Genomic DNA, 72,089 nt, shown 5'->3' with positions numbered 1-72,089 from the left:
CAATTTATACTCTTCAAACAAGTCAAGGTATTCCTATTTTTTTTTACATTTTGTATTGTGTTTTACTTAAAAGACGTAAGAAGTTTTGCATGCCAACTACTTGATAAAATGTCTAAAATAAGTTTTCCTCCTAAAGTTGATAATTAAAAAAAAAAAAAAACTTTTCTTTGTAATACTTGATTTGTATATGCCTAAGGAACTCATAATACTGTAAAGATATTATTTGAACCTTGGAAGAACCCTTGTTGCAATGGTCATTATTTTGAATAAAATAGAATTAATTTTAATCCAATTTGACTTTTTCATGTTGGCACCAAGTTGCCATTTGCCTTTGAGATAGCCCCAAGCATGTCCAGAAAACCTTACGATTGTAAATTCTTAACTCTATAACCTATTCAAAAGTAAAAAAAAAAAAAAAAAAAAAACGAAAAAATCAATCTCAAATTAAAAGTCCAAATCCTATTGGAAGGGCAATATGCAGTTCCAATCATAAAATAGAGTTTTATTAGATATGTGATCATTAAAATGAAACCATATAAAGGAGTCGATAATGTGAATTTAGAAAAAATATCGATTCATGCATACACGCGAATTCTAACTTATAGATTGTTTTTCGAAATGTGAATAACTAAAGACAGTATGATATGTCATGTTTTCCCATTAAATCAGTGTAGGTTTCTAGTGGAGTTAAACAAATGTTATCAATTCTTGGAAAAAAAATATCTAAGAAAGCAAAAAGTTTTATTTTAATTCAACTTACTATCCAGAAACTATACATATGCATCGATCATAAAGATTATGACAACTATTAGAAATTCATCTGGCTTCACCATCCCATACCATTAGCTAAAGTTGCAGCACATTTGAGAATGTCCTTGGGATTGCTAAACAACTTTTACACTACATTGTCAACGCCAACTTTAGATAAAAGACAAGGGTTGTGTTAGGTTGACAGTTGAATTATAATCAGATATTTCATTTCGTGACAACTTAGAATAGAGGAACACAATCATTTAGTTGATCCCAAATCTCTATTTTTATCGAGTGTGAAATTTTTGAGTTTCAATGGAAAATGAATTTAGGGTATGTTTGATTGCATGGAAAGTGACTTTCCATAGAATTTGAAATCCATGAAAAAAATAGTGGTGAAAAATAGGTAGGGTTGGGAAATCAAACTTCATTGTTTGATTTTACTTGGATAAGAAGAAGGAGAGGAGGAGGAGAGAAAGAAGATAAGAGGAGAGGGAGAGGCTTGGGGCAGAGAAGAAGAGGCTTGGGGCGGAGGGAGGATGAAGAGGAGGAAGAAGAAGATGAGAGAAGAGGGATAGGTTTGGGACGGAAGGAGGATAGGAGGAAGAAAAAGAGGGGGGGGAAGAGTGAGAGAGAGGGGTGATCGATGACGGAGATGGCGATGGTACGACGACAACGACGATGAACAGAGTGAATGTGATGGTAGTTATAGAGGTGGTAGTGATGAAGAAGAAGAAGATATGGAGTTACGGCTTTAATTTGGGATGAAAAATATGTGTAAATTTGTGGGACTTTTAGAGGAGGGTGAAAAATCATTTTCCATGTAAAACTGAAATCAAACACATGAAAAATGTCATTTTCCAAGGAAAACGGTTTTCCTCCTTATTTTCCTTGTGCAATCAAACATACCCTTATTGAAAACATATTGACATCAACTCCTAATACTATAAATGCTTATTGAATGAGCCATGCATCTCCCACCAAGTGAGTAATTTATTATTTCAATCAGGTCAAAGAACTCCATACATTTTTCTTTAGAATTTTTTTTGATAAGCTTTGAATTTTTATTGAAGCAATTTTAATTTGTGATTTTATCATATTTATATGAACCTTGTAAGTATGTTGATGCATGTAAATGTGGATAAATAAGAGCAACAAAGAAAACAAACTTGAATTTTTGGGTTATGTACATAAATTTCATGGTGTTTGACATTCAATAAGTATGTCAATATGTGGCATGTATAGTCAAATTGTATTTGATTATATTTACGACTCTAAATAATTGTAAGGATTCTTTAGAGTATTGGGCATTGACATCAAAGATTTTATATATTAATTTTATGATAAAGGAAGTCGAGCTAGAGGTGTTCAACTTAAAGAGAAGATTTTGGAAAATGATGGGTTCATTATTGCTTTGTTTTAAATATTTTGTGTTACTAACTCTTAAAATTATCGTAGATGTGTTTGGTGTAAACAAATTCATATTACGTTTTATTAGTAATTTTGTACCAATACGATGTATTTTAGACAAAAAAATGACATAATTATGCGATCATTATGTATTATAGGTAACTAATTTTAACATTTATCAGATATGAATGATTTTGTCCCGCAACATTATAGGTGATTTTGGATCATAGTAGGTCTATGGGGGAAATCCAAAAAAATATCATATCCTTATAAATCTTAAATTTTGATCAAGACTAGGAAATGAGTTAGGGCACAAATAATTTTTTTATGGTTCTCACATGCACGATGACATTTTTTATGGATTCAAAATTTTTCATTGGGCTTAACAGTCTTATTGGCATATGAATGTGTTGACACATATTAGAGAATCGTGCAGAAGACCATCTCAATTTTCTCCCATTATATATGTGATTGATCACATAACTTTGACCTTATTAAATGAATTTTTTAATGTTTTTTCTGTGTATTCACATTGATCCTTTGACTTGAGAATTATATAAAATTCAATGAGCTTTAAGTATTATCTTTTGATTCATAAAAAAATTGAGATTTTTATTGACCAATATACTAGACGTTTTCGGGATCTAGTTGATCTAGTAAGAATATCATGATGATGTCAATATAGGATTTACAGGATGACCATCTCCATGACTTCTTACATTTTGAATTATTTTAATATTTGAACGAACAAATAAAGATGTTGATCGACGAGATTTTGATCAAATGAATTTTTTGAATATTGTATATATATATATATATATATATATATATATTATATTTTAAAAATAATTTTATAATATTTTTTTGTCGTCTATTATATATATTAAATGATTAAGACGATGAGAAAACTTTTAATGATCTAGATGATCTAATAAGATATTTGAGTGAGGTGAAATAATCACAATGTGATTACATGTATGGGTTGATTTATTTTTTCAATACATTGTTTATTGATTATAAGATAGAGTACAATGACGTGATGATGTTTATGTGATAGGACTGGATATAAGTATATACCCCCAACTCATGGAGATTACATCCCAGAATTTATATTTATTAATGCATGTATGAGTTTTTTCATAAAGAAAAATGAGATATGAAATTATTTAAAATAGCATTGATAGTTAATTAAGATTTAAAACTATGAAAAAAAAATCCAATGTATTAATTTGTACGAGACAAATTTCTAAAAGTAAATGTAAAATTCCATTGTTATTGCATAAAAATTTATAAGAAAGTTATACATTAAATAAAATAAATTATTAAATTAACTTGTGCATTTATTTACATATAAAGTTTCTTATTAAATATAATTAGTTATAATTTTTATTATAAATACAAAATCTCATTCATGCATCCATGTAAATTTTTTATTAAACAAATAACATTCGAATTATATCATGCAAGCATGAAGCTGACTCTCTATTTAATAAAATCATATTTTTCACGTGCAAGTATGTAATGAATTTTATTTATTAAATAATATTAACTTCTAAAGTATTTATATAAAACAAAATTTAATTCTTAATCTCGAACTAATATAATTAAGGGATTTACCTATTCGAAAAACATGACTCAAGTAATAATATCTCATTCTTTATAATCCCTTAATTTTTTTTTTAAATATTTTAATTGTTGAGTACATCTATAAGTACTTGATGTATTAAAATTTGAAATATCTGGGGTGAAAATCCAAGAATTCGAAATTATAAAAATGATTGTGGTTTTATACTACTCTTCATCAAATTTGATTATTGACAGAAATAATCACAAGGTATAATTTAGTTATTTTTAATATCTTATATTATATATATTAAGAATTTTTGACTTAATGTGCAATACATATAGAATCACCTACAAAAGTAGTATCAAAGCTGTACATTCTCTTACGTAAAATCATCAAATTCTCTCCTTTTATTTTTTAATATTCTTAAATATCTCATACATTTCTCTCATATCTTTTTTATTTCTATTTCTCTCTCACTTTCGTCCACGTGTTAAATTCTCTCTCCTCACATATCCGTTATCTTCTATTTTAATTTGTTTCTTTTTTTTTTATTCTCCTACTATTATTTATTTCTCTAGACTTCTCATTATTATTATTTTTGCTTCCTTAATCTTCATCTATAATTTTTGTCCATTTTTAATTTTTTTACTTTATTTTTTTAAAATTTTTTATTCAATAATTTTGATGGATTTGTCTATTGAGATTGTTTGCTAAAATCATACTTAAGACTATGTGTGAAACTCAAAGATTGTAATTTTATTTCGATCAACAATAGTAGATTAATGTTTATATATTTTTTTCAATTGATCTGAGGTGAATAAATTATTTTTGTTTAATTCTATATATAAAAAAATTGAATTTTTATTTACGGTCATCACATTAAATGCACGAAAATTTTTCTCGATTTATCGTTGATGATTATTCAAACAATGCATGTGGTATGTAAATGATACAAATGACAACTTAATATTTTTCTAAAATATTTTAGAAAATAAAATTTTGATTTAATTATTATATTATCTACTTAGGAAGAATATTTATTCAAAACTAATCCAGAAAAAAAATTAAATGAATAAAATTATGAATCTTGAGTGGATCCTTGATGCCTTAATGCTTTTTAATTTTTTATTTTAAATCATTTAATTTTTGTTCTATACGAAAGTGTGAAAAATTATATTTTTCATAATTTATGTCATATCTTCATTCATCCACGCGTGTTTTATTTCAATTTTTACATAATTCTTAGGAATCGACATCGAACTCCCAAAATTTTATTACTCCACTAAAACTTTACACTTGTGATATTTGATATACACTATTTCAATCATATCATTTATTTCATCAATTGATGTTTTATAAAAAAAAAAATTAGATAGGATATTAAAAATTATCGAAAGAAACTTAGATAATTATCTTAAAAATTAGAAATTATAAATCAATTTATTTTAATTTAGATATTTATTGCATACATTCTCATTGATTTTGTAATTTACATTGATTAAACTTAGAAAGTAAACATAATCAAAAGATATTCCTAATTAATCTTTATTTTTAGATTTGTTATTTGCACAAATAATCTTTATCTTATGTCTACCAAAATCAAGTTGAATTAATACAATAATTAACATATTTATATTTATTTTTTCTATTTACAAAAAAAATAAACGAATTATTTCCTCTAACTAGTTATTTTAATATGGTTAATCAAATTTTAAGTTTATTTTAATTATCACAAACTCAATCTATAATAAATGGATTATAGTATCTTTGTCATTTATTAAATGATTTTTTAAATATATGAGTATTTCTTATTTATTAAATGATAACTGACTTATAAATATCACTACAATATTAAGGTATTTATTTGATAACAGTACCATGGTTGGTTAGCTAAAGAGAAATCAAACTTTCACCATTTTCATTGTTTGAGTTATTTTTTATGTCGAGAAGGTTCATACCTACCTCATATAGAAAGAAATCAAAATAAAAAATAATATTAATAATGGGTATTAAAATTAATAATAAATTTTAAATTTTACTTATGATAACGTTTAGACATATGATTAGCAAGTAAGGTGATTGTCTCAAAGGCGTTATAACACTTCTTATCTTTGTATTCATAAATATATTATTTATGAACATTTTGATTGTAACATAGAAAATTATTAAATTCATACAATTTCTTGTCATCATGTATAGATATTAGGTAAGGTATTTTTTATTTTTACATTTATAAATATCATCTATATTTATCTTAGTTGTTACTTAAAAAACTATTAAATTCATATTATTTCTTCTTACAATGTAAATATACGAATTTTTTTCGTGCTAATATCTTCCATGATATTTATAAAAAAAAATTATAAATAAACAAGATGGAAAGAAGTAAATGAAAACATGACAATTTAATTGTAAATTATTTAAATTTACAAGTAATACCTAAAATGAGATTTTAGTTCTCAGCAAATTTTTATATTATGTAAGACTTATATATAACTTATTATATTTTCTTATACTTCTTTTCATCTTGTTTATTTACAAAAAAAAAAAATTATAGATATCATGGAAGATATTAGCACAAAAAAATTCGTTTATTTATATTGTGACAAGAAATAATATGAATTTAATAATTTTTAAAGAAACAACTAAAATAAACATAAATAATATTTATGATTGTAAATATAAGAAGCACCTTACTTGATATTCATACATGATGATAGAGAATTATATGAACTTAATAGTTTTCGTTCTCACAATCTAAATTTTCATAAAAAAATAAATTTATGAATACAAAGATAAAAAATGTCACAACGTCTTTGAGACAACCACCTTCCTTGCTATTCATATATATGAATGTCATCATAAGTAAATTTTAAATTTTACAATTAATTTTAATACTCATTATTACTAGTATTTCTTATTTTAATTTTTTTTTATATGAAGTAGGTCTGATCATCTTTGGCATAAAAAGCAAGCTTACCAATGAGAAGGATGAAAGTTTGGTTTCTATCTAATAGTCAATTATGATAAATGTTATTAAATAAATACCTTATTTATGTAGTAACATTTTTAATTCAGTTATTATTTAGATTTTTTATTTGATAAATAAGAAAGACTTATCTATTTAAAAAATAATGCAATAAATGACAAAAATATTATAATTCATTTACTATAAATTGAATTTATGATAATTAAAATAAACTTAAAATTGGATTAACCATCTTTAAAATAACTAATTAGAGGAAATATTCTTCTTTTTTTGTTGCTATGATGCGTGAGAGATATAATAAGTAAAAAAAACCTTCAAATCTCAACATTTTAACCGATCTGAAGTCCAACCTATTAGGTGTAAAAGAAGGTATACATTACATTCTAAAGGTTATCTAGAATATAAAATAAAAAGATATGTGAAAGTAGAAGATGCACATACTTTTAAAAATAAACGATATGCACACCCATGTTATTCATTAATGTTCTTGAATGAATTTGAGTCTTGAATGAAATAACTTGAAAATTGAAGATTTTAGAATTGGAGGTTAGAAAGATAATGATTCTTTTGTAAAAAGTTAAAAGATGGTTAAGATTTCTTGAATTGAGGGTTGAGTTGAGAGAAGGTTAGATGTGTTGAGTAGAGATTTTGATATAGTTTTATATTAAAAGAGGGGGGCTTGAAAACATGAATTTCTTATTAAAGATGATGTTATTTATAGAATTTTTAAGAGATATTTGAGGATAAAGTGGTCCAACCCTAAAAACAAAGGGAAATAACATGAAATTTAAGTTATTTCTTTTTGAATTTTTTATTTTTATGAGGGTAAAGATGAAAATTATGAAATTAAATCTTAAAAGTACATTTAATCATTGATTTTTTAATGAATATTTTAAAAAGTAAGGGTAAAGAGAAGAAAGATAAGATATTTTTTGAAGGATAAATAAGAAAGTGGCATGTGTAAAAATAATGTGGTAGGTTAAAAGTAGATTTTAACTCTTTTGTAAATAACACATAAAGCAAGAGTAAATGAAAATAGGTGAAAAATACTTTTGATAAGATGAATAAAAGGGTGACATGTGTAAAGTTAACCTTAGTCATCGTATACATAACTCCAAAAGTAAGGTAAAAAGATAAGTTTGAAATTAAGTTTTTTAGAGTATGATATGTGTAATTTTTTGAAAAAAAGTGTAAGACCATGAACTTTTAGGATTTGGATATTGGTAATGGGCTAAGTATTGGACTTAGACAATGGGTTTAGACTGAAAATGAGATTGGACTTAGGTTATGTATTTAACATAGGTTATGGGTTTGAATTAGGTTATGGGTTAGATTTGAGTTTAATATGTTTAATTTAAAGTAGTACATTAGGGACAATGTTTAATATTAAAACAAAAATGAAATGATGGATGTATGTGTGAGAAAATTGCCAAGTGGCACTTATTATGAACTGTGAATTCATTAAAGACCTTCAGGTTTTTATTTGGAACTAAAATTAAATTTTTTGAAAGTTTGAAAATTTTCTAGTGAACTCATGCAAATTGGGATGTCTACAATATTCATATTCAATTTTTTAAGGAATTTGAAGAGTCTACCATCATTCCAAGATCATACAATTGTAATCAATAAAGATTGTAGATTAGATTAAGGTGTGTACAATGTTCATTCTATTTCACAAGTAGCTGTTGTATGAGTTAAAAGAAATAATTTAGAAGGAAGATGTGTAAAAGATATTATGGTGCATGGTAAAAGATGAAGTTATTGTAAAATACAATCATATTCTGATTTTTATGATCCATTGTAATACCCTCTATTATTTTCTCATGGGAAAATTGGATGGCATAAAAAAAAATTTACAATTTTAGGAGAAAAAAATGAATGATACTGTTTGAATCATTATTGTCTCTTAGTGCTCAAGCCAAAGTTAAAGATTTTGAAGATGTCTTACTTAAATAACAAACTACGTTGCTTGTATCTTTCATTGATATAATCATATAAATATAATTTCTAAAATTATATATATATAGGCCGATTCATGGGACATATGTAAAAACAATGGTTTTTCAAAATATGGGTTAGAGGTTTTTGATTGAGCTGATTTTTTGCGATGATGGTTACTATGATTAGAAGATTATCCTCACAAAAAATCAGCTCAATCTGAAACTTCTAAATCCATTAAAAGTGATTTACAAATTATTTACAAAAATTAGCAAAAAATCGATGCTCCACATTATAAATCACTTTTAATGGGGTTAAAAGTTTCAGATTGGACTGATTTTTTTTTTTCGAATGATCTTCCCATCATAGATATCATCCTCACAAAAATCAGCTCAATCTAAAACTTTTAACCCATATTTTAAAATTTTATTAATGTTACATTGTTTTTACATATGTCCCTTGATCCGTTCATATATATATATATATATATATATATATATATATATATATATATATATATATAAACTAATTAATCTTTTTTATCGATACTGTAAAAGAAAATGTCAAATGCATTTCTTATAGAGATTATTATCACTATTTATTTTAAATAAGAAAAAATCTTAGAACGACATTATTATACAATAATTAATTATTTTAAGAATTTGTGGTTTATATGTATATAAAGATTGAGAGTACAAAATTAGACTACAATTACAAATATCTATAAAAAATTCGATCTAAGTTATCTCAAGGTATAATTGATAGTGGGATAATTCATGAAATTAGGGGTGATAAGGTTGGAAAAAGGATTGCACTTCCAGCTTTTTTCGTTGGTGGCCCTCGCGATATGTGTCAACGTTACTTAAATGCGATGACTTTAATACATTATTTTGGCAAACCTAACATATTCCTTACAATTATATGCAATCTTTAATGGGATGAAATGACTTCAAGATCAAAGTCATTCAAAAATCTTTCAATAGAATGAATTTAACGACTCAAATGTTTTGATCAAAGATAGAGATTTGAATAAAATATTATTCAAATCTCAAATATTTGGAAGAGTTGTTGCTCATATTCATAGAATTTCATAAAAGGGGTCGACCGCATGCTCATTTCTTGATTATTCTAGAAATACCAGACCCAATTGTTAATCCTATACTATATACTATGGTTGTTAAACATATGATGTATGGTCCTTGTGAAAACTTAAGAAAAAATTCTTCATATATGATTGAGGGAAATAAACGTAAGTTTCATTATCCAAGATCTTTCTCTGAGACAACTTAATTGAAAGATTCTTACCTTATTTATTGAAGAAGAAATAATAGTCGTCAGATTCATATTTGAAAAACATACCTCGATAATAGATGGGTTATTCCTTATAATTATTTCCTTCTTAAAAGGTACAATCCACATAAATGTGGAAGTTTGTTTTTGCATAACTTTTGTTAAGTACATCAAAAGAGAAGTTTTTATATCCAAAATTTCATTATATCTCGTAGGAAATGATAACTATCATTTTACTTTCAAGCGGAAGCAATTTTTCACCCGATTAGTATTTTTAATGACTATAAACAAATCGCAAAGACAAACTATTCCATATATTGGTATACTAGCGGATGTCCGTGCATACGTCACAGGTCATTTCGTGCATTTGTTCCTTACACATTGAATACTTTGTACTCGTTGAAAACCAAATGAAATATATGTTTAACTTAGAGAGCTACTATTGACACCCCAAATTTTACTTATTACACTCCAATTTCTGAAATTAATTATTACACCACAATTAAAGATTAAAACGTCCTATGAAATGCAACCCTAGATTTCATGGAAAAAAAATCAGATTTTGAAAAATAAAACACTTTCTTTACTAACTTAGTAAGATTTTAAATTTTACTAAGGATTGTTTTGCTCAAATGATTACCACATTGGCTATCCAACACCATAGTTTTAGGGGTGTCAATGGATACCCATTTAACCGAAATCGAATAGGAACCAGAATTGAAAACCTCGGTTCCAGATCCCTTTTTATTGGAACCAATTAAAGTTGATTCTAAAATGAAATCGAACCGATAGGAACTAGAACCGTTAGGTTCTATCCAATAGGTACCTAAAACCGATTTATTTTGTCATTTTTTTCCATACTATAGATGATTTAAGGTATTTTTTATTTCAAAATAAATGCATGTTATATATAGTTCTTCAATTTTTCATATAAATTATCGATTGAAGCTTAAAATGAGTTATTCTCTATAAAAAATTTACTTTTGAAAAAAATCATTAATTTGTATATCTAGTATAACAAATTGTAACTAAGTTAATAATTTTGTTGATAATATGTTAATTTTTTTAAGGAAATTTTTTGTTATAATGATTTGAAATATTTTTTTTCTCATTTGATTCTTGATAACTAGAACCGATGGGTACCCGTGATTTTTGGCGGTTCTAATTTCATTTATTTTGTAACTCGAAACTGACAAGAACCGGAACCAAACTAATATAATGGTTATGGTTCTAAGTTCTTTAGGAACTGACCTATTGACACCCCTACATAACCCTTTATTTTTCATTTAAAACTAATATCCAAAAATAATAATAATAAAAAGTTCAAAAAAAAAAAAATACAATTGTGCTTGATCCAAGGTTTTAATATGAACGGTTTCCATACATGAAGATGAAGAATAAGAATCAAAACATAAATTCTCTCAAATCGGTTCAAATCGAAAGTTAAAAAAATGAATGAAGAAAAATGTAAAAGATTTAGGAAGTGTTGAATAATTATAACAAATAAATCCTTACTTTATTGGGTTTCAAAGCCTCTAAATATTTGGAAAACCATCTATGTCTAACACAAACCTTTAACAATCTTCAAATTTCTCTAGAGAGAATGAGATTTATAGGATTTGAAAGATGAAAAAGTTGGTGGTTGATCGTTATATAAACTTGATGTAGATTGCAGATGAACAAATATTTAAAATAAAACTTTGGGAAGTCGAATTCGTTCCACAGGGACAATTGGGATTCACTTAAAATTCGAATTAAAAACCGAAATAAAGTTGTAAAACAAATTGGTTAAAAACAAAATAGATTTGTAGCAACATAGAAAATGGAAATTAACAATAAAAAAGAGAGATTGAACTAGTAAAAAAAAGCTTAGAGAGTTCAAGTTTACCATTACAAGTCATTCATAATGCTGAATTGTTCTAATTATGACTCAATCCACGTAGCAAGTCATTGCTCGTGAATCGGAAGATGATTCGAAGTAACCATTGATTGTAACCCAAGAGTATCCATGAAGATCTCTGACTTGGACAAGATTATCCGACTTATACTTCCATTCATCATAGAGCATGAGTGTTCTTGAACTTATCTAAGTAACACTCATCAAAGCTTAAATTAAAAGTATGAGTTAGATGATCTTATCATAAAGAGATTCACAAAATTAACATGTAAAACAGAAATAAAGAATTAAAATAGCATTGGTAGGATAAACTTGCTCCGACATCCTTGATCTCTCTAAGGAGAGTCTAGCCACTCATATCAAGGGTCATGGTTGGAGCAATAAGAAAATAAAAAAGACAATAGATGGAAATGAGACTGTAAAACAGAGTTGTAACTTAATTCCTTCTTTGATAGTCTCTTAAAAGGATTACAATAAGAACTAAAGGAAGGAAAAATCAACAAAATCACTCTTGATGTTCTCATTACAATCAAGAGCTCTCTCAAAAGAAAATTATAGAGAATTATAGAGAGAAAAAGAGAAAATTAAAGATCAAGAAAGGACCCCTTCTTTGAAATCAACCCTCTAATTTATAACATTCGTAATCGTGTTATTAGATCGACTTTTCGGATGATTTGATTCAAAAGAATTATTCAGTTACAATGACCGAAGTAGCTAGAACATCCCGTACGAATCTCGAGGCAAGATGACTCTAGATGACCGAGGAGCACTAGGGAGACACCGCGGCGCGGTGACGTTGCAAGTTTTGTTGCTCATCTTCGGTCAGATTTCTCATTTTTGCTCGCACATTGTAATCGACTTTGTTACGTTGTTTGATAACTTCTACGTGCGCTTTATTTATCTGCAATTAACAATAATATCTCATTAGCTTCATTAATTTGGATAAATAATTTAATTTTTCAATTATTTATGGGAACTAACATTTAAAATGTGATAGAATTAGGAAAATTACGATTCCAAAGTCAAATTATTGGGACCTTATCAGTGGTTTCTAGATAGTTGTGGTGGTTATTAGTAGGGATTGTTCCCAACCCTTGGATCTTCTCAAATAGATCTTAGATCGTTAAATAAATATTTTTTCTAGAGAGATAGAGGTTTCTAGGATTTGAAAAATGGAAAAAATTGGTGATTTTTAAGTAGTTGAGGTGGTTATTATTAGGGATTGCTCCCAACCCTTGGATTTTTCCAAATAGATCTTATAACAATAAATAAAATATTTCTCTAGAAAAAGAGATTTCTAGGATTTAAAAGATGGAAAAAAGTGAGTGGTTTCTAGGTAGTTGATGAGGTGGTTATTAATAGGGATTTATCCCAACCTTTAGATCTCCCCAAATAGATCTTACACCGATAAATATGTTTATGAGGGGGAGGGAAAGATAAAGATGTGTTTTATATATATACTAGAGGATGCCTGTGCCTACGCCACATATCATTTCGTGTATTTGTTCTTACGCATTGAAAATTAATTTAAAAGATCGAAATCTAATTGAATCATCTGATTTGGTTGAGTGAATAATTAGAGAATATTTCTAATGCAAATTTGAATTTAATTTATTTTTTAATTTGGTCCAAATCCCTGGTAAGAAGATGGAGATATATAATTGTTTTATTATTATTATTATTAATTATGTAGATATAATAACTTTATAAAAATGAACTTTTAATTAATTAAAATTAAAGAATATTCTCAAACCTAGAAAAATAAAAAGAGCTTCTATTAACCCCAACTTCTATTTATTTTCAACAGTTCATTTGTTTTATTTATTTCTAATTGGGGTGTAATAAGTAAAAGTTAAGGCACTAATAACAACTCTCTTTTTAAAATACAATCAAATTACACTCCCATGCCCTTATAATCACTAAGACTGGCAATGGGTCGGATAACATCGCTATCCTGACTCATTCTACTCGAGTTATTCGGGTATGAGTACAAATTTTTTATCCGATTAAGAATTCAGGTAAATTTATCTGCAATTATTTTTATCCGATATTTTTTAAGATTGGATATGGATATGCATCATATCCCCTCCGAATATCCGTTTACCCGAGTTTAATACAGTAAATCCACAATAAAATATATGTATAACCCAAAATTGAGATTTTTTCTATCATCTTCACAATAAGTTATATATATCCAACTTGGATATCCGCTTAAAATTTGGGTACAAGTCGGATATGGATATCCTTTAAAAAAGTGGATAAATAGTCAAATATGGATATCCTTAGCATAAGTGGGTAAAAAAAGGATATGGATAATCGGATATAATGTTGGATAAAAATATGGAAATAGCTTCATCCTACCCACACCTGACTTATTGTCAGCCCTAATAATCACGTTGGATAGGTAGAACAAATACAATCAAATTGCAATCAATGCCCATATATCCATGGTGGTTAGTTTTTAAGTAATCATGTTGGGTAATTTTCATAACTGAATCAATTGCAATCCACATCCCTATCCTCAAGTTAATTAGTTTTTTAAAATAACCAAAATTTTCCTTGTTAAATTCATTTTTTTTTTTTTAAATATTACTTTATTATATTATTATAATTGTATTCATACTATTTTAATATTTTATTATCTTTACTGTTACTCTAAAATTTATAATGATTAATGAGAGAAGCCGAGTAGAAGTAGTTCAACACTAAAATTTGAAAATCTGAAAATACCCCCATATAATCTTATCTTTAAAAATACCTTGTTTAAATTACAAAAGAACACGTACAAAAATGCCATAAATCATAATTTTTGTAATAATGTAATATAAAATATTATATTATTATCCTAATATAGTATTACATTATACTATGAAAATTCACTTAATAATATTTAGATTAAATAGTAAAGATATTATTATTGTAATATTATAATATTTTATTAATTTATACTATTTCATAATATATTATTTTATAATGATATTTATATAAAATTGACAACCTTTAAAACTAAGAAAATTAGATAAAAAATAATTATTAACAAATACCATCAAACTAACAATATAAGATAAATAATATATTTTTTTTTAAATATAAATAAAAAATGCCTATCAAAAAGGCCGTTAATCAGAAAAGTCTAGTTGAAATGTCATTTTGACAATTTTGAATTTTTTTATATTTTATTAGAAATATTACTTATTATAGATTTTTATTTAAAAATTTCTCTAATTTTTAAAATACACTCAAATTACAATCCCATGCCCCTAGAATCACATTGAGTAGGTTTCAAAACACAATCAAATTGTGGTGTGTTTCACATCTTTTTATTCATGGTGATAGTTTTTCAAGTAATCATGTTGGGTAGTTTTCAAAACATAATCAAATAGCAATCCACACCTCTATATTCATATTGGTTAGTTTTTCAAAATTAAATTAAAAAAAATCTTTTAATATGTAATCTTCAAAATTACAGATAGGTCTTTCTAATTTTACTGGTAGAAGACTGAGTAAATGTGTTTCAAGTGTTCGATAGTAAATTTTGGAAACTCCAAAATATCTTTATATTTTTATTTCATCTTAATATTATTAAGGTAATTTTGGTGAAAGACATATAAATAGATAAGATTATGATCTCATGACCCTTAGATTCTCGAGCAAAAGAAGTAATTCTTTGAGAGATTCAAATAAAATCAAAATCAGAACACACAAGTGATGAACTCCGTAAATTGTTAAGTGATTCTTTCCCACACCAACATGCAATCTTGAGAAGTGTAGCCATTTGCATATGAAATTCTTTTTAAAAATCTGGTGATGTTTTCAAATTTGATAAGTTAAATTAAAGAATAATGGAATTGACAAACATAAAATTCTAATGTTTTCTCTTATTTGATGATACAATTGAGTGAGAGACATGATTCTTTATTGCCTATCATGACACATTTTATGAAAGAAAGAAGGGGTGATGTGGGGTGATGTCATAGCGTATGCAATGACAGGGTTGTTGCTCACTAATGGTGAAAAACCAAGCACATCTAAATCATTTGAAGCCATATAAAAACCTTAGAAACACGAATTTCTCTATCCCTGTAACTACAATATCAAACTAAATCCAACATAAATAATCCTAGATAATAATTGATAATAAAAAAATGACATTTAAAATATGGTATCATCAAACTATTAGAATTTTATTCATATCATAGTCAAAATAACACCAGATATTATATCTACAATTGAAAATTGAGATGGAGCATAGAGAAGACATTTGTATTTACCCAAATTAGAGAAACAATATGGGGGAGAGAGAGAGAGAGAGAGAGAGAGAGAGAGAGAGAGAGAGAGAGAGAGAAAGACTTTAAAATGGATAATGAGGTGGTTTTAAGAGGTTTGAGTGATTTATAGGTAGTTGAGGTGGTTTTAAGAGGTTTGAGTGATGCTACCGACCCTTGAATCCTTCCTAACTTGATCTTAGACCAATAAATATGTTTTGGGGGGGGGGGGTATAAAGATGTGTTTTATATAATAGATATTTACCATAATCAATGTTCACACATTGATAACTCTATGTAACAATGTAGATATGTGCTTCTAGATCAACAACAAAATTTATAATTAAACTGTTGTATGGTGTTAATGATGAAGTGGGGTATACAAGAAACATTGTATATACTAAGATATATAAGTAAGTTCAATTTTTGTAATTCATTGTTATCACAATAATATTTTCTATTGCTTTAGTATATTTTATCTTTATTACTTATGAAATTTTTTTAATCTTTATTAGAAATGAACACACAACATTATTACTAACAAAATTACACATTATTCATATACATATTCCTCAATGTATTATGAAAATAAAGAATAAATTTTATTTTTAAAAATTTAATATTTATATTTTCTTCTAATTTATAAATTAAGATAGTTGGTCAATCCATTTTTACCATTAAAAAGGTACTTAGCACCCAAATATAAGAATCATGGATTTTCTTTTCCTTTGAAAATCTCCATATCAACTTCATTAGAAGGGTTGACTGGGTTGACGTACACATTTTTCATTAAAGTGATGAAAAAGTTTAGATCATAAAAAAAAAAAAAGTCTTTGTATGAGATGTTAATAAGGATGAACATGACGAGTCTTATTGTAAGACTGATTTATTAATATTATCTTAATTATCCGATTATGATTACTTATTTAATTAATTATATTCATTGCTTGTAGGTCATAATTTGTGGGGCCCCGCCAAACGCTAACACAAATCCCAAGGCCAAATCCCAAGGTACTAGGTGGCACCTCGAAATTTCGGCATGGTCTCCTCTATTTATGTTAGCGTTTCACGGAACTCAAACCTGATAAACCAATTTATAACAAAACCTGTATATAAAAATGTAGATACAGGAAAATAACAGCGGAAGACTAATTACATCTAACATGTAAGTAGATCAGAGTGCGGAAGATTTATCAATATACAGGCTTACCAAAACACTCTCACTCTAACAGAGGCCTAAACTCTCAAATCCAAAAACTACATACATCCTGGATGAAACTGACAACACTAAGGGATGTGGCCCTAGTGCTCACCAGGCAATAAAATCTGATCGACCAGATACTCCTCAATTACTGCCTCTACACCTGCCTCGACAGCTGCAAGTGCTGAAACTAAAAAAAATGGAAGGAAAGGGTGAGTAACAATGGTTACCCAGTAAGTCCACAGCCAATTCCTACTAATAACCCTTCCTAAGTATGATCGAATAAAGCATACTGAACATTTTAATACATGCAAGGTTTTACAAGATAAAATACGATCAACTGGTACATATAACCAGGGATGAGCAACTAAACAGTTTTAAAAATTACACATAGCATCAATCATCCATACTCATCATACATTTTTCATTTTATGCAAATAAGATTGCCAACATTGAAATAATAGACATGCTTCTCATTTATAATTCGAAATATAACAACAGATACATAATACAAATGGTGGAGTATTGGAATTAAAGAGTTGGGATTCACGACTGGATCGCTCCCAGTCAGGACATGATATTACAACATAAATCTGGCTTTTAGTTCCTGATTTTGTGGCCGGTCGCTGCACTTACCACATTGGTGACCATTTATCCGGCTCAGGCTGGCCGTTTGACGTGACTGTAAGCAATGGGTCTCTTTTCGATGTGTTAGAACGTTCGACTACTACTAGATTGTTAGTGATCACTGACTAATCATCTTCGTCTATGCCTATCAGGCGTGCATGTGATTCCCAAATGACACTCCACTTGTATACGACCACCTTTACAATACACGTTCACTGGTAAAGATAAGAAAGGAATGGATCCGGATTCCAGTTGTGACTCCACTTTCATACGCGTCCCATACCACGTATGAGTTTGGTGGTCCCTACCGTACATCCCAGGATAGTGTACCCCTCCGGATGATGTGACACATTATCCCTTCAGGCATTCACAAACCCTTTAACAACTCACAAAATAGCTACGTACATATATGATTTTTCATTTAAAACAAAAGAGAAATTAATAGAACAGGGTTGAGAACGGATATCCAGTTCCTACCATGCAACTGTGGCCAATCGGCCTAAAATAAATAACAGTACTCAGCGCAAGCGCTAACATAATCAGAAATAAACATGCAACCCTTTCATTAATAACCTGGATATCCTTTCACCAACCTACACACAACATACAATGTAAAATGCAGACATCACCCCTCGGGTGTGATTCTGACATTTTACCGTTCATTCCCTTTTCCCATTCTCTCAACATTCTCATTTTTCGTCCTTTCAAATCAACCATTCATTTTCAATCTTTCAAAGTCATTCTTTTGGTCTTTCCATTGAAAACCACCGAAGTTTATAAAAAAACAAGGTCCCAGCGATGCTCGGGACCAAAGCTGTTAAAATAGAGAAAGCTGGTGAAAATTTGGCTAAGTGTCAGAAACTCAATTTTTCAAAGTTCTCGAAATTAAAAACGGGTTTTCGAAATGAAAGTCTTGATCATGAGATTCGACACCATATAATTTTTGTAATCTAATTCAAAGGAACGCGAAAGTTATTTCATTTTGAAAACTTGCCGAAAACGTCAAAAATTACGTTTTGTTCTTGAAACAAAAATTCGGATTTTGATCCTTTGAGATTTGGATCTTAAAACCATTCCCATTGTTCCGAAATGGGGGGTAAAATCTTAATTTCATTAAAGAAAATGTTTTTAATGAAATAAAGAGTGACACATAGTGTACAAGGTGTGAGGAGGTCAAGCCAAGAGTCAGAGTCTGTTTTTGACTCAGAACAGTGCTGTCGGCAGCAGAACCTTGTTCTGTCGGTGGAACCGATGGTTCCTGCCGACGGAAGAAAATTTTCAGTGGCAGAAGCTTCATTCTGTCGGTGGAACCGACAGAATGCCTTCGGCAGGTGCCGGTGGCACCGACCCTTCCCGCCGACAGCCTGAACCTCACTCGCGATTTTTGGGTTTTTCGATCCCCTCTTTGGATCTTTGTTCCATTCTTCAAATCCCTCAATCCACCCACGAATTCAACATTTAAAATATAGATTAAACACATCAAATCCTTATTTCTAGCATGAATTTCAATTCAAATAAAGATTTCTATGATTTAAAACAAGCAACATATTTTTTACAAAATCCCTAAATGCAAATTTCAGAAATCTAAAGCTACCAATAAGAATTGGAAGTCCCTTACTTGGTTGTGGACGCCAAGGATACAAGCTAGCACTACAACTCAAGGTTGGATGGCTCAAGAGTCGAGGTTGGGCTGACTTGGATGCGAAATTTGCAAGGTATCCGACAATGACGTTTTCCTTCTCCTCTAAAATGAAGTATAGACCTAGCTCCTAACTCGATGAAGCCCTCGGACGGAAGATGTGGAGGTTTACTCGAGCTACCCGGCTGGTTTTGATGGAAGATGGAGAAAACGAACAAGAATGAACAACCAAAGGTTGTGAAGTTGTAGCCCTCGTCGTGGCCGACAACTTTGCCTTCTTCGTCGAGGTTCAACTCGGCTTCGTTCGCGCACAAACTTGACGGAAATGGGTCGAAACTCTAGGGTGGAGAAGTGGCTGTCATTTGGGGTTTTCTTAGAGAAGAAGAGGAAAGAATGAAATAAAAGAAATCAGATTCCTTTTTATAATAAAGCTGAGGGGCATACTTGTAATTTTCCCCTTATTTCTAGTTTCGATCGTAACTTAACTATTCGGACTCGGAAAATGACAAACGAATATACCATTTCGAATAATTTTTCGATTCGGATCTAATGGTGTCATCAAATCTTTTCGATTCTTGCTCTAACGAAATTCCACTGTTTTGGGTCCCACTTAACACGAAATTTGAGGATTCTATAACTTCTCTATCCGAATTCGAATTCGGATTTGCTTACAGGTTAATGTATATATTTCAATCCTTTTGAATCTAATGGCGAAGTTGATTTTCCTTGAAATTAATCATAACAAGATCCGAGTATTTTACTCTAAGTCTCTCCTTCGATATTTTCTTCCAAATCTCACCATTTAATTTCCTCGAGATATGAGTTGAAAATCCGGGGTGTTACATAATTTATCACATAAATATAAAGGAATAGAGTGACAATATTAAGTAATTTCTTTTTTGAGCCAAACTGCAACAAACTGGAGTCTAAAAGGTCGTCTTGCACAAATAGGAGACCCATGTTATTATAATAACAAAAATGAATATAATTCATAAATGACACTTATTTTTATTAATCAAGAGGTTAATATTAAATATTTTTAAAAATTTAAATAAAAAATATAAAAATATATATTCTAATGCAATAATAATATTTAACTTTTTTAATTAATAGAATAATCAGATCCAAACGACAATGTTCAATGAAACAATATAATATTTTATATCAAATTTAAAATGTGGCATCATCTATTACATTTCATGGGGAACCATAAAAAAAAACATAAAAAAAAAAAACTAACACAATAAAATGTTGGAAATATGAAAAGGAACTCATTCTAGATAAAAATAAATAAATTAGAAGAAATCGATTAACTGACAACTGATATTTATATTTTCAAGTGCAACTTCATTGCCTTGTTCTCATTGAAAAATTATGAACCATTTGATCAATTGATAGTTACTAATTTCATTTCTTGAATTATATATAATCCTTATCTATCTATCTCGATTGATTTAAATCTTATTTGATTTTGATATTAACTTATATAAATATAATACCTCAATATATATTTTTATAGGGTCGCGATCCGCAGCCAAAATCTGAAACCAATATATATACAAATAATTTCAGCCATTGGATATAACAAATTTTAATGAGATCCAACGATAGAAATTGATTCAAAAGCACGTGCTCTTTAATTTACTAATGACTTTCTAACAATTACAACTACCTCCTCGATGTCCACGAGTGTAAAAAGAACCCCAAAAACCAGATTTTAGACCTTTGTATCTCTTTTAACCCTAACCTTCAACATCTCCATCTTTTTCTCCTCTCCAATCACTGCTAATTTCAGCTCTTGCAACGTGGGTTAAGACGGCAAGGCTCAGGCGACCTTTACCCCTCCATCTTTGTGGTAATTTAACCTTAACCGACAAACAAAAACCCTCATCTCACTTCGGAAACCAAATATATTGGTTCAATCCACCATTAATGGTGGACTTCGTCAAACCTCTAAACTAGAAGATTTGAAGCACTAGTTGAATCTAAAGAAGAGAAAGAATCGAAAGAGGGAGTGGGATCTTTAGTCCACCATTAATGGCGGACATATATATCCAAGTTAAACGATTCAATTAAAATCAATAGTTGTAATTTTAACAAATTACCAGTGTTCTTCATGATCTTTTAGAATGATTGGATTTTGACATAATCAATTCTGTAGGCTCAGATTTGTTTGGGTGCTTGAATTTTTTATGTTTTAGCTTCATATGAGGAGGTTTCTGTTGGAGGAAGAATACGAATGTGATTTGGGTGTTTGAAGATGCGGGGAGGTAGATATAATTTTTAGAAAAGATTAAGTGAATCAATTGGTTTTGAAGATACAGGGAGGAGGTTGCAATTTTATAAAATTTTAAGTGAATCAATTTTATAAAATACGTGGATTTATAACTTATCTGCGTCGTTAGATCTCAAATCATCTGACGGTTGGGAAGATTTGTTTGGATCTTTGTCCCAAAATTTGTCTGCTGATCCCTTCCCATTTTTATATTATAGATATAGTAGCAGTTGTAACTAGAATTTGTGCCTCAATTAGGATTAGAAGAAAACATGATGGATCATAAATTTTTTGATGTGAAATCACTTTATTGGATTCATAGTAAGTTATTGACTACCATAAAAATTATATGTTTTTTTTAATATTAAATTTTCTTCCAGTATTGGAACTAATAATAATCTTATGCTTATTTCTTTTAAGTTCATCATCTCTTTAACTTTAACATTATGAGGCACTTTGGTAAAAATATATGGTGAAAAATTAAGTCTAATGATCATTGAAAATCTACTAATTGTTATAAAATCGTTGAAAATTCTGAATTTTCAAGGTGGTTTGCTCGTACAATTATATATTTCACAAAAATTTTAAGTATGTCGGGATAGAATTTTTTAAGTATTATTACTTATCATACTTAATTAATATCGATATATTTTTTTGATGTATAAGAATTACTCTTTCGCCTACAAAAAGTTCAATTGTGGAGATTAATTCTTCTAGAATAGAAATTGTTGGAATTGGTATATAATTTTTTAAAAGTAAATATTAATTTTTATGTTATATACTAATAACTAAATAAAAAGATTTATAATAGATTTAAATCATCAATCATTATAAAGGAAAAATGTCTTATTGATTTATCTGTTGCTCATGTACATAAAATCAAGCTTAAGCAAGTAACTCTAAAAGATCTCCTCAATCTTAATCTAAAAGAGACTAATGATGTACGTATAAATTACACCAATATATATTTTTAAACTTTTGTAATTTTATAATTTATTATTATCTTAAAAATAAAAAATATTATTATAATTGTTGATTTCAGTTTTATTTCAAGTCAATATCAAAATAATAGAGATAAATAAGAAACAAGAACAATGATATTTTGCATGTAAACATTGCAATAAAAAGTTACATCAAACAATAAAAAAAATTGAATGTAAAAATGTTGTAAAACAGTTGTTGACACCGTCTATAAATAATTTAAATGAATGTTACAAATATTTAACATTACATATCTGTGTCAAATATTTATTATTTCTTGATTATTTATTTACAATAATTACATTAAAAGATATATGCTACGTCTAAAGATGGTTGATGAGAGTATCACAACATGGGTAACATTATTCAACAATGAGGTTGCAAAACTTTTTTAACATAATGTGAATGATTTTCGCAAATTGGAGGTAAAGCAATTATTTACAAATTTAATAACTTTTGTTTTAATTGTATTTTCTTAAAAAATCTACTTATGAAAATTTTATGTTTTTATATTTATACATTGATTTCAGTACATATCTCAATCAAATATTTATTATTTCTTAATTATTTATTTACAATAATTACATTAATAGATATATATTATGTCTAAAGATTGTTGATGAGAGTGTCACAACATGGGTAACACTATTCAATAATGAGGTTATAGGTAAAACATTTATTTACAAATTTAATAATTTTTTGTTTTAATTGTATTTTCTCAAAAAAAATTTCTCTAGAAAATCTGTTAACTTCAAACTCTTCAACCTCTATCTCTATGGTAATTATTTGAACCTATACAACCTCATTTTCAACCCATAGGTTTCCACTTTCGATTTCGTCTTGACCTCTTGTAAACAATCCTCTATCTTTCAAAATTCCATTATCTTCTATTCCTCAATGTTTAAGAGATTTGACAGATGAAGGAGATAGAATTTTAAGAGTGAAGAAAAGGATTGAAAAAAAAAAACTACCTAAGAACACCTCCAACAGGGATATCCAAAATCACTACCTATGATGGGTTGTGATGTGGTTATAGATAACCATTTTAGATATTCATAACGTATGCACTCTAATCGTGCTATCCAAAATGTCCATTCATAATATTTTAATATTTTATAATTCAACCCAAATTTCACACAATCTAAAATGAATCCAAAAATAGGAAGAAGCCTTGTCTTGCTACCCAAAATGGGTCGTGAAAATCCCACGACCTAAAATGACAGTTGAGAAGGGATGAAGAGTGGGATAGGGAGTATGCTAGAGGTTGAAGAAGACTAATTTAGGGAAGAATAATCAAAGACCTTGAACTAGAGGATGAAGATAAGGGCAGTTAGGTCATTTTTAGTTAACCTTTTAGTGTAGACCCAGGTCAGGGGTACGCCATTAGTTAAAAAAAACAGGGGATATCTCAAATATTCACCAAAATATGGAGGGGTATACCAAAATCACCAAAAACTAAAAGAGGGCGATGGGTACAGAGTGAAAGCTTGCCCTTCCAGTTCCAAAGCTCGAATCGGAAGCTTTACTTCTCGCGATAAAGTAGATATTTTATTTTAATTATTATTATAATTCGAGATTTTATTTCCTTCAGTTCAGATCTGTACTCACATTCAGAACAGTGTTAGAATCTCTTAATTTCTTAATTCCCAAATGCATTTTCCCCCTAATTTGTAGGGTTTTCTGTGCAGGTTTTTACGGTTTCAATCGGATCAAACATGTTTCTTACAAGGTGAAAACTCTTTGCTGAAAAAATCTAGATTTTTTAGTCGTAAACAACGATCTCTTTATTGCAAAATCTTATTCTCGATTTCGTTTTATATATATTGTAAAATTTGGTGGTGGTGGTGATTGAAGGACTGAGTACGACAGAGGTGTCAACACTTTCTCACCTGAAGGAAGATTGTTTCAGGTTGAATACGCCATCGAGGCGATCAAGGTAAATCCCCATTTCTTCTTCGCCTAATTTTCTCTTATTTTTCTTTTATTTTTTTTTGCTAAATAAAAGATTTTTTTTTTAACATATTATTTTTATTTTTTGCAGTTGGGTTCGACTGCAATTGGGTTGAAGACCAAAGAGGGTGTAGTTCTTGCAGTCGAGAAGCGTATCACTTCACCATTGCTGGTTTGTTTCTCTCTTTTTTATTTATGTTTTTTCGTTTCATTTGTTTAAACTCACCTCACATGCGGAATTTATATAGATAAACACAATTCAACTGTTTTACCTACCTATTAAGCTAGCTATATCACACAATTTTGCCTGAAACCGCCGGATTTTTGCGGTACAAAATATTTTTTGAACCAACTTATAAGTAGTCTCAGTATAGTCATTTACCATGTCTTTAGCTGATAAGCAACATAAGTGCATATAACCAACTTATATATTATGAGGATATTCTTTTACACCACTATGGTTGGTCAAGGCAGTTACCAAATTCTTTTGGACCTTGCAAATTTTGAACCAATTTTGCAAACTATGCGGTTATCATTATGGGGGTTTAGACCCATGACCCATTTGGTTGACATGTTGAAATGCAACTTTGAGGTACCAGATTCAAGATCAGCTTGTCTACTAAAATAAAAATGTGGCTAGATCATGCTATATTTCTTTAGTTGTATGGAAAATATGGTGAATAGTGAATCATGTAAATCAATCCAAACTATTGAGTGAGTACGTCATAATGCTAGAAGCTTTCCAAGCATACATGTAACCCCATTTGAGATCAAATAAAGTCATGGCATTGGTACTTGCCTTGGCAATGTGGTGTCAAGTGCCCCCACCCAATTTAAAAAAAAAGTCCTGCATAGTACAAGAATATGGGTCAACGTGTACATGTTACCATGTTGGTAAGATGCCTGAAGTGTTGTTCACATGCCCTGGGTTCAAATCTCTTTGAACCCATCTTTTCCCTCCCAATCCCAACCCTTTTACTATTAAGAAAAAGAAAAAAAAGGGACTATCTCTACTAAAGGAGATATTTTTCCTCAATCCCATGTATAACTTGCATACAAAACCTTGGCAACAGTGAGACATTTTTTTTTAATGTATGTAATGCGTCATTGTAGTGGGGAGTTTTTCACATTTGCGATTAACTGACAACCATATCATGTACTTTAGATACTTGAGGGCTGGTCTAAGATGTTAGAATGTTGGTAATTTCGTGCGTGTGCAACTTCTGTATACGCACATTTATTTCTTTGTTATTTCTATTTCAGGAACCCAGTAGTGTGGAGAAAATTATGGAAGTTGATGAGCATATAGGGTGTGCAATGAGTGGCTTGATTGCTGATGCTCGTACACTTGTTGAACATGCACGAGTTGAAACACAGGTGCCGCTATTATGCTCTTTGACCTCTCCCAAGTTTTGTATGTTGACCAATTACTAATTTTGTATATTTGTCTTTATCAGAATCATAGGTTCTCATATGGTGAACCAATGACTGTTGAATCCACCACACAAGCTCTATGTGATCTCGCCCTACGATTTGGTGAAGGCGACGAAGAATCCATGGTTGTAACTTCTTCTCTTTGTAGCATTGACAGTTTTTTTTTTTTTTTTGCTATAGTTTGTACATGATGGTTTGATTCAAATAGTTCAAGTGTAACAAATTTTTTTAATAGTTTCATTGCTCATGTAGCTTAGTATAGTAGTCATAGCTAGCTGCTACGTACTTCTCAATTTATCTTTGATTAGAAGGCTTTTGAATGCATATTTTACTTCAATCTTTGTACTTAGTTTTACTTTATTGGGTTCAAATAGTTTGTTCATATCTCAAGCTGCATTCCTTTTTTTTTTTTTTTGATAGTTATAGGGTTAGTGGTTTGCAAATGAAATTTGGTTCAAGGGGCGTTTCTTTTCTTTTTATATAATATATGTTACTATAAGAAGGGTAAAAATATTTAAGGCTTTATTGAAGAGAGATACGCTATGTAGAATGATTATCTATTGAAACTGTTTCTTGCTTTAGAATTTGTCAGTTCATGACACTACTAACAATATGGTTGAACCCAATATTAAGATTATGAATATACTAGAAAGTATAAACTATGACACTAATAAGATTTTGATGATTTATGTTTTCCAAACCTTTGTGCTTAATGTGAAGGTGGATTTTGATCGTAGGCTTACTATTACACTCTCAAAATGAAAGAAAAGATACATAACGTTTGCACAATGGATGGGAGTGATCTTATAAATATATTTTTTGATTAATGGTTTCTTCGAGCATCTCTTACAGACTGCTGGTTGGTGGTGTTAATGCTTTCTAATGGAGGATGATTTTGTTTGTAAACAGTCTCGGCCTTTTGGGGTATCTCTTCTCATTGCTGGCCATGATGAGAATGGGCCTAGCTTGTAAGTTTGTATTCTCTTGAATTCTTGCTATCTGTATTGGACATTTTTGTTTAAATAATTACCAGATAGAAAAAAGACCTTTTAATGATGTTGATGTTTAGCAGACATGGATTGAATTAGTGAGAGAGGATATGAGCACTTTGAATTAACATAAGACATGATCATGAACTGCATTGAATGGACGAGTAAAATCCTTAGTTTCATTCAATCGATCCCAATTTTTTTTTTTTGGGATGAGGCTTTGATGATGATGAATATTTGCTTTGCATTACCACAAATAGATTTTGAATTTAGGACTCCCTGATAACATTGTTGGGGTGGGATACGTTTGGTTGACCCCTCCCTCTCTTGCTTGTTGTCTGTCTTATTTCATCTGTATATATCTTCAATTTGTTGTTATTTTCAGCTCTTTTACTTAAATTGTGTTAGTGATTTTTGAAACTTGTAATCTGCAGATTCTATACAGATCCATCTGGTACGTTTTGGCAGTGCAATGCGAAAGCTATAGGTTCCGGCTCTGAAGGAGCAGACAGCTCTTTGCAAGAGCAGTATAACAAGGTAACTGTGTCTTTTAGTAACAGTTTTTTTCTTTCTTTCTGTGCTTCCCTGTGGTAGACCATATGACTTCATACTTGTAATCTGTATTTCCATTCCGAAACTTCTAACCCCATCAAACTTGATTTACAAATTAACGTTCCACAATTCTTTAACTTGTAAACTGGGGTTAGAAGTTTCAGAATGGGCTGATTTTTTGTGAGGATGATCTCACCATAGAGATCAGAGATCATCCTTAAAAAAGTCAGCCCCCCATTCCGAAACTTTTAGCCCATATAAAACAAAACACGTTGGCTATGTTATTGGCACTTGCATCCGACCCTATATATATATATGGGTCCCATTCGGCAGCCAACGTCAGGGAGCCAATGCCTTTGTCCTATATGGGTTAGAGATCATCCTCACAAAAAATCAGCCCAATCTGAAACTTCTAATCTAACACCATCAAAAGTGGTTTAGATTTGTGGACCGTCGATTTTTAAACGTTTTTTGTAAATCATTTTTGACAGGGTTATAAGTTTCATATTGGGCTAATTTTTGTGAGGATGATCTCCCCACCATTGAGATCATCCTCACAAAAAATCAGCCCAATCCTAAACTTTTAAGTCATATAGGACAAATTTTGGCTCCTTGACGTGGCTGCTGAATGCTACCCTATATATATATGGGTGGCGTTTGGAGGCCCTAAAGTGAGCCAAACATTGTGCCAAACATTTTTCAAAACATGGCTTATAAGTTTTGGAATGGGCTGATTTTTGGAGATCATGAGGAGATCATCCTCACCAAAAATCAGCCCATTCCAGAACTTCTAATCCTATCAAAAGTGATTTACAAAAATTGGGCGGTCCATGATTCTTCAACTTGTAAATTAGGGTTAGAAGTTTCGAAATGATCTGATTTTTGGTGAGGATGATCTCTTCACTGTAGAGATCATCCTCACAAAAAATCAGCCCATTCCGAAGCTTCTAAGTCATGTTTTGAAAAATGTTTGGCACAATGTTTGGCTCTCTTTAGGGCCTTCGAACGCTCCCCTATATATATATATATATATATATATATGACGGTTTACCAGAAAGTTGTGGCTCTGATCAAACTGGTTAATGGCTTTTATTTTCTTGTTCTTTGTGATCTTTGGTACAACTGATGTCCATATTCTTCAGGAATCTTTGCTTGCTTGTGGCCAAAACAGTCAGCCTGGCTATTAGACCAGTTCCATTTTTTTTTAATGCAATTATTCTCCCTAGTCTACCATTGAGCTTTAGAAAACCTGAGAATGATTTTTTGTTGGTGTGTAGGACATGACTCTTCAAGAAGCCGAAACAGTAGCTCTTTCCATCTTGAAGCAAGTAATGGAAGAAAAGGCAAGTTCTTCTCAGAAATGAGAATCTATTATTTTTGTGTATATATGTTTGTACATTGAATTTTCCCTTAACCACTCATATAAAGCCGCATCCTGTGATCTCAGGTGACTCCGAACAATGTTGATATTGCGAAGGTTGCTCTCACTTACCATCTCTACTCTCCTTCCGAGGTGGAGGCCGTCATCAGTCGTCTATAAAAGATAACCTTAATTCACAAATCTCCTATTTTCCTTTTTTTCGTTTTCAACCTGAATACAGACATTTTTGGACTAGTTTGTTTTGGATTTCATACTTTTCTGGTTTAGGGATTCTAACCAGGGATCCTCTTTATCGTTCTTTATTCTCCATTTGGCGGAAGAATTTGAGCATTATTGACTGATTTATGTCTCATGGTTTCAATAGATTTACGTGCACTTGGTTTAGATAAAACCTGAAATTGAAGCATTATGGTAGGATATTGGAATATTGTGTTGATTGTGTTACGATATTGTATCTCCATGGTAGGTCCTCTGAGTGTGGTATGCAACTTAGTTGTGCCATCTATTTCATTTTAAGGGGAATTGATAGTCTTTCAAAATTGATAATTTAATGATCTTGTATTAGAATTTTAATAGAGTATGTGGCTTTAGACAGAATTGAGATAAGGGTTTGATAAAGATGTTGATCGTATCTGATGGGTCCATCCTGTCTTCTGAGCTAGTGTACTCCAAAGACCTACCCGTGTAAGCTTATCTCAACCATTGCAAAGACTGCTAATTAAGGGTTTATCCAAAGATTGTGGTTGGTTAAACAAATAATATTCTTTCATTCCACTCTATTCAGTTCCAAGTCTTCTGTTCTTAAAAGTGGTTTCATGTCTGCTTTCACTGTCTCCATCCGCATTCTTTTGAGATGTTCTCTTGCTCTTTTAGGATTTTTAACTTGAATATTTCTTTTAACTAGAGTTATGATTAGCCTTTTATTGAACCAACCATCTCTGTCGACTTTCTCTTATTGCCTATTGGAGTTATACTACAATCTCCAGATCACATTTATGAAATTCTATAACCACAGTGATCAAGAAAACTCACCTGCCCAAAGCTAGATCCAAGTACGACAACAATTCAAATGTCTGCTAAAGGCATAGAATGCATCTGCCATCGTTTTCATGGCTTCAATTGCTTTGTGAAGAGCCTGCCATATCTGCGTGTGTTTTGCTTGGTTTGCATTTGCTAGTGCGTGCAAAACTCTCTATCAGTGTCAAGTCACTCACACAACACCATGTCATTGGTACGTAAGTTTTTCTTTTTTGAAGTTCCAATATACCTGAACAAGTCCTGTGTTTCATTACGTTTGATTGCTAAAGTGCAGTGCAGAATCTGAAGAAGTGAAGGACAATTACAGTATATAGAAGTAGATCTTGGCGACATGGATAAACACGAAGCACAAATCTAACTTCACTCAGATTATCGATTGGAACCAAGAAACTGGATAGTCCTTCTATGCATGTATGTAAACATGGGTGTTTGGTGTGGGCATGGCTAAAAGATCATGTGGTCCATTTACCAACAATGATTATAACAATGAGTTTGAGATAATTGTAAAAGATTGGAGAACCATATCAAACTTTTAAAAGCTTGAGACTTAAAAGATCAATTATATTCAATAATAAAAGCACCAAAGCTTTTAAAATTTGGTTGAGACTTTCAAAATGCTGAACAAAATGGGTTGGTTCTTTGAGTACTCTTTGAGATGGCTTAAAGCCTCTGGGATCGAGATTGATCCTGTTTAAGATTTAAAACCAAACCAAATTGGGATTACTGAAAATGAACAGAAAGCATAGCTTAGAAGAGTAGGCATTTGCTTAAACTATGATGTAGTACAGATACTAATATTTGACAGTTGCACATACATGTATATGGTGAACACTTGCATACGTATATATATTTCTGCCACAAATTTCATAAAGCTACAATATAAAGAACAACAATACAAGCAACCCTTCCCAAGTAACAACCACATGATATGTATCATAGGACATCCCATTAAAATCTATTACATATTTTGACGACCGCTAATGTTCAAGCCAAGCATTAGATGCAAGAAAATTTCAAAATCATATATATTTTTTTTCATAAAAAACAGAGTTCTTAAAAAGTAATTTTATTTATTTTTATTTTAATTACAAAAGACAAGGATTTTATGCAAAAACATTTTTGAAGATATCACAAATCTACAATTTTACAAAAACGTTTTTGCACAGTAACAATAAAACATTTACTGAAAGATAAAACATGATTACTTTTTAAAATTATTTTTTGAAAAAAAAAAACTACGATTTTGGAAGTTACTAACATATAATGCTTGGCTTACGAATACATTGGACAACTATGCATGAAGTCCAGAATCGTAGGCGACGCCCGTGGATGGAAGCCAAGCGTCCCCAGAAATGAACTTCCCAACGGTAAACTCTGTGGCTTCAGCAGCGGTGAGCGAAGGATGATACCCGGGCCAGTGGACCCGACCCGAAGTTGATGATCCAGGACCCGAATTCATGTATTCCCCATAATATACTGACTTTGGTGAAGAGCCTCCAGCCCAAGAAAGCCAACCAGAAGGTTGGATGGATCCATCCAAGAAAGATTGCATGAAAACAGTCCTGGAGTATTGTTTCCATGGCCTACCGAGGTACGTCTTGGAGGAACTACCTGTAATCTGACAATTGTGGATTGAAATACCAGTATTTTGGTTTGGGTCACTCCGACCTTGGGCTGTGATATAATTTGCCTTTCCCGCGTTCCTAGGATATATGTTGCAACTTTGGAAAACTACGGCCGAATTGCCAAAGATGAAATCAACTGTGCCATAGATATCGGTTTCTCGATAGAATTGGCGACTGGAATGAGTGTACAAAGTGTCTTGGTAGCCTACTATGGAACATCGATAAACTACGGACCTATCGGAACTGAGTCGGAGGGCTATAGCTTGGTGCTTGGAGGGACCAGCACTGTTGACGAATGTTATATCTCGAGCGATGAATCCATCACCAGTTGCACCTGAAATAAATTAATAATCATGAAGCATGCATGGATTTTAATTATACAATTCTCTAACAAGTCATGTAAAAGAATATTTATAAATTCTTCAAAATTTTAAAATAAATAAAAAAATATATTTTTGAGAGTTTATATCGTCATACCAACTTTTACTTAGAGAACCCAAATCACATAACCCCAACATAGCATTAACACACCACTTGGGGTGCTTCAAGTATAAGTTGGTATAACAATATAAGCTCTCTATTTTGGGCTGTGATATTACCACACCATTATCGAGTTTCTGACCCAACTCTCGATCTGAATCGAATGAGTTGAAGAGTTGACTTGATGAAGTTTTGAGTTGATTCAATTAGCAAGTTTGTTGCATCAAGTTTTGAGGCCAAGCTACCTCAAAAATCAAATCAATTCAACTCAGTCGAGTTTCAAGTTGACTCGAACTTTCAAAATATGTTCTAAAACTTGTAGATATTTGAGAGGAACAGTGAATTATTAACTCTCTCTCTCTCTCTTCAATGCACACCTTCCGTTGTTTCCAAAGCCCCATTTCCTTTAAGACAAAAGTTTTGGTTCAATCTTCATAATTTTAAAATATTTTTTAATTATTTTAATATGTTATATTGACTTATCTAAGTTAACTTGCTAGTCATTTATTAGACAATGACCAATCATCAAATTGTGACTCCATTTGATTCCATGGTAGGATAATTCAAAAGTTTTGGGACCCAGTGGGACTTTAGAAGTCAATAAAGTGTTTTGAGGTCCCTTGCATGTTGTTGATTAGGGATGATGGTCCCTTGTTAGGACATATGCCTCCAAATTAACCTTCATGCCATCTTATTATCAGACAATCCTTTGGTGGATTTATGGGCCACCCCATGTTTTGGTGGTGATGTTTTTACCATTAGGTTTGACTCCAAATCAACTCACCCGAGTTAGAACAAATTTAAAGGGCAATGACCGAGTTTTCCATTGCAAAATATTGACTCAAATCGGTTGATTTTTCTTTTTGAAAAAGTTGATTGAGCTGAAAAAATTGTGTCAATTATTTTAGTTTGGATAAGTGATAAAAAGTTTATAAAACCTTTAGCATATATGTGTCATCAATACGATTCCTAGAAATATAGGTTGTGCATCACAAGGAAGGGCCCAGAGACAGGAAGACGTTCAAGTTTATCCCTTTTGAGCTAGGAAGATCACGAGGGAAAATTGTCGAGTGCATTAAATGTGAAAAAGGTGTTTAATATTCTTAAATCCACCAAAATGGTGTACCTAGAGTCGTATAGTAACTCGACAGGCAAAACGATATTTCCCATAAGTAATTGACAGGAGATAATTGTTAAAGGATGTCCCTTTAATGTTGTCTCAGAAAGATGACAACCATCGTTGCACGATTGTTGAATATGAAAAATAAAAGATGTGACAGTTGCTGATCACGTCATCTGTTTTAAACACTTTTAACAGAAAGATCGACAAATTATATACTTGATTTTCTTGTCTCCTTAACAATGTTTTGTTAAAATAGAAAATTGACTTAGTCATCGAAGTATAAATTTAAAATTTATTCTAAATTTCAAAAGTGACTAATAAAGAAAAAAAATGGATTTTGAACTTTGTATTGAGAATATCATGATGTTGAGAGAATTTAACCTCGTAATAGCAATTTAAAAGTTTCGGATTCCCCTAGTCAATGAATAGTCAATTATATGTGTCTGTATAAATAATTATTATACTCTTCTAAATTTTTGGATATCAAATTCGAAGTGAGATAATATTTTATATTTGAAGTTGTTTACCTGATTCAAATCCAATTAGATAAAATAATTATATATAATATATTTGTATTATATTTTATTTAATTTTTAGAATTTATGTTATATTTACAATAATTATGTATAAAAGATTAGATGAAAATCGAATATCCAATGAGATATTCAAATTTGAATATTGATTTAGAGCATCTTCAAGAGGTAATTTTCCCCCGTCAATTATAAATTCAATTTGAAAGAATAATGAAGTGTTCTCTCTTGGTGGACAATAATAATTCTTAAAATTAGCAATACGAATCTCGAGGGAAATTACCGGTCTATACCTTGGGACGACGTTAATACGCTATCTATTCCCAAGGAAGGACGCTAACTGTCCTCCTCAAATCGCAGAGCGTACTTTGCGAAAAGTCAAAGGACAATTAAAGAAGTTGTTAGAATATCGGACCGGATACGACCGGATTTTGTTAAACTACCGGTTCAATTCAAATCAAACCATCAGAGCAGGATATCTAGAGAAATAGCCGGTTCTGATGGTTTAACCAAAGAACAAAATGAACCGTTGGTTTTCTTAACTGAATTTAGATTTAAAAAAATAAAAATAAATTAAGAAAGATTTTGTTTGAATGAAATTAAAAGATAAGATATTACCTGTACAAATAGAACATTTTTGTTAATTAAATTTGAATATTTTTCTCAAAAATAAAATTTTGTTTAAATCAATCCATTGTCTTTTCAAGTCTGTTGACAAATAACAGGACTCAACCTTGGATAGGCGATGGAAACTACCAAGCTGAAGTATGGTAGGAGTAGAGGAAATTTTCGATGGAACGATAAAATGCGTAGAGATTGCAAAAAATACCAGATGAATTTTTTTTAAATTTATTTTAAAAATTATCTTTTAAGCTAAGAACGTGAACAACTCCAGTTAATTTTCTATAATGGAAATATTAATCAACAATCACAACTTAAAAAAAAATTAATTTTATATTTTTCTATAAATAAAATAAGGATTTTGTTTACATGCGTTCTAAAGGCACACGTAAAAGTACATCAAATATACCTTAGAAATTGATTATTGCCTTAAAAAAATACCTTCAAATGCTTAACATATCCACAAGTTAACAAAACTCATAAAATAAGATCATATAAGAAAGACATCCTTAAGGTACACCTATGATTAAATAGATAGTCAACATGATCAATGGTTCTATTATTTTCTAAATAAAATAATGGACGAATCAAGGGACATGTAAAAACAATGTAATAATAATAATTTTTCAAAATACAGGTTAGAAGTTTCATCCCATAAAGATCATCCTCACAAAAAATTAATTCTATCCAAAACTTTTAACTCATATTTTAAAAAATCATTATTTTTACACATGTCCCATGACCTGCTCCCATGTATATATATAAAAGAATCGGTCCTACCAAATTAGATCAGGTTGAACCACAGTTGAGCCAATTGCATTAGTTTGGGGTCCAAGTCGGGTCCTTAAAGCACTGAAATTAAGAAATAATTGGTAAAACACGTGCACTTTTTCTTTTCCTTACCAAAAGTCGCAGATTGCATGAGAGATGACCCGTCTTCAACGTTCTTACTCCCTGTAATGACCGTTTTACCCTTCCCATCTCCAACCAACATGACGTTACTCTGTGAGGAAGGAATCTTAAGGTTCTCATTATAAGTCCCAGCCGTCACGTGAATTACAGTCCTGCCACCACCCTCACCTGCTAATGAGACAAACTCAAGTGCCTCAGCAATGGTTGTGTGCGTACCTGATCCATCCTTGGCCACCACAGCGTTGGCTTCAATATTTTCAGTGGAAACTTCTAGAAGTTTCCGTTCTTGGGCCGATACCCATGTCGGAAAACCATCCGACAAGAGTTTTCGGCCCCCGGGTTTCGAGTTTTTCAACTCGGTTATCATGGAATTATATAGTGCTAGAGAGTTACTAATGAATTGGGTCATGTTTTGTGCACTTGTAACTATCATCTCTCTCTCTATAGGAGATTTATGACTTTGGAGACCATCAAAACAAGTTGTTTGATGTGTAAGGGCCGAGCTTAGCCATGTTTGGATATCATCGGGGCTTGGGTTTGTTTTATGGTCTAGAACATTACTTAATTGGTATAGACTATGATCGAGTAATTCGATACAGTCATCGATGGCAGCGAGTGAATGGGTCCTGAGTTTTTTATCCAAATGGGTGAGGTTATAAGCTAGGGATCGAGTCGAATGGGTTCGAGTGATGGCTAGCTGGGTTGAGAGGGTGAAGAGAGATTCTAGGGTTATTGGAGGAGAGTCTTTGGTGGAGAGAAGCAAAGATTCACACGTTTCTGGGTACAAGGTGGATTTGCAAGGAGAGATGGTAGAAAATTTAGTGGAGATTTGAGTTGGTGATGGTTTGGGTTTAGCTCCTGATGCTTTGGTCGTTAAGCATGAAATTGAAACAATTAAAACCAATAAAAGTGATCCCCATGACATGATTTTTTTTCTTTGCACGTTCATGCAAGGAGGAGAATCCATGAGAGAGAGAGAGAGAGAGAGAGAGAGAGAGAGAGAGAGAGAGAGAATTATTGGATTGATGAGAATTATCACACACCACTTGAGAGTATATATAGCAAATTCTCCATGAAATGCCAACGTCCCTCTCTCCTCTTTCATCAATTTTTCCACTATAGCATCTCTCACTGATTATCATAGATGAGACAGATTATGATGGATAACCCACCAATAGTTTGTGGAGAATTAGCTTAGGGTCCACCAAGTAAAGGTTATCCGCAACAATTGTGACTCAAAATGCATCTATTCATACTTGGGCTATCAATGGACCGGGTTTGGATGGGACCGGGTTGATCTAGGACCAATGCAATAAAACATGGGTCGGATCCAAAACCAATCCAAGTTTTTGCGGATTGGGTCCTCATCGGATCAAATTCTTATTAGGAAAATGTTGGACTGCCTTCGTTAGATGCGGTGTTCAACACTCCACTGATTTGGCAGTGCATAGAGAACCGTTGAATTTTTAACTTGTATTTCGAGGAAATAAATCTATGGTTACATGTTTCTGTTGTAACAAAATATGATTGATCCAAATTTGACTTATAGATTATCAAATCAAATTATTACCAAATAAACCAATTCTTTTATTAGAACCCGAATCCTTAATCAAAATCAGAAGTTATCACAGTTTTAAAACCTGTGTTGTAGCTCGTCTTGCCCCCAACAGCATGATGTTGATTTGTCTGAGTTATCTCGTTTTGAATCATGAGTCAAAGTCATTTTAATTAGTTTAAAATTATTTATTAATATATATATATATATATATATATATATATATATATAACTATATTTTTTAATATAATTAAGTAGATACTCCAATCCATTACAAAAACTTATTTTTATATAGATAATTAAAAATATATTATTTTCTACAATAAACCTAGATGACTAGGTCAAATTGTTATAAACTCAAGAGTGATATTTTCAAAATATTCACAGAAACATGTCAAATGTCAGACAAGTCGATGTGATGTACATTCAAATAGAATATCTCATCTACAAAGTCATCTCTTAAATTGAAATCAATTTAAGAATTAGGGTTTCATCGAATACTTAGACTGTCCTTATAATTCATATTTTATTAATCAGAGATTTCAGAGATCTTAATTTTAAAGAGTATTGAATAATTGACTAATTGGGGATCAAATGCTACACCATACTAAGCTCTAACAACCACCTTTTCATAAAAGTGGGATTAAAATAAGAAAGATTTTACTCATAGCTAGTAGGTTATATTCTTCGACAAATGAACCTATCCATGTATACATGCCAACTCGTAAAGATTAAAATAATAGTGAACTTGGCATGCCCTCCACCTTTTACTCAATATATGAGATACCTTTGTTTTTATATACAACAGACTTAAGTCTTCTTTTAGAGATAAAAAATATTAATAACTTAAGAGTTGTGATGAAGTGACCTCAAGGTGAAACTTGATATTGCAATTCTTGACATGAAAGTGGATGGGAATCATAATGTTTTTCATCGTATGTTGATGAAAAGCATCTATGGTTCCTATATACTTTCATGTGAAGAAGTGCGACATGAGACTTTTGCTTGAGGTCACTTCAGTGTTATTCATAACTTAAATACCCTTACTTTCAAGATGAAGATGAATCTTTTGATAAAAAAATATTCAGGATTTTAACTAAGAAAGAGGTTGGAAAGCTTGAAGATGACAGATTTTTTTGGGAGAAAAATCAAGAATATTTTTTTAATATTTATTTTAAAACCAATGGTTGGAGATAAAGGGCATTTTACGTCAGTCTTCAAGATTATACCAAGGTCAAGGGGTGTAGATAATTGGTTAAAAAATACAATGAGTTATCTCAAATATGTACCAAAACATGGAGAGGTTTCTTAACAATAAAGAGGGAATTTTCTTTTCCGCAAAAGTACCATCGTAGCGACAACGAATTCACGCTTCAAACTTGTGCATCACACTTGTCCTAACATTTGAATAGAAGCTTTTAGGGCGTACAATTATTAAACTGGGATTAAGACATAAATAAATTATTTTTATAATTAAAGTAATATAAAAAATAAAAAAAAATAAAACTTTTTGGGGTCCCCATGGAAGTTATAATAGAGATAATAATGACAAGAGAACGCCGGGCCACTGCATGAGTTTCCACACTAACACACACCATAATCAACTCTCTTGAAAGCTATTTCTGATTAAGATGAATATAGTGGTGCTTTTTATATTTCTTGTTTTTAAAGAAAATTCAAATATAAAAATAATTAATTATTAGTTGTAAATATTAAAAAAAAAAATATTTAAATAAATAAATATTTGGTATACATTTATTTAATGTGCCTGGTCAACTTACTTGTCATTGAATGGACTGGACTCAATGAACATCCAAGCTGAGTCAAGTCGAGTTTTTGAGTTTTAAAACTCGAAAATTCGCTTCATTAACATATTGAGCTGAGTTGCAACTTGGCAAGTTATAAAATGATAATTAACAATTGACATTTATAATTATTATTAGTTGTTACAAATTGGCCATCATGATTTAGATATAATAATAATAAAACATTTTGAAATAATTTAAAAACTCTAACTATACAAGGAAGACAACAAATGAAATGTTATGGACATCTAAGATTCATGGAATTGAACCAATATTTGGAATATTAATACTGGGTTAAGATTAAAATGATTTAAACAAACTATATTATTAAAAATGATTTATCTTAGAAATTAATATCCATAGAAAATGTTACATCGATTTGTTAGATGTATTAGGTATTAGGCTCATGATATTATTCAATTTTTGAGTCAATTTGGCATAAGTATGAGTTGTCTAACTTGAATAAGTTGTATGTATTAGGCTCATGATATTGTTCAATTTTTGAGTCAATTTGGCATAAGTATGAATCATCTAACTTGAATAAGTTGCGATTATCAGACTCGAAAAATCATACCCAGTCTATACTCAGTTGACATGACAAATGCACAGAACCATAGATCTTTTTCTTCAGGATACACAAGGAAAAAGTCTATGGTTTTGTACACTTACCACGTCAACGGAGTAATATATATGGGCAATGTGAGTTGTAATAGGGGTCATAATAACGCCATCCTATATGGGTCGGGTTCCGTAGACTCACATTGCGACACACCGTTTTGTCTTATATGGGCAAAATGTTTGGAATGGGCTGATTTTTTGTGAGGATGATCTCTATGGCGAGGAGATCATCCTTGCCAAAAATCAGCTCATTATGAAACTTCTAGCCCTATGTTTACAAGTTGAAAAATTTTAGACCGTCCAATTTTTGTAAATCAATTTTGATGGGGTTAGAAGTTTTGGAATGGGATGATTTTTTGCCAGGATGATCCCCTCATCACAGAGATCATCCTCACAAAAAATCAGCCCATTCCAAACATTTTTGCCCATATAAGACAAACAGTGTGTCGCAATGTGAGTCGTAATAAGGGTTGTAATAACGCCATCCTATATATATATATATATATATATATATATATATATATATATATATATATATATTTTGTTTTTTTCTTTTTCAGTCATTTTTTCAAGAGTCAACTTGAATATTAAATCCAGTCATTCTAATTTTTGCCAAGTCATGGAATTTCAAAAACTTGATATACTAAGATCAAGTATAATAAGTAAATCCCCAAATTCCAAAATTATAACTAAGTTTGGAACATACTTGATAAGAAATCCATAAAAGAAATATCTGTCACCTCAACTATTCCTTTTCTAACTAATTATTGAGAGAAAAGAAGATTATGATGGATTACCCACCTATAATAAAGAAATTAGTGATGGAATGACACTTTAATCCTAGAGTATTCATTGGATATTCCTCTAGATTTGAAGATTGTGAATCTCAAAAGGCTGTCCATTGTCTAGGCCAACGCTTTTTCGATGTATACATGCTGGTCCTAAAATAAAAATAGAAAGATGAACCATGGCCTTAAAAGTTGATTAGGACATAAACTTAAGAACCACTTCGATTAATTAGTGTCGGTTTAACATTTTAAGTCAGATTTGGTCATATTATCTTCTTTAGAAATCAAAACTTTTCAACATACATTTTTTTGACAATTACCTAGGATTAAAACATAAATATATCATCATGTATTTACAAAGTATATATAAAGTAGTGTGGTCCTTCAACTTTTATAGTTGATGATGACAACAGGTAGCGCGCTACAATAATAACTTTGATGATTAATTACTAATTAAAAATAATAATTGAGTTGATTTGTATTTATCCAAGACTTTAAAAAAGTTTTATTTTTTTTAGAGCCCAGGGAGTATCCCCACATTGACGAGTCTAAATCTCTCTAGGGCCACAGGAGAGCCCACACTTCCTGCTAAGCAATTTATTCAGAGGTTGCACTCAATTTCGAACTCACGACAAAAAGGAGCATACTCTTGTGACTACACCTTACTATCGAACTAAACCCCTGATGGACCTTTAAAAAAACCTTTTCAAAAAGAACTCTTTCGTATGAGTTATAAAATTCTACACAGAAGGCAAGAGTTATACCGTAAGCCAAAGAAGATGCGAATCAACATACAAGTGAATTGAGATTGAAGATTGCTTATTTTTGGGAGAGAACTCTTTGAAGATGAGGGCATTTAGTCGATTTTTTATTAATCATCAAGCCGTGGTAAAGGTCAAAGGATGCATGTCATCGGTTTGACCACATTGGACATCTCAAATATTCATCAAAACTTTATCTTAGAAAACAAATCCTTATACAATTGAACTGGTAGTTTTAATCCAACTTGAGATCAAATTTGATTGAGTAAAGTCATTCTAATTATGAGTTAACTATTGGAATTTCAAAAGAGAAATTTACCAACTCATGGGCAAGAAATACTAAAATTATTGGGAAATTACAAGTTCCAAAATATTTATCAAATGATGTTTATTACTGTTGTGGTAAGTATCTATTTATTTTTTAAACAATATATTTCTATGCTAAAATTCCTTTTACTTCTATATGCATTACTAATAGGGATAAAATCAATATTTCACCTTATAATCTTTAAACCCATTTACTAAAATTACTTTTTTTTTTTTTTTTTTATAACTGATTTTGTAAATAATTTGGAATGTGTACTTTCCCCGTAAAAATAATCATTTCGTCTTATGGTATGATTTGATAACTTACCAAAATCATTCGGAATTAGCATAAATTACCTTAGATAGAAGGAAATTAAATGAATCTCAATGTTTCAAAATATAAGGATTGCAAGTACAATACTTGCTGTTACGAGACCACCATGGGTCTAGTTGTCGAGATTAAACCACCCGAAACATAGCAGTTGTGGGACCGTGTGAAACTACTCTCTTCAACATGCTCGCCAAGGTCAAGTACACATTTTGTACTTAAAACACACCTCACATCTTCACCAACATGGAAATCAAGTTTTCCATGTTTTTAGAAATTTTTTTTATTTCCTTTGCAAAAGTTTCATTCGAAATTCCATTAAAAAAAAAAAAATAATCTCTTTGTGTAATAATATTAGAATAGCCAGTGCATGTTTTTTTCTTCTAAGATTCCTGTAGGGCCTTGCAGGCATTTTAGTATATTACAAGTTCCAAATATTTTTTACGTAAATTTTTACACTTGCTTCAAATTCAAGTTCGTGGTTCGCCGCTGTGAAACAAATCCAATTCACATAATTACATAGATGACATACTGTCACTTGATTCATCAGTTCGCTTGCTTCCAAATCAAGTTCACGGTTCACCACTTTGAAACAAACCTCACAGAATTACGTAATTTCATATATGACATTTATATAATTCTAATAGAAAAAGATCTAGATCAAGATGGCATGTCATAAATTTGAAAATACAAGGATATCTCTATTATTAACAAAAATTAAAAAAATAAAAAATAAAAAAAAATGGAAAGATTCAATATTTTATGACCGGCCCCTTTGACCTACGATCACATCACAAAATCGTAGATCATTTACTTCGGGATATGTAGAATTATAAATCTTTTTCTTGTAAAAAAGAGTAGTCTTATAGTGATTGCACAGGACACTGTATTCGACATTGAATTGACATGGATGTGTGCATGGAATTGTTGATATTTTCACTTGTATCTAGGGAAAAAGCATCTATGATTCCATGCATGTACACCTCCGGGTTAGATCAGAGTCGAAGACGTTGTCTTGAGCAGTCACATGTTACCATTTTCCTTTTAAAAAATAGAGAATATCTCTAATATTGACAAAAATATTCCGAGAATTTCTAATATTGAATCATGAGCCCAGCTCAAATATTACATTCATCTCATCAGAGTCGCATTGATCTCTCAAATCACACCGAATGAAATTAAAGCCATGATTGAGCTACATACCTCAATCAGCACGCTTTGCATTAAAGTTAATCGTCAATTTTTTAGGTGATTGAATGTGACCTTACACAACATAATTGAATATCAAACCATAGATACTAACCACTTAATATCTCAAAAGTGTACAACTACGTACTATTTTATAGACCTCATGTATGAATAATAAGTGATTCTAGATAGAATGGAATGGAGGCCATGATTTCTAGTTGTTCTAATCCCAAGTCTTTGGATAAAGCTTTGATAATTATGATGATATACAAATTGTTATAAGATTTCAAGATTTATAATCTCTAAATTAAACATGATATATTTTCTAATTATATGCATGGATAAGCTCATCACCTACCTTTCTCTCTCAATTCAAATATCGCAATCCAGCCAACTCATTGACACCACTTTTATTAATTTTAAATGAATTATTTTTTAGTTAGTTTTGAGAGGGGATGTTGATAGGCAAACCCATTCAACAAGTCGTATAAAGAAGAATGTGACATCACTATCCCAATAAAAAAATATCTAATCGAGATGAAGAAATGTGGGCATCAAGTAATACGGATCAATGAACCATTACAAGGAAAAGCTGTCAACCACTATGTCAAAGTCTTCCTAATAGCTAGACTTCTCCACGCTGAAGACTTGAGATAAAAAGGTCCAAAATAAAATAAATATCCCAATTGATCATATTATATGTGTGATTTTTGAGTAATCCATATGAAAGTAATGTACCAAAAGATATCATATTATGTGCACTATAGGCTATTTGTGTAGGATATATCATCAGAAATGGATTCCACCACTCCATGTGGTCCACCTGGCAGACATTTCATAATCGAAGCATATTTATTTGACGTGATCCCGAAAATATAATAACCTTCATCTCACGATCGTCTAATGAGACAGAATTGACCTGATAATTTTCAACTTCGTCCAAATGAATAGTAAATTAAAGGAGAATATTTAAAATATAATAAATTGACTTGAGAATCAAAGTATGATTTGTAACTATATACTCTGCCAAGTGAAATAGTTATATGGAGAATAAGACTCAAAGTACGACATATATTATGCCACTAAACCCCTAATGTTGGGAGTGATGTCTATTATTCCTAGGTGTTTATATATATAACACATCTCATACGAAGAACATATTAAATTACTGCAAAGAAAAGAAATTACTTTTTTTACTTCTTGTTCTTCCAAACAGAGTTACCAACATATTTATAAGAGAAGAAAGAAACAAAATCCTACTTTAATTTGCAGACTCACGTAAAGAAATTACACCTTATTCTAATTGGCTTACTTATTATAAATAGTAAATACTAATTGTGTAGTAAATCTAAAATGGTAAAATTCTAATTACTTTCTAATTGAATTAAGAACCCTAAGTACATCAAAACTCTCTTCTGTCATAACTTCAAAATCATTATCATACTAGAGTTATTCGTAGTCAAAGATTCTATAAAATTTAATTTTAACCGTAATTTCGAAAGGGTAAACAATGTCGAAATACTTCCATAATAAGTGTTTGAGATTCTGTCACGTAACCCTTCGAATTTTCTTTCCAATGTTTTTGGAATCATTGAATTTCGAGTCTGTATTATCAAGTTATGCTCAAATAACTATAGGCTATGTATGTAGATCCTTCTGGATCAGTCTTTATCATTAATAGTGGATTAATCACCCTCATCTCCTTCAAAATCGGAGTCTCGGACTTGAGACTTTCTTCTCGTATAGCTCCTCGTGAATGAAACGATGAAATAATATTAAAGATATACATGAATTTAATGAATAATACTCTGAATCATGAGTGATTTTGAGATTTAACCCATCATGTAAGAATTGTATACATTATGGGATGTAGGCAATTGCCCGATCATATAAATCCTTGTATTATCTTTTTGTTGTTTCTTTTAATTCTTTTTCGTGTTATGCTTTTGGAAAACATTTTCCCAAAAAAAGTATGATATGAAATAATTGTTATAATTCGTCCTATATATTTATATCATTTAAATACATTTCATTAATATAATTCTATCAATTTTCATAACCAAGACATATCAAACTCAACCACCAGACCGGTGCATTTTAATAGATATTTCTAATCAAAATTTGATCAAATTTCATGAATTTGGTGGGATCATATGTTACTCTGTTTTTTAATGTGCTATATAAATGGTTAGGATTATCTATTTGGAGTCAATTTTTGGTACAGAAAATGTATCTTATGTGGAGCCATGGCTTTTCATAAAGAAAGCATTAGTATGGCTTTTGCATTAATCTTAGTGTCAAAGAAATCTAATCATGTCTGTCCTCCAACAGTTCATAATTTAAATGACTTGTTGATTTATAAAACTAGTCCAGATTCGTTATCAGTGGATAATGCGGGTGGCAAAATTCCACGTGTCATAAAATGTTGGAAAAATTACTTAATGAACGCTGATATATAGAAGTATTTCTTTCTAAATACCCCTACTTTTCAATGGTAAATTAATAATCCAATAATTAGTAAACTTTTTCTTTCTTAATGCCTTCTCACCCTCTCTTTTAATTGTTGAGATTAATTATTCAAATTGTTAAAATTTACAATTCAAAATATCAAGATTAACGATTTAAATGATTCATCTCAATAATTTGAATAGTCGATCTAGACAATTTGAATTTGACATTTTATAGGATTGAGGGAGCATTAAGGTACGACCTAAAATTTAGGGTGCATTTAGAAATATGTCAATCAAAATAAGTAATATATAAAAAAAAAAAAAAAAAAAAAAAAAAAAAGGACTTTTAACATGACAATTTCATACCACAAAATGACAAAAATAGGCTACTTTTTGATTAATGCTGAAGTGACCTCAAACATTGACTTCATTTCGTACTTTCCTTACATAGAGGTGTGTACAATCATATATGATTTTCATCGAGACACAAGTAAAAAGCATCCATCCATGGTCCTGTGCACAAGTCGACATCAGGAAAATATGAATTGATTGAGATCATTCTAGCACATCTTTTTTTAATACTCAAAATAGCATCTATTGTGACTCATATTTTTAGACACAAATACCCCTACCTACAATTTCTTTTGTAAACCCTTAGATAATATTCTTAAAAATTACAACCTCCTCCCTCCCAACGTTTTATAAGATCGAATAAGGGAGAGATCTCTCCACTCTCTCTACCAAAACAACCATTGGAGTTCACCAACAAACCTCTAGATTTAAAGAATGATCACAAATCTTGTAGATCCATCATTTCTTGTGTTCGATTCACGATCCATTGGAGCTTTCAACCAATGATTCTCACTTTCTCCTCTCTTTCTTCTATGTGTTTTAAAATTATTTTTATATACTTATTAACCTTGATATATATTTCCTCCAAAATTATATAAATCTAAAATGATAGTCAAAATCTCAATGATTTCGCAAAATTTTTAGAGTATATTTCCAAAAATTTACCTAGTGCGAGCCTAAACATTGGCTATCATCGAATCTAAACGAATAATTATAACAAAATGTTTTTGTAATTAAAAATGGTCTGCATTGTCAAACCTTGATGATAAACCGTAGAGGGTCTATGCTATTATACATTCAACGTCGAGGATCAACACTAGGTAAATTTTAGTAACATAATCTTAAAATTTTTGTAAAATCATTGAGTTTTTGTTACAAATAATTATAATTTTAGTACGCTCCCTTAACAGAACTGTAGATCCTTTGCTTCGGATACACAAGTAAAGATTTATGGTTTTGTCTGCCAGGTAAGAGAGCATACGATAAGGGAATCGGATTATAATTAGTCATTGCAATTTCTCCACTTCTCGAATTCCTTCCTTTTTTTTTTTTTTTGGGAAAATTACTTAAAGGACCATCGTGGTAGTCCCTAAGTTTTACGCAATAGCATAATAGGACATTTAGTAAAAATTTTCTTTCTTAATGATCCCTCATTACTGTCAAGTTCACTATTTTTACTAAAAAAATTGACACTTTTTTATTTGGTGTCGAGTTCACAATTTTTATTGTCGAACTCACCACTATTTATTGTTAAGTTCACCCCTTTTTATTTACTATTGAACTCGAGGCTTTTTATTTCTTGTCGAGTTCACTTTTTAAATAAAAAGTGGTGAACTCGACATTGGTAAAACCCACCCATTTTTAATTTTTGAGTTTTTTTTTACTAAAATATATGAAAAAATAGACTAAAAACTTAAGATAATGATTTGTTTGTTTGATTTCAATCCAAAAGAACAATTCTTGATTGATTTTCATCCAAAAAATAAGATTGTTTTTTTACATGAATAATGATTTTCTAACACCCCCATACGCCCCTTAATGTGGCATGTGTTAGAATCATAGATTCTTTTTCTTGGGATATACAACAAACCTATATTTGTCAGCTCAAGACTGTTGAATTTCATAAAATTTAACGGACCAAGGCATCAAAATTTTCATTGTCAAATTTTGATTTTTGATAGATCGAACCTGTTAAATTGATGGAAGATGGGGAGAAATTTGATGGCTCTAAGCCGTCGAATTGGGGATCATCAAAATTTTCAATGACCATAAGCCGTCAAAATTCGCTTTTTGGGCTTTTGGTCCATCAAATTTTTGATCTGTCAAAATTTTCAATTTTCACATAGTGAACTGTACATATTTATGGGGAATGTATGGTTGTGCATCTTGAGGGAAAATTCTATGGTTCTAGCCCATGCCACGTTAGGAGGCATGTGTCAGAGGGGTCATCAGAAAATCACAATTCATTATATATGCATCTTTAAAATATTTGAAAAATCCCTTGAAAATGATTTTTTCTTCATTCTTAAATCATTTTTGATAGAATTGAGTCTCCAAAATTCGATTGAGATGCCAAAAATCCAATTTTTTAAGATGAAAATGATGAATTTGAATAATTAAGACATTCAATCATGAAAATGTGGGAGATGAGATCCAGGGACTGTTTAGAAAGATAAAAACTTATTAAATGAATGATTAAGAAACCACCCAAAACTTATGGACTATTAAGAAAGAAGTCCTTCCGTCAAGGTCCTTTAAGTAATTTTTCCTCCCCCTTTTCTTTATAGATTAAAAATCTATGGCTTTTTTCAAGTTAGTTTATCGTGACTCTTCTTCCAATATGAGATTACATTCTAGAATCGTGATTTTCTGATGCCCCTATACACCCCTAAATGTGGCATAGGTTAGAATCATAGATTTTCACCTCGAGATACACAATTATACATCTCCATCAATATGTGCAGTTGTGTATCCCAAGGAAAAACGTCGGGTGTATGGGGTTGTGTGTGTGTCACAGGGAGCATTAGAAAATCATTATTCTACATTCTATTAGGAGTCCTAATCCGATTAAAATATAAATTCCCCGAGTCTACCATTCTTCAAAAAATGAAATTAAAAATGCCACGTGGTCATCTGATCCAAGTAAGACAAAAAAATTGCCGTCCCCAGAGTAATATTAATTATGCCATTGCTTACAGCTCTTGACAAAATATAACTTCCTTGATCCCACCTTGACTTTTTTTTGGTTTTGTTAGAGAAGTGAGATTGTGGTCAAATAATAATTATAGTAAGTAAATGTGAGTGGTTTTGAGCCGCATCAAACACTCCCAAACTTAAACGCAACTTAGCAAATTGGCACGGCACGGACCTTCATATATACCATCTTGACTTCAAATGTCCATGCCCCTTAAATCAAACCAATCCATGGGTTACTGGTAATTGAATGGTCCCCGGCCTAGGCCAAGCTCATGCCCCAAACCATTGGTTGGAGATTTGAATACCATATTCAAGTCTTATTTATTTAATTGGTACCATATGTCACATTCTTCCAATGAGGGGGCCCTATAGACTGAGAGATATATAATATATTCTTCTAAAAGATTGGAGTTCTCATTGGGTTGTATGAGAAAAGCTAGTGGCGATAGGAATTAGTCGTCATTGCATTTATTTTCCTAATAACATTAATATTGTTGTTGTTACTTTGTTGTCTTGATGTTACTGGTGGAAGAATAAAAACATAAGGAGAAGGAATCATAATTCATTTTTTTCCAAAAACAAACAAAAAGAATCGTCATTTGTCAAATTTAATATACATTATGAAATAAAACTTAATCAGGCAGAAAATTTCTACTTGTTGAATATTGGAGAAGTCCATGGGCCTAAGTCATCCTCTCAAAACTGACTTGTAAGGTGAGGATTGCCCTAGGTTTATATATAGCCTAGGGCTTGATACTTAGGCTTTGGGGGGGGACTATCACTCACATATGTATTTATTTTTATTTTATTTAGTTTTTAACATACATAGGTATGTTTTTCAAACTCTACTTGTCTAGTGGCCGGTTCAAAATAATCACTAACATGAATCCTAATTGCATATTTTCATTTTGTCCGTCCTTGGATGTTACTCTAAAGTGACATGCTGCAATAGAGCTAGATTGTAGTAGGAAGTAGGTAAGTGTTCACCACGGCATCTTCTATACGACGTATATATCACAAAGACATGATCTTACTTTTAATGTCAGAAGACTTGACTTTGGACAAATTATAATGGAGGAAAGCAAATTCTTTTAATTGACCCCAAAATGTATCCTTATGATGGAAAACTATGTGTGCAAGACACTAATACCATTCACCACTCCAAGAAAACAAAAAGTTTTAGTAGTGTAAGAGTATTTCACTAAAGGAAAATCTTAGAAGGACTTTGTTTTTCACCTTGTTTCACATTGCATTGATGTGGTGGCCATAGATGTAATTTTTCAAGATACGAGTGAAAAGCATCTATGGTTACGTGTGCACCTCCTCATCAGCGAGTGTGAAATGTAGTGAGAAACAAAGTCCCCCCAGCACAGCTCTACAATAAAACCCTTTTTTGTTTAGACTTTTTTCTAACTTTGGAGGACATTTAAGATTCACCTAAAAATGTTAGCTTGATATCCTCTATGATAGAAAGATTAGTTAGGAGCTAGGGCTAACAATCAATCAAATCAGGGTATTTATGTTATGTTCTTACCTCTTAATTTTGTTTTCATTAGTGCAGACAAGATTTTGATTTCTTTTCTTTCTTCTTCTTGTTCTTTTTTTTTTTTTTTTTGTTTGTTTTTGTTTTTTGAGATAAACAGTTATTTAAAACAGATAAATTTAGGTCTATATTTGATGAAGAATTACTTATTAAGTTTTAGCAAATACAAAGATGAAAGAAAAAGAAAAATCTCATGGGCTTCAATCTTCATCATGTTCTAATGCTTCATTGCTTCCAATGTGACCACAAGCATTAAATTAAACAAATTGACTTTACTTTTAAATTACAGAATAACATAATCACACTTTTAACATTATTAATTAGTTCTTCCAATCATGTAGAAATCAAACACTGTGCATACGTGAGCATTTGTAGACCGATTGGTCCTACGTACACTTCGAACTCAAATCCTCACCAATCAAACAGTAATAAAGCAATTATAAATACAATATTCCTTTAACCCAAGTAACTATCATTCAAACCCAGAATAAAAATTCACTCCAGTAGAAGGAATCCATGAAGTTCCACTAATGAACTTTCCCACAGTAAACTGAATAGCCTCTTCAGGTCCAATTACATGAAACCCAGGCCATGTCACCCTCTTTGAAGTTCCAGCACCAGGCCCCGAATTAAGATATTCTGCAAAATAAAGTGTTTTTAATGCAAAATTTCCCTCCCACTCGATCCAACCTCTTGATACAATTAAATCATCAATGATCGATTGCATGATCACCGATCTTGCATACTGCTTCCATGGTCTTCCTAGATACGATGCGACCGAATGTTTATATGGAGAAAAATCGGGGCTCGCCATGATCCTACATCTTTGAACGGTAAACCCAGTGTTTTGTCCAGGGTCCTCCCTTCCATTAGCCAAAATCACATTGTAGCTACCCCTAGACCCAGGCCGACGTAAAACAAGGTTACAATTTTGGAAAACAGCTGCCGCATTACCAAAGATGAAATCAATTGTCCCATATATGTCACATTCTCTATAGAATTGGCGAAGAGCGAGGGCGTATAGAGTATCTTGGTAGCCTGCAATGCTACATCTATAGAGAACCGAGTGATCGGAAGCGATGCTCATTGCTAGAGCTTGACCACCTCCAGGGCCTGCTGTGTTTTGAAATCCGATATCTCGAGCGATAAATCCGTAACCACTAATTGCTGCCATTAGAGAAGTTTGGGGATGTAAATATTACAAAAAATAATTATATTTTTAGGTTTCCCCCTCCAAAAATAATTAAAAACAATGAATAATTGTTTAGGAAAGAGAATGGCCTAATAATTGTTTGAAAATTTTCTCGCTGTGTGTTCGGTATCGATCAAATCACTAGCGAGACATTAATTCATGGGGTCAGTCGGTCCATAAATTTTTTATTTCATTAAAAAAAAAGTAAAAACTAGGTATGATGCTGATAACCTATATATGAATCATATATAGATAATTTGATAGGGACCCAAATCAAATAATATGTGAATGAGAAAGTTTATGAATTGCATATGTCAAATATTTTGTTTATATATATATATATATAGGTCCCGTTCAATGGTTAATTGTTTGACAAAAACATTTTTCAAAACATGAGTTAGAAGTTTTGGAATGGGCAAATTTTTGGTGAGGATGATCTCTACAGTGGGGAGATCATCATCACCAAAAATCAGCTCATTCCAAAACTTCTAACGCCATCAAAAATAGTTTACAAAAAATGGACGGTCCACCATTTTTCAACTTGTAAACATGGGTTAGAAGTTTTAGAATGGGCTGATTTTTGGTGAGTATGATCTCCTCACCATAGAGATCATCCTCACCAAAAATCAGCCCATTGCAAAATTTCTAACTCATGTTTTGAAAAATTTTCACCCAATCTGTACTCGGTTGACCTGCCAAGGGCACAGAACTGTTGATTGTTTCCATGTGTATCCCGAAAAAGAAAAAAAAAAGATCTATGGTGTCAGCTGCGTACAGAACGAGTGAAAAATGTCGAGTAAAAAAATCATGACTCATGCTTATAGAATCTAATCCATTGTCATTGGATCTGATCCGGTCATCTGGATCCAATCCAAGATTTATTATATCGGTTCCAAAGTGATTTGATCCGAACCGAATCCATTGACTGCATGGAAATATGCACTCACTACAAGTACTAATTGCAAAGAATAAGCAAAAGGTGTCGGCAGTTGGCAATTTCAAAGCAGCCGCCCTTTTGTCCCACGTGGAATATGGAATAATTGAAATTTAATAAAAAAAGGAAAAAAAATACAAAATACTATATCAGATATACTTATGTTTTCAAACTGGTGGCATACACGGTCTTCTCTCAAAGATTAATAAAAAATTACCTAAATGCCCTCTTCTTCAACCAATAGCTAAAAACCTTTACATCTCTCAAAATACCATACCTTAAAGCCCCACAGCCTCTAGGATAATTTATTTTTAGGGTGTTTTACACAAATAGATGCGTTTTTTTTTAAAATATTTATCTATTTTTTGACAAAAGTGGATGTAGATTGTACCAAAAACATAAATTTAATTTGATACCCTTTTGATTTAACCAAAGTAAATAACCAAAAAAAAAAAAAAAATGACCACTTAACTAAGGGGTAAGACCTTGTGGAGAGGTTGTTCCCAAGGTCTTAAGGTTCAAACCCTTTCTTATAGTAAATGCTAACTATAACTACTAATCCCAACCAAGCAATAAAAAAAAGAGAGTAAATAACCACTGTTTTATTTAAATTTACGAAAAATTCTACACATTCCATAATTTAACAAAATAAAGATAATTTTTTAAAGGTTAAAATATGGGTATTTTGGTGGTTTCATCTAAAATGGTGAGTTTTATTAAATTTAATATATTTTGTGTAGGAGAGGTAAGTTTAAATTAACATCCTTTATTTATTTATGTATATACATTTTTTATGGTAAATAATTTTTTATGAAAATAGATAAAAATAATTTCATACATAAGTATTTTCAAAATGTGTCTGAGTATGTTAATTTTAATTCATGAAGTTTTATATCCATTCTCATAATTCTACCTTATCCATCGTCTTCAAACTCTTCGTAAAAACCTCGCTTTTTTCACCCAAAAAATTCAATCTTATTCTTAATGTTTGAAGATTGAAAGAAAATTTTTATGTCATTTCAAGTAGGTCCCTCGATGAAGACCTAAGTAAAGGGAGCATGTCATGTCATCAATTTGAGAGCACAGGGATATGTCTAAACCACTTTAGTAAGAATGATAATTAACACCAATAAGTGAGGACGCATTTAGACTTAATTAATAATTTAAATTTCTTTAACAAAAACAAATTCACAAAGAAAGAAAGAAAGAAAGAAACAAAAAGATACTGAGAAAGAAAGACGTAAAATATGAAAAAAGAAGAAGATGATACCAAATGTGGCTGATCCAGGCATGGTAGACCCCCCTTGAACACTAGCATCATTCACTATTATTGTCGAGTATTTCCCATCACCAATCAAAGTGATACCATCTTTGTTAGTGTGAATCTTCTCTTTGTACACACCAGACTTTACATAGATCACAAACCGTCCACCAGAAGCTGCTTTGATCGCTTCAGATACTGTCAAATAATTCCCCGAACCATCTTTTGCGACGACTGCATTTGCTCGTATCGTAGTTGTCTGGAGGAGTTTCCGATCTTTGGCCGATACCCATTCTGGAAAAACTTGTTCCGATGTGATACGTCGGCTTGTAGTACTCTTAGGTTCGTTGGTGATTCGATTGATGAGAGCTAATGAATTACTAGCCAACCTTGATAGATGGTCCATGTGATCGGAAATCTTACTAACTAGGTCACCGGAGAGGCCATTGACCGAGTCTTTGCAGGTTTGTTGAAAAGTCAAGACTGCACTTAACCATGATTGGAGGTCATGCTTCCTCTTTGTTGGGGAGTCTTTGAAAGCTATAAGAGATTGATTGAGGCTTTGAGGGACATATTCATAAGTTCAACACAATACCCTGCAAGTGAAGACACATAAGAGCTTAGTCAACAAGAAACACTGTTAAGAAGTTAAGATAATTATACCCTTTTCATTGTACAATTACATCAAGGTATTATTCAATATTTCATGGGCTTTCAAACTTTAATGTTATTCATTTAAAGTTTAAAATTTAGCCTGACTTTATCGTTGAAGCGTAATTGTAGGTACAAATTAATTATTCATTAAGAAGTATAAGATCAGATTGATCAAGAAGCTAGGCATGATCAAGGAGGTAGACCATATTTTGCACTCACACAATGCAAATTTTCAACGATAGATCTCTCTGTCTCTCTGTCTCTCACACACACACACAAAGAAAAAAAAAAAGGTACCATAAATGTAGCACCTCAATATTTTGAGAAGCAAAGATGAGACTACTACTACCTATAGAAGAGTGGGCATGGAGTCCATCATCTTGGGTTTCAAGTTGATAGCTTGGATTTGAAGGATGTAGAGTGGGCAACTTGGTCTGATCTCTAATATTTTCAACAAGTGCAGGGACAATATTAGCATTTTGATGCCCTAACCCCAACCCTGATATGGTTTCAATGCAAAGAGTTGGGTAAGTAGTAAAACTACACTCTTTATGGAGATGTTCTCCTAGACTTTGGTCGTTAGAACCCCATGAAGTCGGTGCTCCAAGTGAACATACGAACAGGAAAAACACAAGACACATTTTCATTCCCATACAAGGATAATAGGAAAATTCTCTCTATCTTTCTGTGAGGAACCCCACGAGAACATGAGATGTTGGGGGAATGAGTGGAATTTATAATGACAAGGGTTTGGACTTACGTGGCTAAGGACAGAATCAAAGTTTGGTTAAGGGTCTATTTTATCTATCCTTCTTTTTTTCCATTTCAATGGCCCAATACTCCAATAACAAGTTGAGTGGTGTGTAGATACCCACGCGTAATAGACAGCCAAACATAAAGCAATTAAGTTGACGTATAGGAATTTTGGGCTAGCACTAGAACAATCCTAATGTACATTTTGTACAAAACTTTTCACAATCATATGTACATCTACTTATCAAAAAACAAGAAAAAATAAAAATAAAAAAATCATATGTACATCCGTACATTACTTTGAAAGACACATATTTTAAGATATTTTATGGATGTTTTACTGAAATAGGTTAAGGAAAAAAGCATGCATGGTCTTGTTGCACACCTCTTTGTTAGAAATGTGAGAATCGGAGTAAATCCAAAGTCACCTAAGCATTACTCATAGGTTAGTGGTAGAGTGTTGATAATATAATGCCCTTTTTTTTTTCTCTCCAACCCATAGTGAAAAAAAAGAAACTTTTTGATCTGATCACCTTGTGACATTCAAAAATATGATCCGAAAAAATTGAGTTATAGAGGATAAAATTATATGAACTTAAAAGAAAAAAAATATTATTTTTCACCATTGAAATTTATTTTTAAATTTGGATGCTTGGCAGTTGTCCGTTTTCAACACTTTGGATCAAGTTCGAATTTTTTTTTTAAATTTTAATCTGAATATTTTTATGAAATCTAGAGAGTTGTGTTGTTGGATTGTCAATAAAATAATCAATGTGGGCTCAATGATTGTTTTTAAGATTTGAAATCTTAAAAATAAGTCTGTGGGCAAAGGACATGTGAGTAAGAGAGAGAAGCTTTCTTTCTATTGCTTATGTCATTTGCACCACATGTCAAACTTTTGTTGAGTTGTAAGCAAACATGTCAAAAGGTGTCAAGATCGTGCGCCAAAAAGGAAATTATTTTAACAAAATTCTTAATAGTAAGAATCATGTCGGTGTAGCATTAAAATTGATATTATTTCTCACATTGCTGATGTGGAGGTGCGCACATTATAATCATAGATGCTTTTCACTCATATCTCATTGAAAAACATATGTGGATCCGTACGTACTCCACGTCAGCAATGAGAGGATGGATGTCAATTTTAATGTTACTTACATCATTTTCCTAATATTAATTATTACTCATTTTTTCAAAATATTTTTTCAAAAAAGACATATATTGATTTTGATATTTATTTATTTTTACCTAAAAGGGCAGCTGCTTTTAAATCCCTTTCATGATTTTTATAAAAGTTTTTTTTATTACTTTCATACCCTTTTTGTGAACTTTTCAAACAAAAGACACACCCTTTGTATGAAAGTGAAAACAAGGTACAAAGGTTACTTCCATAAAAGGTCTTCTGGTGAAGTCTTCTGATTTGAGTTCAATTCCAACTGTCAACTAGTTATTGGTGTCGTTAAAAACAGGCTTAAGGAGTTGCCAATTACTTAATTCCCACAAGCACATAGTTACTGGTCTCTTTAAAAAGGACTTTTTTAACTTGTGCCCTTAGGGCACATGTTAATGTGGAATAACTACACTTTGGAAATTGGATTTTGTACCAAAAATGCCCTTAAAATTTTTTGTTTTCCCAAAATACCTTCAGATTCCAATTTCCAGGTGTATTTATTGGACTTTAACATGTGCCCTTAGGGCACACGTTAATAAAATATATGCTAACCAATAAAAAAAAATGCATGAGCTAGTAATTTAAAAATCATAAGCACCGATTTTGGTACTAGTTATTGAATTGCATCGACCTTAAGATTAAAATGTGAGGAAAAACACGAACTTCTTAGAGATCAATACAATTAATTTTTCTAGAATTCATTTTTCTAAAGAATCCCTTGAACGTTCTTGCATCTCATCTGTACGTGTCATATGCTCTAACTTACACATCACTTGAGAGGCTGTATTTTCCCATAGGGATCAAGTTTTTGTTTTTTAACGTCGTAGACTCATAAGGTTGTTGAACAAGTGAGTGTTTGAATTCTATTGGAGGGAAACACACTGCCGATTTGTTGGCATTTGATAAAAGAAAAAATAATTATGGACCCAACTGCAAATTTCTTGTGGTGTACTCTTAAGGTTCAACGACCGACCGACCCATGAATGTTTTATCCATCTACATATAAAAATTAGCCTAATAAGAAATTTCTAGGCATTGATCGCTTAAAACTAATTAAAAATATCCATGATATAGAGTAATCACCAACCAAGATGATTATTGGTGTGGATCATTCAATGGGTGGGCCCAATATTTGATGGAACAATTGTTCAAAAAGAGTGTACCACATGGCATTCTGTGGTGGGATCAACAGCTCCATACAAAATAGCTCTAAATCAAAATATTTGCCCACATGATCTTGGATTTTGGGTGCAGATAAAATTAGGTTATTTTTATTATAATATGTAACAGATAAAATTAGATCACTTTCAAAACCAAGATATATTTCTTGGATTAAAATCTAAAATGAATTCGAATTGGGTGTTAAATAAAGTAATCCCAAGAGTTGACAGAAGGAATTATAAAAAATAATCCCACTCATTCAATAAAAGTAAGTAAAAAAAAAAAAAAAGGCTTTCATTATCGAACATCTTGTAATTTGATTGTAGGCCATACAAGATTCTAATTCCATCATTTTCATATGAAAAAAAAGGTATTCCTTTCTATTTGTATGAAAAAGAGAGAGTTGTAGGGTCTTGAACAGTTATATGTCTCTTCTTCACTTTTTTTTCCACACCTTACAGCCTTAGAACTGTAGAGTGTTAAGTCGTCTGTAATATGCCCATCTTTTTGTTACTAAATGTGTCCCACTTGAAAAATGCAGATGGAATGCACCAGTTCAACTATATAAAGTTGATCAATTAATTGTTTAATGTAAATCCAACATTGCTAAAACGAATAGGTGATTTTATTTTATTTTATTTTCCTTTATAGAAAACAAAATAACAAATTGTGACTCTGTCGGCTATATATATAGTCGGATTTAGTCTCAACATCTTGATTTGACTCGACTTAGATAAAAATTATCATCATCAAAGTCTCATCTAAATTTTTTTTCTCCTCATCTCAATCTAATGTGTTGTAAATATTGAATGGTTTAGGTAAATTCAAAGAAATTGAAGATACTAAAAGAGCAAGAATAAGAATCTAAAGAATAAAGATCTAAATAGTAAAAATGGAGAATTATTTTTGCGTAAAAAAAAAATCAATGTAAGATTTCGCAAAATTTCGAATTTGACTAATCGTAGGACGCTGCGTGCTTGGAGGGTTTTCCTATCGTGGGTATATATATATATATATATATATATTGGGGATGCCCTCAATACATGCAATGCCTTATGATTGGCCAATCCAGATTCTATGAAATCTAATTTTTCTGTGCTCAAATTTTTTTTTTAAAACTGGATACAAACAAATTTTCAATAACAAAATACACGACTTTATACATAACTAAATGAATGAATATGATTCATTTTGATGACCTAAATCATTGGGATAGGACTTTGATGAGGATAATTAGCTCTTGTTGTCTGATTGAGTGAGTGAGATTATAGATGTTGGTTTGTGGCCCTAACTTCAGTTATATTTAGGTGTATATTGAGAAGGGGTTGGCCAAGGGGAACTAAGAGGGGAACTAAGCAACCCCCCCTCCCCCTTAGAGCTGTAGAGTGTTAAGTCGTCTATAATGTGTTCATCTTTTTGTTAGTAAATGTGTCCCACTTGAAGGTTGCAGATGGAATGCACCTGTTCAACTATATAAAGTTGTTAATTAATTGTTTAATGGGTGAATTTTTTATATTTTATTTTTCTTTATAGAAAACAAAATAACTAATTGTGACTCTGTCGGCTATTATCAGTCGGATATAGTCTCAACATCTTAATTCTAGTCTCAACATCTTAATTTGAATTGACGTAGATAAAAATTATCACCATTAAAATCTCATCTCAAACAATTTTCTCCTCATCCAAATCTAATTTGTTGTAAATTAGAAACGGTTTAGGTAAATTCAAAGAAATTGAAGATGCTAAAAGAGCAAGAATAGGAATCAAAAGAATAAAGATCTAAATAGTAAAAATGGAGAATTATTTTTGCATGCAAAAAAATTAAAGACAAGATTTCATAAAATTTTGAATTTGACTAATCGTAGGACGTTGCGTGCTTGGAGGGTCTTCCCATTTGTGGGTATATATATATTTTTTAATTTGGGGGACCGCCCTCAATATATGCAACGTCTTACGATTGGTCAATCCAAATTCTATGAAATGTAACTTTTCTGTGTTTAATTTTTTTGATAAAACTGGATATAAACAAACTTTCAATAACAAAATACATGACTTTATACATAACTAAATGAATGAATATGATTCATTTTGATCACCCAAATCGTTGGGATAGGACTTTGATAATTATAACTAGCTCTTATTGTCCAATTGAATGAGTGAGATTACAAATGTTGGTTTGTGGTCCTAACTTTAGTTATTGTCCATCTATTTGTTACTAAATGTGTCTCACTTGAAGAAAGCATATGGAATGCAACTGTCCAACTATATAAAGTTGATCAATTAATTTTTTTAATGGATTATTTTGTTTCATTTTATTTTTCTTTATAGAAGAGCAAAATAATAATTTGTGACTCTATTAGCTATTTCAATCAGATGTAGTCTCAACATCTTAATATGACTTGACTTATATAAAAATGATCACCATCAAATCATCTCAAACAATTTTCACCTCTTGTCAATCTAATTTGTTGTAAATATTGAAATGGTTTAGATAAATTCAAAGAAATTGAAGATGCTAAAAGAACGTGAATAAGAATCAAAAGAATAAGGATCTAAATAGTAAAAATGGAGAATTATTTTTGCTTACAAAAAAATATAATACAAGATTTCACAAAATTTTGAATTTGACTAATCGTAGGACGTTGCATGTTTGGAGGGTTTTCCCATTGTGGGTATATATTATTTTTTAATTTGGGGGATTCCTTGAATACATGCAACGTCTTACGATGGGTCAATACAGATTCTATGAAATCTAATTTTTCTATACTCTATTTTTTTTGTGTGGGTAAAACTGGATACAAACAAACTTTCAACAACAAAATACATGACTTTATACATAACTAAATGAATGAATATGATTTATTTTGATGACCCAAATCGTTGGGATAGGACTTTGATGATGATAATTAGCTCTTGTTGTCTGATTGAATGAGTGAGATTACAAATGTTGGTTTATAGCTCTAACTTGAGTTATAGATTGGGTGTATCTTGAGCAGGGGTTGGCCGAGGGGAACTAAGCAAGTCCCCCCTCCCTCTTAGAGTGGTAAAGTGTTAAGTCGTCTGTAATGTCTCCATCTATTTGTTACTAAATGTGTCCCACTTGAAGAATGTAGATGGACTGTTCAACTATATAAAGTTGATCAATTAATTGTTTAATTGGTGATTTTGTTTTATTTTATTTTTCTTTATAGAAGAGCAAAATAACAAATTGTGACTCTGTTGGCTCTATCAGTTGGATGTAGTTTTAATATCTTAATTTGACTTGACTTAGATAAAAAATATCATCATCAAAATTTCATCTTAAACAATTTTCTCCTCATCCCTATCTATTTTGTTGTAAATATAGAAATGGTTTAGGTAAATTCAAAGAAATTGAAGATGTTAAAAGAGTGAGAATAAGAATCAAAAGAATAAAGATCTAGATAGTAAAAATGGGGAATAATTTTTACATACAAAAAAATTCAATACAAGATTTCACAGAATTTCAAATTTGACTAATCGTAGGACGCTGCTTGTTTGGATGGTTTTCCCACCATGGGTATATATATATATATATATTTTTTTTTTAAAATTTAGGGGATACCCCCCAATACATGCAAACACCTTACGATTTGTCAATCCAGATTGTATGAAATCTAACTTTTCTGTGTTCAATTTTTGTTTGTTTGTAAAACTAAATACAAACAAACTATCAATAATAATATACATGACTTTATACATAACTAAATGAATGAATATGATTCATTTTAATGACCTAAATCGTTGGGATTGGACTTTGATGATGATAGTTAGTTCTTGTTGTTTGATTGAATCAGTGAGATTAAAGATGTTGGTTTGTGGCCTTAACTTGAGTTATATTTGGGTGTATCTTGAGCAGGGGTTGGCCAAGGGGAACTAAGCAAACCCCTCCCCCTCAATCTTCAACCTCAAAGGGGTCCCATGATTGAGATTTTTGGGAGTTTGTACAACTTCTGAGGGCATTTTTATCTTTAAAAAACGCGAGTTTCACCCTTGGAAGCCATATATATTCCAAGTTCTGAAATTGTAAAAATTGTATTGTATTGTTGTGTATTTTCATAGTTGTCATCAATAAAGAATTATTATCACCATTGTGGACGTAAGCAATCTTGTCGGATCAGGTAAATCTCGTGTGTTCTATTTTGTTTTCTTTGTTTGAGTCTTTGTAGTTTATCAATCTAAGGGAGTTTTTCTGCAACAACATAATTGACCCAAAGAAGAACATTGTGGATCCAACACACTTACACTTACTAGACCCACAAGATTTAGAGGACTCTCGAAGCTACGGAATCAATAAGTTTATACGTATGTGTAATGTATGACAAAAATAATACAGAATACGGTACTATACAGATGTGAACATGGCTGTGATGTCCCTATATGAAGGCCTCTTAATGATCGTGATAAAATGGGTGGGACTTTTTAATGGGTTGTTATAATGAAAACAACTTGACCTTTCTACACAATCCCCTCCTTTGTGGGATATGATTTTGGCCTCAAATGTCTCTTTAGTGCTGTTGTTGTGCCTGATGGAAATACTCAATATGTAATTTAACATCATTTTATCAATTAAAATTAAAAATATCTCCAAAGAACACCATGGCATGAACTGAATAATATCTAGATTTTTGTTAGCTGACAATGAATTTTTCATTGGCTGATAATCTGATCGTTTTATATTTATCTAGGCTCGGTTCTGGTCATGTACATAAGTAGAGCTGTGAATGGGTTGGGTCATTAACGTGGTCGTGCTACCCTGGGCTAAAATTCTAGCCCAAATCTGGCCTGTCTAATGGTTGGCCCACAAATTTTCTTAAAATAATAATTTTATAAATTAAAATGGAATGGAAATATTAGGGGTCCACCATGGTTTGTATTGGGCCAAAACCCAGCTCTTTACTTGGGGGAGTTTGGACCTCAATAAATATAGCAATTCCTTAGAGGTGGTTGAAAACTTGAAATAGTGAAAAAGAATGGACTAGCAATTCCAGCCCATGATGAATTGACTTTGCCATGATTGGGTCCCCAGCTAAATGATGGCCTACCTCAGCCTTTTATTAATTTCATAAAAGAGTCTATTGGGCCTATACGTGGCCCGAACATTGTAGGCCTGATAACCCATCAGGCCAGCCAATCAAGTTTATACTCCTAACCCAAGTAGGACTGTCAATGTCAATGGGTCAGATGTTTCGGTAATTGTTAGTGTTAAGACCTGTTCCTTATCAGACAAATTCGGGCTGAGAGCTAAAACCGGGCCAATAAAAAATAGTATAATTTTATTTAAAGAAATTTAGGCCCGAATATTGGTGATTGGCTTGGAAAGCCCTTTAGATGAAAACTACATATATGGTCATATGTTTCACATGGCATAGTACTTTAGGACCCATAGAGAGGGATGGATGTATTCTCCATCACCAACTACCGACCATCACTACATATATGGTATTAGTGCTTTAGCCCAAAAACAAAGGTGGCTTTGGATTCTTAGAGTGGAGAGACAGAGAGAATTTGTGAGAGAAAAAGACACAAAAAAAAGTGAGAGAGGGGGTCATGTAGCGTGTGAATTAGATTCCTGTGAGGTCAATTCTTGTCTCGTCCCGTTATAGAATCCATAATTTTCGTAGCTTTTTTTTTATTTTTTCATCTGTGGTGGTTTCGTGTCTCGTCTAGTCACATTTTTTTTTTTTAGTGTCTTTGCGTTGAAGCTTCTTTGTTAAGATGTAATCAAGTCTTACATTAAGAGATAATCAAGTTCGTTACTTTTATGAATCATGCAATCCGACAGTCGGTTAAAATGTGCTAGCCCGTCACCATTCATTATCGTTAGGTGCAGAAAAAGAGAGAAAGCGTGTGAACAGAGTTTCCAGTTAAAGGTCATGTACAGCGAGGGAGGGTACGAATCCATTAGTTGCCTTAGCTCTAACAAACAGGCTTCAGGTGGTGTGTTCCAATTGGACGGCTAGACTTGTTAACTGGGCTAGGTGGTGACTCGCGTTGGGCATCTTTCAGCTTAAAGTCTTCATGACATCAACTTTAGCTACTCCATCAGTAGAGTCCCTCGGTTCGGTTCCACCATTCTATAAGGAAACCAGGGATCCAGGCTCAGCAATTGGTGAGATTTCAAACCTTACCAAGCAATCCAACATTACAGACTTCTAAGTTTCATGGAAAAATTCAGAATCAAAGTACAAAATTTCAAAAAAGAAATCCTTTTTGGGCTTGATCATAGGTGTTGAAAAAGGATGACTCTCAAATTTAAAATTAAAGTTAACAGTGAAAACAAATATATTTTTTTTGATTTTTTTTCAAAATTCTTAGAATTTTTTTCCTTCATAACCTAGTGACACCAGATCATGTTTTTTGTTTGCTACAAATTGATGGAATTAAAACCCACTACAAGGTATGTTAAGTAAAAAATTAACATCATAAATTTGCATTTTATGATGTGGATCCCCACTCCAGGGTTTACTCCGTAACAAATTTGATAAAGTGAGGTTTAGTGGGTAACAAACTTGATGAAGTAAGGTTCCCTTGGAGTTTTAGGAATTTTTATAATAAAAAAGCAACAATTGGGTCTGTCGGGTAAATCTCTCTTACATTAATGGAGGTATGACTGAGTTTTTCTTCTTTTTGGGGAATACTTGTAATAATTAATAAATATTGTATTCATGAAATGATAAAACTACCCTCGTTTTAACTAACTATATTAATGATATAATGAAGAGTTGAAATTTCTAAAATATCTAATGTTGTAGATTAAGTCAAAGGCTGTTTAGCACGATATATGTCGAAAAGAGAAAACAAAATTAACATGTCTATGCATATACTTTATGAGAATTTTCATTTGGAATTCATATGGAGACACCATTCTTTGAATTTCTTTATAGAAAAGCAAAATAACAAATTGTCACTCAGTCGGCTATATCAGTCAAATGTAGTCTCACCATTTTAATTTGACTCAACTTAGATAAAAATTATCACCATCAAAATCTCATCCCAAACAATTTTTTCTCCTCATCTCAATCTAATTTGTTGTAAATATTGAAATGGTTTAGGTAAATTCAAAGAAATTGAAGGTGCTAAAAAAGCGAGAATAAGAATCAAAATAATAAAGATCTAGATAATAAAAATGGAGAATTGTTTTTGCGTACAAAAAAATAAAATCAATACAAGATTTTGTAGACTCTTGAGTTAATCAATCGCAAGACGCTGCATTCTTGGAGGGTTTTCCTATCATGTTTTTTTTTTTTTTTTAATTTGGGGGATTCTCTCTATACTTGCAACGTCTTACAATTAGTCAATCCAGATTTTATGAAATCTAACTTTTCTTGTAAAAATAGACACAAACAAACTTTCAATAACAAAAAAACATGATTTTATACAAAACTAAGTGAAGGAATATGATTCATTTTGAAAACCAAAATCATTGGAATAAGATTTTGATGATGATAATTAACTCTTGTTGACTAGATTTGATGAGTGAGATTACATATGTTAGTTTATGGTCCTAACTTGAGTTATATTTGGGTGTATCTTGAGCTGGGGTTGGCCGAGGGGAACAAAGTCCCCCCCCTCCCCAATCTTGGGCCTCGAAGGGGTCCTAGGATCGTGGTTTTTGGAGTTCGTACAATTTCTGAGGGCATTTTTGTGTTTAAAAATGAGTGTTTCACCCTGGGAAGCCATATATATTTCAAGTTCAAAAATCGTAAAAATTGTATTGTGTTTTTGTAATTGTCATCAGTAAAGAATTATAATTTTTTTAACTAACTATATTAATGATATAATGAAGAGTTGAAATTACTAAAATATCCAGTACTGTAGATTAATTGGGAGGTTGTTTTGCATGATATATGTGGAACTGAGAAAATGACTATATAATTGTATTTTCAACTTCAAGTCATACATATTTCAACTTCAAAATACAATATAATTGTATTTTCGTAGTTTCCATCAAAAAATAATTATTATTTTATAACTAACTATATTAATGATATAATGAAGAGTTGAAATAAGTAAAATATCTAATATTGTAGATTAATTGGGAGGCTGTTTTGCACGATATAGGCCGAATTGAGAAAACGATATTAACATGTCTATGTATACATACTTTGTAAGAATTTTCATGTGAAATTCATATGAAGACATCGTTCTTTGAATTTCTTTATAGAAGAGCAAAATAATAAATTGTGACTTTGTTGACTATATCAGTCAGATATGGTCTCAACATCTTAATTTGACTCGACTTAGATAAAAATTATCAAAATCTCATCTAAAAAAAAATTCTCCTCATCTCTATCTAATTTCTTGTAAATATTAAAATGGTTTAGGTAAAATAAAAAAAAATGAAGGTGCTAAGAGAGTGAGAACAAGAATCAAAAGAATAAAGATCTAGGTAGTAAAAATGAAGAATTATTTTTGCGTACAAAAAAAATTAATATAAATTTCGCAAAATCTCTAATTGACCAATCACAGAATGTTGCATGCATGGAGGGTTTTCCAATCGTGGGTATTTTTTATTTATTTTTTAATTTAGGAGATGCTCTCTAAACATGCAACGCCTTACGATTGGTCAATCCAGATTTTATGAAATCTAATTTTTCTGTGCTCAAAAAGTTTCAATAACAAAATACATGATCTTATATAGAACTAAATGAAGGAATATTATTCATTTTGATAGTCCAAATCGTTGGGATAGGACTTTGATGATAATAATTAGTTCTTGTTGTTTAGATTGGATGAGTGAAATTACATATGTTGATTTATGGTCTTAACTTGAGTTGTATTTGGGTGTATCTTGCGCTGGGGTTGGCTGAGGAGAACAAAGTCCCCTCCTTCTCCAATCTTGGGCCTCGAAAGGGTTTTCGAGTCCATAGAACTTCTGAGGGCATTTTCTTCTTTAAAAATCAGTGTTTCACCCTAAGAAGCCATGTATATTTCAAGTTCAGAAGTCGTAAAAATTGTAGTGTGTTTTTGTAGTTGTCATCGATAAAGAATTTTTATTATTTTTTAATAATTATATTAATGATATAATGAAGTGTTGAAATTACTAAAATATCCAATATTGTAGATTAATTGGGAGGTTGTTTATCATGATATATATGGAACAAAGAAAATGGCATTAATATGTCTATGTAAATACTTTGTGAATGGAGACACTGTTGTTCACGAGTGGATTTACAGGTGGGGCTATGGGGACACTTGCCACTCACCCTTGTTAGAAAAAATTCAATTTGCAAAACATTCGAGGTCTATTCGATTTTGGATTGTAAAAATTCGGTATAAAATTCGGCCAAAAATTCGATAAATGGAAAATATGCAGCATATGCTTCATGCATGTATCATCCGTTTCATTTCAAAATTTTGAAAACCAAAAATTCGGCCATATGATAGTGATGTTAATAATGATGGTGGTGATAATTAGGACATTGTGGTTATTGTTCCATTGATTTTTAAAGGAAGACCAAAGTCAAGGGACAAATCATCAATTTGAAAAATTAAAGTTTAATTACAAATAAATGTAGAGGGCCGTGTCATTATTTTTTTTAAAGATAAAAGGGACATTTGTCACGTAAAAATGTGGAATCCTCCAAAATTTTGAAATATGGCCGTTTCAAAGTTGAGTTGTGTTACACGTCATAACTTAGAAGTTTACACTTTGCAACATACAACAAGTTATAGAAGCATTTTTTTCTACCGAATTGTATAAAAATTTGTAAAAATCACGTTTTATTATTTTCAAACTTAAAATCCGTGAATTATTTTGAATAATTCAATAATATGGAGAAAAATGCTTTCATTGAATTTTTTTTTGAAAAATTCATGTTATTTTCATGAATTAAACGGGAGTTTGCTAACAAGCCCCCCCCCCCCCTCCTCAAAATAAAAAAATAAAAGGAAATTTCAAATCTCTATGGATTAGTGAGTTATTACGATAGATTTTAATGATAGATAAAAAAAATCTACTACTATTGCCCCATAAAAAAAAATTCCACTCTTAGTTGCCCTCATGACTATTTTTTTCACTCTTATTTGTCCCTAGAAATTTTTTTCTACTCTTGGTTGCCCCCACATGGGCAAAATCCAGGCTTCGCCCTTGCCGTTGTCTACTATTACTCGTCGGGGGTATCAGGAAATCATTACACTTTCTCTTTAACTATTCACTAATGTTAATCTGACTCAAAAATTTTAACTTGGTTGAACTCGGTCGACATGGCTAGTGCACAAAATCATTATGTTCACTTGCCACATCGACTGAGTCAAAAATTTTGACTCAAAATATCAGGACTCTTAATTATTATGTAAGACAATGGTTAATTCTATTGAATTAAATAAACTTTGGATTAAAATTCTTTATAAAATTATAAATACAAGGAAGATTAAATATACTTGCCATGGACCACAATTAGTACAATTTAGTAATCTCTTGTACTTATACTACTACTAGGGGCGGATTTATAGTGGGGGGCACTTGCCTCCATAAAAATTTTCAAAGTCTATGGATTAGTGAGATATTTTGACAGCTTTTAGCAGCGAATAAGAAAATCTGTCACTATTGCCCCCAAAATTATTTTTTTTCCCACTATTAGCTATGCCCCCACAACTATTTTTTTCACCCCTACTTGACCCCGCAAAAAAATTTCTTCTCTTGGTTTCCTCGCATGGGAGAAATGCTCCGTCCTACTACTCTCTAAAGACCAACAAGGATCTAATAATCTCTTAAACTTATTGCATGGATATAACTACTTGCCCTTATAATTACAATTGAAAGAAGAAGATATTTTGAACGATTCTATGTCATATGGCCATGCCATTACGAACAAGGAATGTAGCTTCCACAAATAGTGCCCCTAACAATTATTGAATCCTAACTCTACCCTAAAGAGATTCCTATCTTGGGGTTAAGCCGACTAAGCCACAACCTAATATGCCATGCGAGGCTATTTATTTTTTGGATTTTATAAAAAAAAATAATTGATTGTTCACTTCTCAAAATGATTTTATATTGATTGATATTACTTTGTTGTATGAAGGGCTCCTTAGTGAACTCAAGGATATAGTGAGAAAGGAGGTTGTTGGGCATGCCTTTGCGAGGTTGTAACCCTTCAGGACTTCTGATTGGTGGTTTGCCTAACCCCCCAATTACTTTCCAAAAAACAATAAGGGTCATGCTAGAGTGACCTCAGCGGGGGACACACGAGAGATACTTTGCCGTGGTGGCACACACATATCCATAGATGCGTTTTACTCATATATCGGAGAAAATGCATTTATGGGCATACACTCACCACCACATTAAGATGTCCCCCGTGTGTCCCCAACTAAGATCACTTCATCATTATTAAAATAATAATAAATTATAGAAAAAAAAAATTAAGTTTAACCCTAATTTTATAATGTGTAACAAGAAATTAATACTAAAAGATATGAATGTTATTCTGGACAATCAAATAGAAGATAAAGTTTATAAGTCATTTTTTGATGTAATTGCAATATAAGTTATGTGATCATAAAGAAATAATGAAGGATAATTTTTTAAAATAAAAATTTACTAACAAAAAGGCCAATCCAAAATTTCATAGAATTATGTATCAACCAATAGCACAAACTTACATGTATTTATTAAGGGTTTCCCCAATTTATAAAATTACCCATATTAGGCATTATTGGGATTTTATAATGGAAAATGCTGGAATGACACAAATGTCTCGGATTGACTTTCCTGCAACAAATCTTTCATAATATTGAGTTTAAAAATAGATGGTATTTTCGTAGATAAGAGACTTATCTATGTCCATTAATTTCAAAACCAAATACACAGTAAGTGACAGAGTTGAGTGCACTGTTTCTAATATACGTCTCTCTCACACGGTTTGAAGTTTCAAAAACGTGTGACCCTTCTTCGAATTAAAGTAGAAGTTCAACATTTTTAATAAAGTCGAAAGACATATTTTTTGAAGAATCGTTGAGTCGACCAGGTTTTTCTACAAAGTAACAAAATGCGTCAAATAAAATATAAAATTTAATGGGATTATTTTCCACGTGGAAGATTTGGGATGGTACAACTCTACATGAACTTTATGTAAAATAATATTTCAAATAAATCAAGTCAAAAGAGCCGCGTAATGAGTCACCCATTCAACTCAGATGAAGACCGATTCACATTATATTCTTCCAATTGAACAGTTCACATGTGGAAGTGAGGTTACTAGCCGGAGATTCCGCCATGACATCTTCCAATCTAAATTCTAAGCTTTTAATATAATTCGTTTTTTTTTTAATATATATATTATTAAAAAGGATTTAGAAAAAAAATTAAAACAAAGCAGTTTACTATTACAACTCTCTTCAATTCATGCCCATCAAACTACGATCAGCCCACATGATTGAAAGAACCTTGTATTTTAATTTATTTATCTTGTTTATTATTCTAAATTATATTATTATAATAATATAATTAAGTTGGGGTGGAGGGGGTATTTCAATTTATTTATCTTTTTAATATTATCCAAAATTGTTTGTTATTTTAATTTTATTATGTTGGGATGGGGGGTGGCAATAGTAATTGGTTAGCAACAGTTGGGGATGTTTCTGATTATTATCTTTACCATTAGATATTCTAGAGACATTAAATGATGAATCCAAGCCAAAAATCAATCTTAAACTCAACAAAATTAATTATGCCCTTTAATTCATGGTTTTAGAACTCGAGAATGAGAAGAGTATGGTGAATCATTTGGGTCTTTGAAACACCCGAGCTAGCCAGTTATTCTAATATACAAGTCTTCTCACAATTTTAAGTAACTTGTGGAGTTGATCAGTTTGATATTTTCACGTAATAAATTAGAGGTGTTTTACGAAATTGCAGGCATCAAAGTATGATTAATCAATAGATAAAAGGAAAATCTAAATTTACTTTCAAAATGAAAATTTTATCATTTTTAAAATAAAAAAATAATTATTTTCAAATCAACTGATTTTCCTAAAAGGGATCAACTAGTTGCACTCCCACTACCAATTGCACTCCATTTGGATGATCGCACTCGAAAAAAAAAAATTGCACCCCTTTATTTTTTATTTTTTTCTTTGTTATTCTTCAACCATGCTCACATAAATTATTGTTGGTCAAATAATTTTTATAAGAAGTACTTTTTTTTATTGATAAGTTGGGGTTGTAGGGACCCCACCCTTATACTTTGTTGATCTAGCTATTTGTCAAATCTTCCATCTTCTAGGTATTAGACTCTAAAGAGACAGAAAGGGGTGTACAAAGGTTTCAAGAGTTGGGTTTTGGATTATATTTCAAGTTTTTTTTTTGTTTTTTTTTTTTATTTATAGTGTAGTACTCTTTTAATTCTCATGGTGAAGAAGAAGATTTAATCCATCCAAGGATGTAGGTATCGTAGTTGAACCAAGTAAATATATTTTGTATTTGCAATAAATCTATTTCTCCAAATTTGACAAGAAAAAGTGAGTGGTTGCCCAACAAGATCAATTACCAAATTACACCCTATTCAAAGAATGCAGCACATGATATATAATTTTTGTGATCAACTAAATAAGTTTCATCTAAACTCTTTGAAAAAAAAGTATTTAAATAACAATTTGAAGCAACATGTAACAATACAATTAATGATTCACAATTTCTTTGGCCCAATGATTTGTAGTCAATCGAACATAACGTTTGCTTGGGGCAACCACTCACTCCCCTGAATAAAAGATTTGACCATGAATTTCTCTGCCTCCTCAGCACTAATCATAGGCTTATATCCGGCCCATTTTACCCGTTTATCCAAACCCGCTCCAGGCCCAGTATTCAAGTACTCACCATAGAATATTGTACTGGGTGGTTCAATATTGGGAACCCATGGTGTCCATCCTGTTGGATCCACAAATTCTCCTATATTTGATTGCATGATAACCGTCGTAGAAAAGTTCTTCCACGGCCTTCCCAGATACGTTGGAGCTGTTACATGATCCAATGGACTGATTGTACACTGTTGGATCGAGATCCCTGAGATGAGATCTGATTGTTTCTTTCCTTGTGCGGTAATAGTGTTGAATTGGTTCGCCATTGGTTGCCTGGGCTGGATATTGCAGTTTTGGAAAACTACTGCTGCTGATCCAAAGATGAAATCAACCGTCCCAGTTATATTGCAATCACGATAGAATTGACGGTTAGAATGAGCGTATAATGTATCCTGATATCCATCAAATAAGCATCGATAGAAAACAGATTGGTCTGATCCAGATCGGAAGGCGACCGCTTGGTGCTTGGCTGGCCCGGCTGTGTTTATAAACCCCATATCTCTTGCAATGAATCCCCTTCCAGCAGCAACTGTAGTAAGATAAGAATATTAGTGACCAGTATCACTGGATGACTAAGGGTATTTTCGTTATTTGAGCACTCAGCACTGATTGTAAAACTCAAATAAATCAACTCAATCCAATAATTGATTGTAAAACATGCCACACGGCTACTTTTGCAAAAATAAATAATAATTATAATAATAATAATGATGTTGAAACAAAATGCCGGCCACCGTGTTTCGCGGACAACCAAAAAAAGACACTCCCAACGCCTACACATCCGCCACGTTTTCACACTATTGGTAGTACCCTTCCAACATCGGTAACCATGCATGGGCCCACTTACAAGTACAATGACACATTATTACCTTTCAAAAGGATCTAACGGTTGTTAGCATCCATCTAGTCATGCATCATTTAAGGTCATTTTGCTTACGATCACATGGTGTGGTCTGATCTAGTGGGGCCCACACGGTTTTCCTTCTCCAAGATACAGAGAGAAAGACCAACATGCACATGCTGATGGGCCCATAAAATAAATAATAATAATTTTAGGAGAGTGGTGAAGTAACATTGAAATTGACATATTATGGGACAATGCTGACGTGGATGTGTGTTTTTATAGAATCACAGAGGCTTTTCATCGAGATTCGATGAGAAACATCTACGGTTCTGTAACGATGCCAATTTCAATGTTCCTGAAAAATTAAAAGCGTACCGAAAGTAGCAGTAGCGAATGTGGGTGTCCCATCAATAAAGTTCAAGCCTCCCGATACAATCGTCT

General features: G+C 31.5%; 4 protein-coding genes across 5 annotated transcripts in view; 1 reads left to right on the top strand and 3 right to left on the bottom strand.

The window, feature by feature from the left end:
• Positions 1–24,249: 24,249 nt before the first annotated feature.
• LOC147410239 (proteasome subunit alpha type-5) lies at positions 24,250–29,526 on the top strand. Of its 2 annotated transcripts, none has more exons than XM_086433058.1 (10): positions 24,250–24,368; positions 24,518–24,558; positions 24,684–24,765; positions 24,871–24,951; positions 26,043–26,156; positions 26,237–26,338; positions 27,123–27,181; positions 27,637–27,739; positions 29,032–29,097; positions 29,202–29,526. In XM_086433058.1, exons 2-10 carry the CDS (start codon positions 24,545–24,547, stop codon positions 29,292–29,294), a joined length of 714 nt encoding a protein of 237 aa, XP_086289184.1. In that variant the 5' UTR covers positions 24,250–24,368; positions 24,518–24,544; the 3' UTR covers positions 29,295–29,526. The 2 variants fall into 2 exon arrangements, with proteins under 2 accessions (XP_086289184.1, XP_086289192.1); XM_086433066.1 differs by having other exon boundaries at positions 24,277–24,368; positions 24,504–24,558.
• A 1,469-nt stretch (positions 29,527–30,995) lies between these two features.
• LOC147410238 (putative pectinesterase/pectinesterase inhibitor 35) lies at positions 30,996–36,475 on the bottom strand. Its single transcript, XM_086433044.1, has 2 exons — positions 35,456–36,475; positions 30,996–32,132 (listed from the first exon to the last, which is right to left on the bottom strand). The coding sequence occupies exons 1-2, from the start codon at positions 36,429–36,431 to the stop codon at positions 31,465–31,467; spliced, it is 1,644 nt and encodes a 547-aa protein (XP_086289170.1). The 5' UTR covers positions 36,432–36,475; the 3' UTR covers positions 30,996–31,464.
• Positions 36,476–50,106: 13,631 nt separating this feature from the next.
• Positions 50,107–53,822, bottom strand: LOC147410237 (putative pectinesterase/pectinesterase inhibitor 17). Its single transcript, XM_086433028.1, has 2 exons — positions 53,251–53,822; positions 50,107–51,021 (listed from the first exon to the last, which is right to left on the bottom strand). Exons 1-2 carry the CDS (start codon positions 53,645–53,647, stop codon positions 50,327–50,329), a joined length of 1,092 nt encoding a protein of 363 aa, XP_086289154.1. The 5' UTR covers positions 53,648–53,822; the 3' UTR covers positions 50,107–50,326.
• Positions 53,823–70,526: 16,704 nt separating this feature from the next.
• PME1 (pectin methylesterase 1) overlaps positions 70,527–72,089 on the bottom strand; it is a 2,653-nt gene continuing 1,090 nt past the window's right edge. The window contains exons 1-2 of the mRNA XM_086433012.1: positions 72,024–72,089; positions 70,527–71,333 (exon numbers count right to left, since the gene is read on the bottom strand). The exon at positions 72,024–72,089 is cut by the window's right edge and continues 1,090 nt beyond it. Of these exons, the coding sequence (XP_086289138.1) occupies positions 70,663–71,333; positions 72,024–72,089 (737 nt within the window). The 3' untranslated portion in view covers positions 70,527–70,662. The remainder of the gene's footprint in view (positions 71,334–72,023) is intronic.

This window comes from Akebia trifoliata, chromosome 1 (assembly GCF_017979445.1).
Source record: "Akebia trifoliata isolate Shusen 1 chromosome 1, ASM1797944v1, whole genome shotgun sequence".
Classification (NCBI taxonomy): domain Eukaryota; kingdom Viridiplantae; phylum Streptophyta; class Magnoliopsida; order Ranunculales; family Lardizabalaceae; genus Akebia; species Akebia trifoliata.
This window is presented reverse-complemented; position numbering and strand designations above follow the sequence as displayed.

Bases quoted from the DNA above. Each gene is read 5' to 3' on its own strand.
- LOC147410237 (XM_086433028.1), bottom strand. From the start codon at position 53,647: ATGGACCATCTATCAAGGTTGGCTAGTAATTCATTAGCTCTCATCAAT. The intron at 51,022-53,250 runs GTATCATCTTCT...CTCTAATGGCAG, and splicing joins GCCTGGATCAGCCACATTTG to CAATTAGTGGTTACGGATTT.
- LOC147410239 (XM_086433058.1), top strand. The intron at 24,766-24,870 runs GTAAATCCCCAT...TATTTTTTGCAG, and splicing joins ACGCCATCGAGGCGATCAAG to TTGGGTTCGACTGCAATTGG. The intron at 29,098-29,201 runs GCAAGTTCTTCT...CTGTGATCTCAG, and splicing joins AGCAAGTAATGGAAGAAAAG to GTGACTCCGAACAATGTTGA.
- LOC147410238 (XM_086433044.1), bottom strand. From the start codon at position 36,431: ATGGATTCTCCTCCTTGCATGAACGTGCAAAGAAAAAAAATCATGTCA. The intron at 32,133-35,455 runs GTAAGGAAAAGA...AATTTATTTCAG, and splicing joins CATGCAATCTGCGACTTTTG to GTGCAACTGGTGATGGATTC.